Source organism: Prosopis cineraria, unplaced genomic scaffold (genome assembly GCF_029017545.1).
Source record: "Prosopis cineraria cultivar Desert tree isolate PC_DT_omini unplaced genomic scaffold, ASM2901754v1 PC5, whole genome shotgun sequence".
Lineage (NCBI taxonomy): Eukaryota > Viridiplantae > Streptophyta > Magnoliopsida > Fabales > Fabaceae > Prosopis > Prosopis cineraria.
This window is the reverse complement of record NW_026555336.1, coordinates 26,141,287-26,213,375: the sequence shown is the minus strand read 5'-3', so window position 1 is coordinate 26,213,375 and position 72,089 is coordinate 26,141,287. Positions and strand designations below refer to the sequence as shown.

General features: G+C 31.1%; 1 pseudogene; it reads left to right on the top strand.

The window, feature by feature from the left end:
- The first annotated feature begins 37,342 nt into the window (after positions 1-37,342).
- Positions 37,343-54,755, top strand: LOC129310795 (7-deoxyloganetin glucosyltransferase-like; annotated as a pseudogene).
- The last annotated feature ends 17,334 nt before the right edge of the window (positions 54,756-72,089 follow it).

The following is a 72,089-nucleotide window of genomic DNA, read 5'->3' as shown; positions in this document are numbered from 1 at the left end:
AATTTACAGTGGGATCAAGCACATCTTTATGTGTTGCACAACTCAGAAGAGGTTCAAGAATTTGCAGACAAGCACTTGGCTGAGCTTAAGAAGGATAATCCCAATAGAGGTGAAACTTGGTATGTAAAAGAACATAATAAGCACTTTGCACATTGGCTAAAAGAGCATATTTGTGATATGTTCAACATGAATCCTGATTCTGTTTCTGAAAAAGTGAGATGGTTGGCTAGAGGTCCGAGCATGCAAGTAGCTTCTTATGCTGGCTATGTTATTAATGGATACACCTTCTATACTAAAGAGCAAGATAGTCGAAGCACAATGCAAAATAGTGGTGTCACTCTTATTGTTCATGCGATGCATGTAACTAGCTCTAAAGACAACAACCCAATATATGCAAATATGTCATATTTTGGGGTAATTGAGCACATTTGGGAGTTAGATTATGTAAAGTTTCAGATTTTGGTCTTCGGTTGCAAGTGGGTTGACCATAAAAATGGCTTTTTAATTGATGATAACTCAGGGTTGATACAGGTAAATCTGAACAAAGAAGGGTATAAAGATGAGCCTTTCATCCTTGCTTCGTAGGCTCGACAAGTGTTCTATATTCCTGATCCTGCTAAAACTAATTGATCCATTGTTTTATTGACAAACAAATTCATTGAAGACATGGATGATACTGTTGTTGAGGATGATCCATTTTTAGGAACGTCGCTGGAAAGTAATTTTACTGAAGATGATGCGTTCTATATGAGAAATGATCATACTGAAGGTATTTGGATATCAAAGAGAGTAAAAAGAATTCGAGACCAGAGTAAGCAAGGAAAAGATCAAAAAAAGACAAGAAAAAGGAAAAGACCAACTTAAACATGTGTGTTTTTATTTTATAAATAATTATTACTTGTGTTTATTTAATTATCGCATATGGTTTTCTATTTTCTAAATAACTGTTACATGTATGTTTGGTTAATTTTGTAAATAATTATTTCATGTGTCCATTGATTTTCTAATTATGTGTGTTCTTGCATTTTATAGGTAAATGGCTCCTAAGAAAGGTAAACGCAAAGGTCGTAATGACCTTGATGTTCTCAGGGGTGGCCCCAACATTGACCCCAGTAGTGGTCCCAGCGTCGACCCCAGTGGTGGCCCTAGTGTCGACCCCAGCAGTGGCCTTGATATTGTAACTAGTGGTGATACTCCTACTGCTACTCCTAGTCTGACAATGAATGATGATCAGCTTCAGGAGGAGGCAACTGAGATTAGAAAGGGCTTAATATTGATGACAGAAGTGAATAGACGGAGGATAGCTGGACAAAAATATCCCCTCCAATGGAATGCTAAAGGGCAACCGATTAAGGATAATAAAGATAAATTCATCAGCTATATTGGAGCTGTCGCAAGAGCAAATGTGCCTATCACACTCAGAAATTGGAAGAAGGCAGATCAATCTACAAGGCAGTATATTTGGGAACAAGTAGAGGTATATTTGTTAACTTACCATTATGTGACTATTGTGCCTATAATAGTTTATCAATTTACTAATAACATGCTAATATTTTGCGGTCAGCATTTATAATTGATGCTAGTCGAAGGAAGTATGTCCTCCAAATAGCTGGAAGAGCAATGCGTTCTTTTCGATATTTTGTGGGATCAAAATATATTTAAAGAGCGGGTGGAAACATTAGTTCCGAGGTCCCCACTTTGATTAGACCTTTGGTAACCCAACAATAATGGGATGAATTTGTTGCATCTCGTTTTCAAATGGAATTTCAGGTGATTTTACTTTACCAATTGATTTTAATTTTCTAATAATATTATGCTATATTATAAGTTTAATTGATTTTAATTTTTTTCACAGCAATTGAGCCAACAAAATCAGGAGTTGGTTAAAAAAATCCTTATCCTTTTAAGAAAGGGCGTGTGGGGTATTCAGGCATAGAGGAAAAGATGGTATTTATTAATTACTAATTTATTAATTTCAAAATTACTCCACATTTATTTATTATATTTGCTAATTGCAAATTCTTTTGCTATTGACATGCATAGATTGAGCGAGAAGGCATAGGAGTTAGTAGCATATCCCGCCATGTTTTTTTCATAGAAGGTTGAACCAACAAAGAGGGTAACATTACAGATGAACATGTTCAGGAGATAGCTAATAAATGTGTAAGTGTCAATATTATTAATTTGACATAGTAAATTCAATTTTTTCATTCAAACAAATAATTTAAGTTTTTCAATTTGTGTCACATAGGCTGCTATCTCAAATGAAGTCTCAAAGGGTGAGCGTCCAGAGGATGAAGATATCTTAGGTCAAGCATTGGGTAATCCTGACCACCCCGGACGCATTAGGGGTGTTGGTTTTGGCGTCACTAAGAAGCAAGTATTTGGGACTACAAAGCCATCAAAAGGTGCAACACCTTCTTCAACTGAGTTTAATGCACTAAAAGATAAGGTTGATAGGCTGCATCGGTTGGTTGATGTGTTGCTCACGTCCCAGGAAAAGACATCCACTCCTGTGGACATTAGTCCCAATAGTAAGAGAGATAGTTGCACCATAGCTCAGCCTTCTCATCTAAACCTTTCTGAGGTAATATTACTATTTTTTTAGTTATATTCATTTTTGTATTAATAACTTATAAATGTTTCCATTGCTTTAGGGTGAAGTCGAATGTGAGTTTTTGGCAAACAGTCCAGATCGCCGTGTGGTTGCAATTGGTATAATGTATAATATCCCTAGGGCACTATACATAATGTGCCAGTTCCTTTAGGCCATGTATGAGTTTGTCTAAAAGTTTCTTTGGATGACCACTATCAGCTGCCCATTCTCGTGGAGGATGTGATGACTGTAGGAGATGCATTGGGCACCTTTGTTGCACGGCCCACCGCCCTTATAAGGCCAATATCTAACAAAGATAAGGTACATATATATATATATATAATTTATAAAGCTGATCTCAAACAAAGATAAGATATCTATATAATAACTTTTGATCTCTAACTATCTCTAGTATATAGTCCAAGGAAAAAGACTTCCCTAGCAAACAATCAACTGGCCATGGGTCAAAGATTATCGCACCTCCCCTGCTTCAAAAGATGGAGCCTCAATTGTCACATAAATTCCTGACTTTACTAGGGGCATATACTGACATGCAAAGGAGTATTCATGATTTTATTGCTGTAGACGTCCCATTCAAGCATGGCATGTATGACAGAGATCATACCAATCACATAACACTCGAAGTCGTAGATGAAGTACTCCACCATGGCATGATTAGCACGACCGTCATGGATTTTTATTTGAGGTACTTCTTTTGCACAAGAGTGGTCATTATGTTTATAAATATATACTAATCTATTTGATTTATTAATTTTAGGTTTCTCTATCATACACTTGTCGTGCCCGCAACCTTACTAGGATATTTGCCTTCATTTGTCCTTATGACATTGCTGCTTTTCGTGACATTCGGGACTCTGATCGTGAAGATCAAGCAAAGCGGCTGTGCGATTCATTCAAAGCCAGGACTACTAAAAAAGGGGGAGGTTATTCTTGATACCTTACTTACAAGGGTTAGTTATTTGTTATATTTAATGTGTTTTCTCAATTTTATTAATTATTTTAATTTGTTATATATTCTTTACAATTGTTAATTATTTTAGGGATCATTGGATGCTGATTGCCCTTGATCCGGCTGAAGAAAAATATGAGAAATTGGCCATCTATTACTTGTGTTGTGCTGGCGGACAACCGGATAATCGCAAAGATATGATGGAATTAATTAACAAGTAAGTGCATTAATTAAGTTCATACTTGTGTTTTTTGATATTTCAAACTTACCAACTTCTGTGTTTTTAGGGTTGTGTTTTTGTACCGCACGGATGAATCTTTAATTGTCCCTAGGGTCAAACTATTTGACTAATTGTTCACATGGACAGTAATAAGGGTACGTGTTTAAACATTAATTGTTCAAGTATTTATTAATGATTATTCAATAATTTAATATATTTTGTTTGTTTTGTTTTTAAAGTGCCCGCGTCAAAGACCAGATTCAGTGGACTGTGGATATTGTGTGATGAGATTCATTAAGGACATCATCACTCACACCAAGACTTCAATCCCTACCAAGGTTCATATTTAATTTAAATATACGTTTTATATATGGCAAAATTTCATTAGTTAGCTAATTAACTTTAATATGGTTATAATTTAAATTGCAGTATTATGATGACGCTTATTGTGAAGAATTTGGGGATGCTCACATCAATGAAGTGGTGGAAGAGTGGTGCCAACATATATTTCAACTTTGGATCATGCAAAATTCACGCATTTAGTGAGTGCACATTTGGAGCTTGAAGGCAAAAAAAATGTGGCTTAGGATAGAATTATTGTTTCATTTTTTAGGATAGAATTGTGATTTAGAATTAAGATTTACAACTTTAATTTTTTGTTTATAATTAATGTGACTACGTATATATGCGTATATATATATGTACATGTTCTTTTAATTCTGAAAGAATATTGCTGATGATAATATATATTTGCTGGATTGTCTGAATTATGAAATAATGTCAATTCTGTTGCAGGGGGGCTGCTTAAATGCAGTAGCCATATTAAAAAAAAATTCTACAACATATTTGACGGTTATTCAGTATAACCGTCAAATATATACATAAATATTTGATGGTTCTAACATCTAACCGTCAAATATGGCGTTGTTTTTTCAGTCAAAGCAAGTTTTTGTACCTTATACTTGACAGTTATTTAGAACCGTCAAGTATAATATCACATATTTAACAGTTAAAATAACCGTCAAGTATATGAAGATGCATAAATGATGGTTTCTTATTTGACAGTTTTTAACCGTCAAATATAAGTGAAAATAACCGTCAAATATGCATAATTCTGTAGTAATGATAAAAGTGACATGGATAAGTAAACTTTTTATGTCATTGGAATCTACATCCCTCATGATAGGAATGTGAAATGCCCTAAAAAAGTGATATGAAAAGCTTTTTTTGTAGTAGAGATAGTTGTTTCGAATTTGAAAGTTTATTCGATTTGTGAATATATATATATATATATATAGAATAACCTAAAACCTTCAAAAATGTATATTATATCTAATAGGTTTCAGGATATATAATATACTGAGAATGTTTAAAGCATTGCATTCCATATATGCGCTCAGGTACTGTGAAGCATGCAAGAGCCAAGATGCATGGTGAGATTGAGTGTTGTTATAACAGTGGTTTTGTTGTTTTTTCTTGAAAGTAGCATTTCCACACCGAGTAGCTATTTTTGCTTGGGTTTTCTTTCTTTCCATCAATGGGGTTCTAGAATTATTGGGGTTTCTGTTATATTCTCTCGCTCACTTCTGTTTAAACTCATTTACTTGATTAAGTTTTTTTTTTTTTTTTGGGCTTGTATAGGGCTTATTGTCTCTTTTTCTTCTTTGCGCACTATGTCCAAGAGATGTTTGAAGAAGTGACGAATTATAGCGTGTTTAAACTCTCGTTATTGTTTCTTTTTCCACCAGATTCGTGTTGGAAAGCTGTCCGAACATGGGATGGAAACATTCAGGGAAATAAGGCAGATCTAAGGAGAGGGACAATTATTCTTAAATAAGGCAGATCTAAGGATATACAATTAATAAGGCAGATCTAATGTTGTGTGTGCGTGTGTGTAAAGCAAAAAAGGAAGGGGGCATTTCAAATAAAGATTAAAAATGTGACTTGATTACTTGTGGATGTCAAAAAATTCTGAAACTATAGTTTAGTCTAAGGGGATAAAAGTAAAAATAATTTTAATTGTGAACAGACTAAAGAACCTCTTACTTGTTATGCAAAATCATTAATTATTAATTTTCTTACTTCACTTATTAATTTACTAAAATGAGTTGCAAATTACATGAGTTAAACACGTTAATAATTTTATAAGGCTTGACATCAGTTATTTAATCATAAGCAGTAATATCAGTTATTAAATTGCTAATTTTATTTGTTAACTTACTAACATCAATTGTAAATTACTGACAGGTCTTGTAATTTACTAATATCAATTATAAATTTATGACATTTCTTATAATTTACAATTGATGTCAATAAATTGATAAGTAAAGTTAATAAATTAACAACTAATGTTACTGCTTGTCTGGCAAATGAATGTAATTGACAAGTGATATTGATAAATTAATAAGTAAAGTAAGAATATTAACAACTAGTGATTTTACATGATAAGTGAAGGGTATTTTATTCTTTTTACAATTAAAAATATTTTTATTTTTATTCCCTTAAATTGAAATGAAATTCCAAGGTAGTAAGTAAGTCACATCCGTGGTTTTTATTTGAAATTCTCCCAAAAGCAATCTTTTATGGTATATCTGGATTAATAAAGATTTATATTTGAATCAAATTTCTCATTTGAAGACACCCAAATTTATGAAAAATTCATTTCTTATTATATTTCCTTTGTAATGTTAAATTCTCTCTCCACCCTAATAATTTAAAATTTCAATTACTTCAAATATTTTATTCTCTTCAAGTTTTTACTGTCAATGCGACTATGATTCTCGTATCTTTTTTATCTCTTGTTTTCATCTCTTATCAATTAAAAAATATAAATAAATTTATCATTTTTAATTTTTTTATTTTTGTTTCAAATCTCAAGTCATCTCTCTTCTTTGTTTGGAAATTTATAAACTGCCTAAATAAATAATTTTAAATATATCAATTTGAAATGTAAGATTTAAATTTAAAATTTAAATTTAAATATATCAATCCAAATGTCATCTTAGATCTGAGAACTTTGGAACTCGTTGAGGGATAGAATGAAGTAGAACTCACTTTGTAGATTGCTCGATGCTCATAATTCTTTTTTTAAAAAAAAAAACTATCTCCTTTTAATTTTCATTTCATCAGGTTTGGCATATATGCGGGTGTATTTAAAAAAAAAAATTGTTTCTTTGCGCATCCTTTTTTTTTTTTGGGCCAGCTTTGCGTATTTTTTTGGGGCAAACTTTGCGTATTTAAGTTACACATCAACAACGTTATGAGTGTGTGTAACGTTGTTTTTTTTTCTTTGATAAAATATATGTAACGTCTTTGATGTAACAAATTACATTATTTTATATTTTCATTTTAATTTTTAAATATTGTTATTAAATTTTAAGCCAATCCGAGCTTGACCCAACTTGTGGTCATTTTTTTAAATTATGTCCTTATTTTTGAAAGGAGAGTTTTTTATTCAAATTTTTTTTTTTCATTTTTTTGAAGAGGAAAATTAGAAGAAAAAACATGTGAATCACATGTGTTATTTTTCGCTCAATCTCCTCTCCCTCTCATTTTTTTTTTTTATTTAGTTGAGCGAGGGAAAATATAATTTTCCTTTTACTTCCTTCCCCCACTTTTCTCTCCTGTTAAATATAGTATTAGGGTAGATTCTAACTATTTCTCATTATATTATATCACTAGTCAGTATAATTTTATCACAAATTCATTATAACTAGATTTTATATCCATACAATGCATGGGAATATTAAAAATTAATAGAAAATGAATATTAGTAAATGTTAAAGTTGATAATTATATAATTCACCAAAAAACTGATAATTATATAAAAGATAGTATTTAAAAATTAGAAAGCATAAAATAGAATTAAATTTATAGGTATAACATAAAAAGCATAAATAACGATATTTTTTTTACTTATTATGCATTAATGATGATTTTAGTGTGTAGGAAATGGAAATGGAAATAAATAATATTTTTATATAAAAATATAAAAATAAATTATTTTATTTTGAAATTTCGCATATTAAAATATATATAATAGTTTGTTATTCTATGATGTATTATTATCATTTATTATTTCTAGAATATTCCATCATATGTAAATTAAAATATAGATAATATAAATAATTATATTTTATAATTTGTTACTGCATATCAATGTATTGCAAATTTAAATAGCATAATTTACCACCCATGTTTGCTCACTTTTTTAACCTATGCAAATTAAGGGCTTGCTTGTTTAAGATTAAAAACCAAGTGATTTTTAGGTAGTTTAGAAATTTTATAAAAAGTAGACATTATTTTATAGAAAAATGATAATAAAATCCTTCTGAAATATATAAATAATAATCTGATATTTCAAAATGCTATAATTTTGTTAAAGTCTCAAGGGACTTTTCTATCATTAATGAATTTATGTAGATAATCATATTTTTCTTCTTGAAAATAAAATGATTTCCAAATTTTATTTAAATAATCGCAACTTTGCTTCTTAATAATGCAACAACAAATCAAGAATTTAACATGCAAAGTTGTAATTTATTGTTATATTATTGTAAATATGAGAAAAAAAGTTGTGATTATTTAAATAAAATTTGTGAATTATTTTATTTTCAACAAGGGCAATTTCATCATTTATATAAATTCATTAATGACAGAAAAGTTTCTAAACACTTTATGGAATCATAACATATTGAGGGACCATATTGTCATTTATATATTTCAGAGGGATTTTATTGTCCTTTTTCCTTATTTCATATTTAGTTACAATAGTGAAAAAATAATTATTAGTTAGTTATTTTTAAATTTTATGATATCTTTCTTGATTTTTGTTTTATAAAAATAATTTATTATTATATTATTTTAAAATTTTATGATATTTTTATGGGAGAATTATAGTTAGGTCCCACACAAAGGAATTAATTATTACAAGGTCCATTAATAACTGAACTAAATTATATTGACAATTGGTTGTGTTGTCAATGCAGTTTAGTTCAGTTGTTAATGAATCTTGCAGTAATTAATTTCCTTGTGTGAGACTTTAATATAATTGTCCCTATTTTTATTATCTTGCCTCTTTAAGATACTAACTTTAAATAATTAGAAACCTGTTTTTTTAGATTTCAATTATTTTTAACAGATTTTAAAAAATAATGATTTTTTTTTATGAAATAAGCTAAACCAAACGAGTCCTAACACTTTAGAATACATGTGTTGTTTTAAAAATTGTTGACAATTTGTTTTAATTTAAAATTTGTCACTCGTATATATTAAAAATATAAACAATAACTTATTTTATTTTTACACATTATTTTAAAATTTATTGTCTGGTACATATTAAAAATATAAAAATAATTTTTTAATGTCCCAAATGCATTGTAGAACAACAGTGCTCCAATAGATCACTCGACTGGACCAAAATACATAGCGATAAAAATATATATTCTAGAGACACTAATGATAAAATACAATAAATTTACAGGAACTAGTTGTGTTTTTTCAAAAATATATTGTTTGAAATTTTTTTTTGAAAAATTATAATATTCAATTGTCACCATAAGACATACTCCCCCATTACAAAATATAAGTCATTATTTTTATGTTAGATGTTAAAAAATATAAATTATTTTTTATTTTTTCAATGTGCAATTAATGAGCTTTTATTTCAAAAATTTCTTTAATAAATAAACCACATAACTATTCACCTTTAAGTGACATCCTTTTATTAAGAGCAAATATAAAAAGATGATATTAATTTAAAGACAAAGAACTAACTTATTGAGGTGTAATTCAATTAAAAATGAATTATATTTTTTTGATGGAGAGAGTATTATAATTTTATTTCAAAATATAGTTTCATAAAATTTATATTTTTAAAATAATTTTTTTAAAAAAAGGTTGGGGTGGAGCACCCAAGACCTTTTACAATAGAGGAAGATTTTAAAAATATAATTTTCCCCCTTTATTTCACTACTAAAACAATTAGAATTAATGATGAATAGTTAGTAACAGATATCATAGGAATTAGTGACAAAAATTTTGTAATGGACTAAAGAATTTGTGATATATATAAAATGTCCTCACATTTTTATCAAGTTTTACATGACTAAATCGTTATATTAGTGCACTACTACAAAAGGGGGCATAAATGACAGGCTTTATTAGTCAGTTATAATTATAACCATCCAATAATTAATAATATTGGATGGTTCTATAAATACCTGTCCAATATATTTAATATACTGAATCGTTATTTAAAGAGTAATTTAATATGTGATTGAATTTTGCATTTTTTTGAAAATTTTTTAAAATTTATTAGACGGTTATTTATAAAAACTATCCAAGAAGATCAAGTAAATTGGACGGTTAAAAAAATAATCATCCAATATACTTTTTACATCAACACCCCTACCCTAAATTTTGAATCAGTTCTCAGTATCCCCCAAAAAGAAATATCAGTTCTTGTGCAATGCCTCCCCTACAAAGATCACATCTATTCGTCGGCTCTCTCCTCTTCCCATGCCTCTCTTCTCTTCCTCTACCACTGATGACAATGCTCTTTTCCCCTTGCACCCTCTTGTCTCTCCTCACATGCGTCATTCCGTAAAGGCTTGCATTTTCTCTTCTTATTTCTTCTGAATTTATTATTTTCTGAAATGATTTAACTTGATTTTTATATTTGATTGTTGTCTGAATTACATTGGGCATGTTTGATTTTTTATTAGGCTTTGGTTTGTCAGATTAAATTATATTGATTTTGTATTATTATTGTCACACGCAATGGCACAAAGGCGTTTGATGAAATATTTCATAGAAAAAAAAAACCTTTGGCAAAAACCTACATGAAGTTTAAGTTATGAATAACTTGAAAATGTATGTTAGACTATAATATATAATTAGATGGGAGTTATATTTAGTTTTTATTTTTATTTGAATTTATTGTCTATTTATTGTATTTTTTTTGAACAATATTTAGCTAGTTTGATTGAAAATTTTTTGTTGTTTGATTTTTTGATTGATGATTGAGTAGTATATCAAGTTTCATAGTGATTGAATTTATGTATGAGTACTTTTAATTTACTCAAAATTATTATTTATGTATAATTTTTAGCTTTAAATAGCATATGATATTGTTGTTTTTGATGATGATGATGATGATATGATTGAAATGAGGGAAAAATACTAAGAAAATTTTATTTTTATGCCATTATGCTACTAAATTTTCATTTGAAATTAATAGCTTGGCATTTTAAGGGCCCTTTTGTTTAATTTTTTTAAAATTAAAAGGTAATTTTTTATGCAAGAAAAAAATTTTATTTGTTTTGAATATAGAAAATTTCAATGAAAGCAACTTTTATAAATTATTGATATATAATTTTTATAATATTTGGGCTTATATATTAATATTAATATTGAAATATATTTTTTTACTCATTATTATAAGTAAAACATAATTTTTTTGATTGTAACCAACATAAAATAATATCTAATTTTTTTTAAAATCTCTACAAAATAAATCACTTTTTATAAAAGTTTTAAAGTATTTAAAATTTATTTTTTTAATCTTAAACACATGGGCCATAATGTTGTTTGGATTTTATATATATATATATATATATTCAAATACAATGCTTAAAGAAATTATGAAAATAAATGCTATGAATTATTTATAACTTATAAATAAAAAAATTACTTGTTGGCATAATGTCTTTGTCTGTTCGCATGATGTCTCTACTCATCACAACATCACTACTGAGGTGCAACACAGTCAAGCTCAAACATTAGCAAGTTACTTTGAGATAAAAAACCCTACTGTGGAGACGTTATTTCTGGTACCTTATGTATAAGGATGAATTTAGTGGTATCTTAAATAACTTAATTTATTTTTTCATTTTAAGTTTCATGACATGTGCTTTCAAATTGTTTTAGGAGTCATTGCCTGTTGATTGGCATTATGCCTGCTGGTGTTAAAACTACAAAGTTTTATTACTTAGATTCTGCTGGTGGGCAGCCAATAATAAACCAGACATGATAAAATTATTTAATTTTGAAGTTTATATTTTAATTAATTTTTATATATTTTTTATTTTGAATTTCTAACTTCAACATATTTTTTTTTCTTGCTAGGGTTGTGGTAATTTATCACATCCAAAAGAACTTGCCTGTACCATTAAGGTACAAGTCACATGATCTAACGTACCCTAATTGAAAGATAATAAAGGTACTTATCACTATTAATTTTAACAATCAATATTAATTTGTAATTAATTCAATAACATGTTTATTAGTTTTTCTATGCAGTGCCCACGATAAATAGCATATAGTAAGGATTGTGGATATTGCGCGATGAAGTTTTTCAAAAACATCATCACTTATGGGATGACTCTAATTTTTGCTACAGTATGTATGTTATTTAGATTCAATTATATGTGATTATGAATTTTAATTTGCTAAAGTAATTAACTTTATTGTCACTTTACATTATTACAGTATTATCTCGATTCATACTATGAAGAATTGGGGGATCATCATATCAACGAAGTCATTGAAAAATAGTGTCAGTACATTTTTTTAGTTGTGGGTCAAAATTAAGTGACCTGCACATTTTTATTTTAGTTTTTAAATAATTTTGATTTAGTATAGCAAACAATGTTGTTTAACTTAATAATATATGGAGCAATTGTATAAGAAAAATTTTTTAAATTTTAATAAAATTGTTAGTTTACTATAATTGCTTTTAGTTTAGTATAATTTTAAATTAGATTAGACTGGATTGGATTGATCATTGTATTTGCATTGCACAATTGCAGGGGACTACAAGAAATGTAGTCTATATATTTTAAAAAAATTGTAATATATTGAAAGGTTATTTGATAGAACCGTCCAATATTACTATATTAGCAACATATTCGATGGTTATGGCAATAATCATCCAATATTTGATCATGTATTGGATGGTTATTCCTAGAACTGTACAATAATAGATATATATTGAATGGTTATAGGAATAATTAATTAAGATGTGATGTTTTCTCCCTCAGTTTTTAGGTAGTCACTTCTCATTCTTAACAAGTAATATCAGAGTTAGATTTTCACTAGAACCTAAAAGTCCCTTATTGCATACATTGTTTATTCTACATGCCATATAATCACTAGCTAATTAGTTAATGCATGGCCTCTCTCTTCTCCTCGTGCCTTCATCACCTACGGGATTAATTTGAAACTCAAAATGTTGGTGGTGAAGAATATCCAACGTGTTAATCCTTCTTGGATGACTTATCTCATAAATTGAGGAACCAAATTTAGATCCCCCCCCCCTCAATTGAAAAAACTTGGGAGTTCTCTACTAAATTGTATAATTGTTACCAGTTGCTCAATATTTTAGCCCAAAAATGGGACTAGTTGTTATTTTATTGAAGTGTGAGTGGATTTAAGTTGATATAAAAAATCTCACATTGAATAAATTAAGTTGGACTTAAAAATTAATATATTCTAAAGAGAAAAGACTTGTAAATTAACTTGAGTATTGAGATTTTAAGTTAAGATGTGGTGTTACCCTATTACCTTTGCCCATTTGTTCTCTTTCACTATCTCTAAGAAGTCATTTCACCATTTGAAACCTAAAACTTGAGCTGAGCTGGCCCTAATTGTTGGACATGGACTTTGATGTTTGAAACTTCTTCAAGAATAGCCTTGGGCATCTTAAATTATATTTGACAAGTAGTAAATAAAGGATCATTTATTAAGTTGTGTACATTAACTGTTTTAAAGTGTAGCTGTTTGTTTTATCCCAAAAAAAAAAAAGCATAGCCATATATCATATATCAAAAGATCCCACTTCTCTTAAATATATGTTCACCTCATCTCATGAAATTCCTTTGAATTATATATATTTTTTAAAATACATTAATTATCATATAACCTTAACCTAAAAGAATTAATTAATTGGATATAAAAATATTAATAACAATATAAGAAATAAAATACTCAAATTTGATAATTAGCCCAATGCTTTCTTTGACCCACCATTCCACTCAAAACAGGTTTATAATTAAAACTATTGTTTATTTTTAAGGAAGTATGGCGAGAGTAATATGGCAATTTGAAACTAAAAAAAAAAAGGCAGATATAACCTTTTTTATTTGTTTTATTTTGGGCCAACAAAAAGTATACAGTTCTCCTTCTTTTGATTAAAAAAGCATACGTTTCTTTGCAGGAAAAAAAAAAAGACTAGGAAAAAGAAATTGTAAAAAATAGACAAGCAAAAATAACCATTCATTGGTGCTTCCTTAATGCCCTTTCTATAACAAATACTTCTTCCATTTTTTAATCCAAGTAAAACTTTCTTATGATTGTTTTCTTATAAGTAAAATAATTTTCAAGAAGCACTTATAGCATTTTTCCTAAATTCTTTTCATTAAATAATTAAATGATAGTATCATTAAATTATAAAAAGTAAGGATTGATCATAAGAGCAATTCAGTTTAAAATTGTCAATTTCAAATATAATTTTTGAAATTGATTAATCAACTTTTTTAAATTGTGTGAGTTATATTTTTATGTTTAAATTGAAAAATTCAATAAATTACGAACTCATCTATACCAAAGTCAATTGCTTGCACAGAATAAACACATCCATGAGAAAAGCACTTTGTTTCAATTTGTTGCTATGAATAGCAGTATTGACAAAGCCTATCCTCCACCAAAAATAGATAAATAAATGAATAATAAATAGACAAAGGCTTGATATTACTCCCGGCCGTGACTTGCAACTTGCATGAAAGGTAATAAATGTGGACGAAGTTTTAGTCAAACATGTAATTTAGCGTCACAATTCAATAATAATTACGTTACGTTTGTTTTCGTACAACTGAACCAAAGGATTGGGTCAAAATAAATTAGTTAAATTTCGGAGAATGACAATTAGATAGATTGAATTAATAATAATTACGTACCCAATAAATTTTTTTAGAAAAAGAATTGTAAATAAAAAAATTAGTGAAAAGGACCTTTTGAAAGAAAAATTGGTCACAAGGACCAAATATAATTAAAGGATGAAGGATAATATTTTATTTATTAAATAATATGAGTAAATGACTGAAATACTCTCTGTTTAAACCAACAAAATTAGAAAAAAAAAAACAAAGGCTGCTCGTTCAATACATGCATCCAAAATCAGAGGCCTTGCACCCATGATAATAAAAATTAATAATTTTAATTATCTCAAGTGCAAAGCTTCTGACTTGGATTGTAAGACTTCTAATTTAAATGCAAAGTTTCTGGTATGAAAGTTTTGTGTTGAACAAGCAGCATTTAATTTTTTTTTTTTTCAAGTTTGTTGGTTTAAACAAAGGAGTATTTCAATTATTTGTTCATATTGTTTTATGAATAAAATATTAACCTTAGTCTTTCAATTACATTTATCCTTAGGACTAATTTTCCTTCCAACAATGTCCTTTTCACCAATTTTTTTTGTAAATATCAATTCAAATAGTTTTAAACAAAAATTTATATTATAATATGGAGTTATATTTAATACTTAAATACTTATTTATAAATAAAAATTTTAAATTTATAATTATTTGAATTGATATTTTTAACTTATTTTTTAAAAATTTTATCAGATCCCAACTATTGTTAATTTAATGCCTTTGGACCTAATTATCATTATCGTTGAACAATTCCAACCACGTGCCATCCTGTCGCGTCAAATTTTACAAGTTCAGAGGACAATCGAAAGCTCCTTTTCATGTTGCCTTTTACAAAATTGAATTCAATTTAATATGTAAAAAACATGAAATAAGTTGTTCTGCATGTTTATACATCTATATTTAGTAACTTGTATTGGAATCTAGCAAAAAATAAACATAAAAATCAGGTTAAAAAATTAAGGAAAAACTGGACCATTGGCCTAAAAGAATTTTATGCCCAAAAAATATAAATAAAATTGAGAGTGTGGCTAGTTCATATTAATATATAAAGAATTTATCATTAATATATAATGATTTATCATTAAAAATTTAAAAATTTACAAGAAGTTTATCATTTATATATAACAATATCTCATTGATAAATATAATAAACTGATCATAATATAAAATATAATAAATATTGAACTGTTTGCTGAGTTTGATCCTATTACATGTCTATATATCCCAAAGTCCCAAGAAAATAAATATAAATAAAGATTAAATAAGAAGCAGCTAGCACAAAGATCCCATTATAACATCCCAAATTTTTTATCCTTAATTATTAAATTAATGAAGGGCAAATCAGTAATTTGACAAGCTAGTCAAGTTAAGGATGATTAAGCATGCTAATTGGATTATTGGATAGACTTGTAGATGGTTTTTTAAGCCACCACTTTTACCTGCGTTTATTTCATCTTATTTTATAAAAAAATTATTTATTAGTTTTAAAACAAATATATTATATTGTGAGTTTTTATAATTTTTGTTCAAACTTTTTAAATTAATCAAAGTTCAGAAAAAAATTCTAAATATTTTAAAGTGTGGTAGTGAGAAAAAAATATTTAAAAATGTGGATACATGAAGATATCATAAAATTTTAAAATAATTAAATAATAAATTATTTTAAAATATAGAAATCAATTAAGATATTATGAAATTTAAAAACAAATAACTGATTTATTATTATAACTAAATGTAAAATAATGTCTGATTGATTACTTTATATAAAATCTTTATATAATAAATCTATTTTTGTAAAATATCAAAAATATTTAAAAATTACTTACAATTTAAAAATTACTTAATTTTTAATCTTAAACAAATGATCCCTATGTTATAACTCTCTCTTGTTATTCATATCTTTAAATTTTTTAAATTTAAATTTTTCTTGTTGGTAAAAAAATTAAATTCTTCTGATTTGATTGAACAATAGATAGATTAAGTATATCAATTTAAGTAAATTTTATTTATAACAAACCAAGGTATTTTATAATAAAATATGTAGAATTAGATTCCATTGAATATTATGATGGAATGGTGTGAAATGGGATGGAGTTGAAGGGAATGCAACATTCCATTATTTGAAAATTTATTAGAGGGATGAGAAATTTTATTTAATAATTATTATAAAATTAATAGATTTGAATTAGATATAATTATGCTTTTAGTATTAGAGTGAAATTAAGGGAAAGAGTGAGTAGGGGTGAGAAGGATGAGGGTAATTTTACAATAATGTTATTTATATCAAGTCATTCTATTCTTATAAGCAGTTTAGAAAAATTAGCTCAGAATAGCTTGGAAGGCCATCACAAGCCATTCTACTTTTTTTAAAAAAATTCTTTTAAATAGTAGTATGAAACTTTAGACATCCCACTCCATTTCATTTCATCCAAAAAAAAAAAAACAAAACAAAACAAAAATCCCAAACAAAACTTAAGGTTTGGTGGGAAGATAGAATAAATATTTAAACCTTATCAAAAAAGAATAAATGATTACATTTTATCCAAAAATATTAACTATTTAAATTTTTATAAAAGTACTTAAATCAACATATTTAAAAATAATTTTTAAAAAAGTTTTGGCACACACAGGACGATCTCAAAAACGATGTGTTATTTTAAATGATTTAATTTTAAAAGCAAAAGGAAAAAAAAACGACTAATATGTACGTATAGAAACATCATGCATCATTCTTTTTTATCAATGAAAAGTTTATGTTAATTAATACAAATATTTAATAAACTAATAAATTATATGTTTTATAATTGCAGAATCAGGCTGGCATCCAAAAAATGATGTTTTTAAAAATTAGATGCACAAGTTGGATGTTTTTAAAAATTTTCAAAAACATCTTTTTAGACAAAAATTTTCAAAAGCTTTTCCTAACTAAAAAGGTGAAGCAAAGTGTATAATAGTTTATGCACAAGTTTGTAAGTAAGAAATGAGGTTTTGATTAAGAAGAAGAGTAGGCACCAAAGATTTATCTTGGTTTAACCTACCATTTAGCCTACCTCCAGTCTTCAATATCACATTTGAAGTTTTTTACTTTAAACATAAGCTTTAATGAGTGCTTGTCATCACAATATAAGCACAAGACACAAACAGTCTTGATGTTCAACAAAATACTAACACAATTAATATGTTACAAGTACACTTAGAAAGATTTAGAAAGACAAGATGAAATAACATTTTTCAACTCAGACTCTCTAAATAGATAGATGTAAACATAAGGAAATCTTATAAATTTCTTAAGAGTTTTTTCACAGAACGAAAGTAAGAAATCAATACAAGACACTAAATACTCATTCAATGTTGTTGCCTACTTACCTAAATGAGGTCTTATATATCAAACAATATTTTTTAGATCGTTATAACCCTTGGGAGATAGATTATAGTTGTTGGAAGTATGCTAAAGTGATCAAAGACAGAGAAAGCATTTTCACCATGAAGTGCATTAAATGCCATCAGAACTCTCATTCATGCATGGGTAAGAGTGATCCAAGCGTGGATGAAATATATTTCTTTTAGCTCATTTATCACTTCACATTGATCCAAGAGTGGATGAATTAGGATTCAAGCATGTATGATGAGGTTCAAGCACCAAGCTTCTTTGGAAGTTCAAACACACGTGGGTAATTTGTGTACCAAGTGTAAATAAGTGTTCAGAGGCAACTTGCCTCTTTGTGATTGAAACACGCTTGGGAAATTTATGGACAAAACTTAGATAACTTATTTAGTGCTAAGACTCATTCTTAATCATGTTTGAATGTTAATAAATATCTAAGCTTGGATTACTTCTTAGGCATACTTCAAGCTGACACATAGGATCAATCAAGCGTGGTAAAAAAAAAAAATTCCAAGTGTGAATCAGATTATAGAAGCTTAACCAAAACACTTTTTCGCACTATCTTTCCAATCAAGAGCGGACACAAGAATGTCCAAGTGTTAATCAAAATATAGTGCTATGTCTTCGCTTCTAATTCAAGCAAAGTCCAGTTATGGTTCAAGCTTGAATGAGATCTGTAACCTCCCTGAGGTTAAATCACCATTAACTCTAAATTATGGTAATCTAAGGGTTAACTCACAAGAATTACCAAACTGTAAGGTTTATAAATGAATTTCTCAAAATCTATTTCAAAGAATCTTAATTTTTAACCATTCATATAGTATAAGTCAGATAGAGATTCCTCAACTAATTTTGGCTTAACCTTTAAGGTGAAGACAGAGTAAATAACTATGTTTTGTAGACTATTTCTTGTTCTTACTGAATCACTTACATCACAAATCACTTAATTAAGCTTATACTTTTTGTTGTGTCTCTAAGCAATTGGCTGCAGAAGTTCTTCTTCTTCTATTGGTGCATTTTCTTCTTTTTCAATAGATTCTTGAGCTTTCTGAGATTTTGGAATTTGAAAATTATTATTCATCATCTCAATTAATTCATCTACATCAAGGACACCTTTCTTCATCGGGTTTTTGTCAAAGACAACATAGATAGATTCTTCCATGGTTTATGTTTTGAAATTAAAGACACAGTGTGCCTTGCTTATATTAGAGTAGCCCAAAAATATCCCACACCTCTTTAGCTATTGTGCAATGTGTGACCCAATAATATTCTACATGATTAAGTGTACAAGCTATTGTGAGCTTAGCTTTTGCATTAAGGTTGAGGAGCTGCTTATCCTCATCACTTCATTTCTCTTTTATCTTTTCCCTCATTGGCACATCATCTCCAACTGTCATTAAAATATGAGGACCTTTGGTGAGGATATCTAACATTTTTATGTCAAGACCCTTAGATCCATCTTTGTATGACTCTTTCAAAAGGGATAGTCTTCTCCTTTGAATGCAGATGGTCTGGTGGTAGATAATCCTTCTCTAACATTATCATCTACAAATTTGTCATTAATAGGATCTTCAACATTATCTATTAGAACAAATTTGAGCAACTTGGCTCTTTTACCAATTGTAAAAGCCACCTAAGGGGGGTAAATTGGGCTGATTCAAAATTAAAAAAATTATGCACAAGTAGAAGATAAGTTTTCATTTTTTGTTGCTTTATTGTAGTTTTTATTTTTTTATTTTTCTTTCTTTTGTATATATATATATATATATAAAGATAAATTAGAAATGAACTCACCAAACACCACTGTGAGAAGGAAAAAAAAACCCTTTATGCAGTGTGTTTGTCCTAGTTCAACTTTAACTACTTGAGCTTATGTTCAGTCTCTAAGCTACACTTGAGACTTTTTTCCAAACCCATTAAGATTAAGTTGGACTTTTGGTTGCCTCTGTACAATCATGAATCCTCTATGATTCTATAACACTCTCCCTTACTAAGGTAGTTACGAATCTCTTGAAGTTTCCTAAGCTTAAGTTCCTCTATTTGTAGTTATGAAAAATAGGGATAAACAGAGTAAATTCAAGAATGAACTACTACTATTAATAATCTCTCTCAAAGAGTAAATCTACAATAAGTGAAGCTCTCAAACAAGTAATGTGCAATAGAAAATAGTTAGAAAATGGATGCGTGTAGTTGGCTTGATAATTTCTCTACATATGCTTCATAAATGAGTCATATTTATAGTTGATCCTTGAAATAAATACATCATACTAATTAAGTTAGCCATTAGAGACTTCATGTTTATTTCTTATGATTTTCCCACTAAATAAGGGAATAAAATAATGCTTTTTGATAGGTTTGCATTTTATCAGTGACTAAAGGAAAGTAATAACTATGTGCATTAAATGTTCTAACAAAAGGTAAATAGGTTGATACTGGTAAAGCAAAGTCATATGAGTATGAAAAATAATCAAAGGATTAACTAAGAATTTATTCTAACTCGTGCTTGTTTAAGACATCTCTAGAAGAGTAAGAAAGTGAGCTCAACTCAAAGAAGCTAAAAGAATTAGAATTTAAGTGAGCTTCATGATCCTTTGTTAAGAACTATAAAAAACAAAGTTAAAATCTGGTTGTTGATACTAGTAGGAAGAAATTCATATTGGTATGAATGTGTGGCAAAAAGAAGGTTTGGATCAAGAATTCATATCATAATGAATATTGTAAAAGACATTGTTTGAACAAGTTTCATATGGGTATGAAGAAAGTCATTGGGGTATGAAATTTCTTAGGGGTAAGAAGTGATTGGTATCAGTATGAAATAACAACCAAAGGTCTGATAGTGTAAGGGACTCTTTCATAGCAATATGGACACATTGATAAGGATATTAAGGACTCAATATTGTTATGAATTTGTTCATACCAAAAGGATTAAGAAAGTTTTAGCAAAATTGAGTTTGAAGGATATTTAAGCTTCAAGCTAAAATAATGATTAAGGTGGATTGAGATAAATCAAGTTCTTATATTAGGATTAATATGAATAACAAGAATAAAAGGACATAAATAGGATATGAAATAGAGGTTTAAGCATATAGCCCTAACTTCCTTAAATTTTTAAATATAATTCTTCTACAAAACAAAAACTTCTTTATTTTTTTAATCATCAAAACCAAAGATCAATAGTTTAAAAAAAATCAGCTTTTAACAAAAGAAGAAAATAAAATAATTTTAAGGGTTAAATGACAAATTTGACCCTAAGTTATAGATTCATTTAGGATACTAAGTTGGTTTTTGATGCAATGTTTCCTTTCAACATTTCAAAATGATGCAATATTGCCCTTATCATTAATAAATATTAACTTTGACAATTAATTGATAATAAATTATAGAAAAGATGTTAAATTACATAATGAATCTATAGCTTAGGGTCAAATTTGAAAAAAAAATTATTCATAAGTGTAAAAGTAAAATTCAAAAATAAATATGCTACATATGGGTAAAACTAGAATTTTTTGTAGTAAAATATCTAAGTAAAGTAGTGCTAGCGGTGGAATCACAAAATTGTTGTTGTGACCTTGCACTATTTTTAAATAAAGATATAATTATTATAGAAATCAATAAAAATAATAAAATATTTAATGGTTAAAATCTGAATTGTATAAAATTATTAAAATATATAATATTTTTAAATTATTCATTAGTGTTGTTGTCAATAATTGTGATCCCTTAATTATACAATAGTTCATTAAATTGGTTGGTTATTTTAATCTTTTATATGACTAAGATATAACATTTGTATATTAATATTTATGTGTCATTTAGGAGACTTAATTGATGTTGATTTTCTTATAGGATACTTATGTATAATGGAAAAATGATAATAAGATCTCATTAAAATATATAAATGACAATCAAGTCTCTTAAAATGCCATAATTTCTCTAAAGTCTCTAGGTATCTTTTTAAAATTAACGATTTTAGGTTAAATAAATAAATTTTTATTGGTTAAAATATTTATAATGGGTTTGATTCATTTTTGCAATTATAACTTGTATTTTGTGGATCGCAAAATTTGAACAAATCACAATTTATCACATGAAAATTCTTTTACGATTGTTAACCAAGTTTTGAAAAATAACCAGTCCTAAGCACAATTTTAATTATATAAATCACAAAATTTGAACAAAAAATCACAACTTTTCATGTAAAATTTCTTTTATTATTAAAGTTTGAGTTTTAGAAATAATCTATCACAACTTTTATTTAATTAAAGGAAAATATCAACCAAGAACTGCTAGAGAAAATTTATTATATCAGTCAAGGATCACTTGTTATCAAAATAAGAATGGATAATTATTTATTCAAGTTAATCTTTAATAAACAAGTGTCCATTCAAGTTTTAACAATAATCCATTAGGGCTTTTTTATTTGAGTTTGGGTTAAAGGGCAAAACCACCATGGAAGTTTTCTTTCAAGGGCATTTGGCACCTTGAACTTTTTTTTGGGAGCTATTTTGTCCTAGAATTTTAAAAAACGGAGCATTTTTACCCCACCATCTAATATTTGGAATGTTGATTGTGAAGTTGTAATTTTGACCTCCGAAATTGCCACATGTCATTTTTTTTCCTCTTATATGGACTACCATATGTATTATCGATGTGGAAATTTAAAATTCATTGACTATCTATTAAATTCCCTTACCAACCTATTGAAGAAGTTTCAAACCATATCGAAGAGGAGAAAGTGAAGTCACATAGGAGAATGGTAAAGTTGCATCTAGCCATAGCCAAATCAAAGTCCTTTACAAGTATAGTAACTCGATGAAGGCTCGCTTTACTGAGACAATGTCGAGGAGAGGTGAGCTATGATAGTCCAACAAGGTATTGTCATTGTGTATAGTGGCTCCACAATGGACTTCTTAGGGTGAGAAAAATCTAAGCAGAAGATTTTATGGGTGCCCTCACTATCAATAGCTTTAGGTGCTCTTATATTTTCTCCATCTTCTTGATCTTTTTCAGTGTCTTCTTTATCTTCCTCAAATAAGTTTATTGCCTTTCTTTATAGGGAAGGTGTGGTTTTTTTCACTTAACATGATGGTAAAATGGGGGAGAGGGTGAAGGAAGTGATTAATGAGTTGCTTTAACATATGGAATGTATGTCAGTTGAGCATAATGGACATGAAAGGCATGATGGAGGAAATCACAGTGGTACTGAGATTGATACTATGTACCAAGAAGTTAAGAAGATACAAAGGACATTAAAGAGGAGCTTGAATGTAGTCTTGTCATGTGTAGTGGTATTATAGGTAGTTTTTTTTTTTTTTTATAAGTGTGTAAGATGATTAATGAAAGTAAGGAGAGATTAATGTTCTAGGTTTAATGTTATGTGTTGAAGATAATGCCTCAGTTTTTCTTTCTATCATGTGTAATGTACCGAATTCAATTAAGCAAATTTCAAGACTAACTTATCTTATAACCATAAGAATCAACAATATGATCTGTTTTTTACTCCATTGCTTTCTACAACTGGTACAATTTTAGAATACTTTGTTAAGAGCTCTTATGTTTTTTAGAAATAAATCTTGTTTTATGGATGGATTTGTAGTAAAATCCATATAGATTGTTGGTTGTTTGGGACAAGGGGGTAGTTCCTAATATTAATAGGTCCTATTATGGTATTTATTTTGTTAGTTTTGATCGATATTAAAAGTAAGGCACAGCGGTGGTGATTAGTGTGAGGTTTTTTATTTGAGTTGTGTTACATGAATGTAATTGCTTATGTTTTAAAAAGAAGGATACATATACTTACTCTAGTCATATTCAAACTAAAAAAAGACCCAACATGATCTTTATATGACATGTCTAAAATTTATTAGCTACAAGGGTAAAACTCATTTTCATGATAGAAGATGAAAAGGGGAGAAGAATTTGATGAGTAAAGTTTGAATTTGTTGCAATAAAATGTAGCCTTGAGAGAGAGAGAGAGAGAAAAGCTTATACTGTAATTGAATTATGAATGAACAAAAGGAATTAAAAAAGAAAAATTAAGAAAGTACAAAGAAATTGCTTAGATGAGACTCATATCATAGTGAACCAGATTATAGTGTACATAAACTAGCAATTATGTCACTGTCATCTACTAGCAAACTTTTTTAAAAACCTGTGGTTTGGACTCAAATACAAAAAGCAAACAAGTAATCTCTAATTCATTAATCTCAACATATTCTACCCTCTATCAACATTTTGAAGTTCAAACTTTCTTGAACATAAGGAGGAATAGCATAATACGAAGGTTGTCATATCAATTGATGACATATTTAACTAGATATTCCATTAACAAGACAAGTTGGCACCGTATAGCCACCATCTAAAAGATAAGTTAAATTTGACAACAATTTTATAATATAAAATTACATAGTATTGCCTAAAGTCATACTACAAATGTTAAAAAAAAAAAAGATCCTAATCTAAGTTGCCATATCAAATGCTGCCATGGATGGACCTAAATCTCAACTATCCAATTCTTTTTTTTGTCTAAGCCATAAGATTGGAGGTTGTAACACCAAGATATCCTCTCCATGTTGGGTTTGATGGATTAAATGGAAATTATGAAGGACCGTTGTTATTGCTGAATGCAATCTTTCTAGAGCTCTTCCCACTTGAGCCACCTTGCACTATATGTGTTCTCATTTCTCTCTCATTAGGGATAGGAAAAGCGTGTCTTAAGATTTGCATCATTTTAGAGATACTCCTATGATGTGCCCTCTTCAATGACCACCTCTAAACTTATCCCTAGCTGTAAGGAAAGATAAATCAATCAAAGTTAACACATAATAAGCAACAAATCTACTCCAGTGACTAAAACTAACTTAACACAGACATACATTATAAATAGTCCTCCCTGTGTCTAAATCTACTCTTATTCCCATACCACTATCAATTTTAGTCTTATAGAATGCCCTCCTTTGACGTGTAGATTTTTGGGTTGTTTCACTATCTGGTTGAGATGACAAGTGTAACATCCTAAATTCTTAATTCGGTGATTAGCTGTTAATCAAGAGTAAAGTCATAATTAGTGTGGGATTAGATATTTAGATGATTACTTAATATTTTGACTTGTTGAGATGTTGTATGAATAGGTACAAGTGAAAGGATCATGTTTTGGGTCGAAGTGTGTGTGTGTAGTAAGAATTCTTCTCATTGTGCCACGCGTTACTACTAGTGCTACGTGCATCGTAGTGTATAGACTAAAAAATGACCCCTTAAGTCATAAGTTTTAGGTGAACTTTAGAGAGAGAAATCAAAAAACACACGAAAGGAGAAGAGGAGAAGGGCTAGTGTGCTAGGGCAAGAGATTTTAGAGCTGTGAAAGGTTCTTCTAATCAGTAACTTAGCGGATAAACTATGTATAACTCTTACCTACCATTCTACCTAAATTTCTCTGAATATGAGTTAGAGAGAAATTGAATCAGTGAAATTTTAAGGGTTTAATTCTTATTCAATAGTAATAAAAATATTCTTGAGAGTTAAATTAGAGTTTTATGATTGGTTTAGAGCTTAATGATAGAGCTTTAAACCTATAGGCTCAATTTAGCCCTAATTTATTAAGATTTTAGGGTGAAATTGTGTTTGGGTATAATGAGACTAGTTAAGGTGATGTAAAGTAATAATCGAGTAGTAATAGACCTAGAATGGATATGTGAAAAAGAATGGATGACTGAGAATAGGCATAAGTAGTAATTATGTACTTTTGGTCAAATTAGACCAATTGACTAAATTGTATCAATTGTGCTTAGACTGGTAAATCGTGCATGTGAGTTAAGAAAGGAAGCTTGTGACAAGCTATAGTGATAGTTGAAATCCATGAGTAACCTTTCTAGTGATAGAAGGGTTGAGGTAATCGAATAACTTTTTTTGTTTGACTATTTATCATAACTGTGTGTTAATATGCTATTTAGTGCATGAAATGCTTTTAGACAAAGCATGATTTATGGCATTTTATGAATGCTGTATGAAATGGCTTTTGATCAAATAAAGTATTGAAATATGTGATTTTATATGATATGTAAATATATATATATATATATATTATGTATATAAAGTGGTGATTGAGAAGTTATGATTGGTTTGAAAAGTATGATTATAGGGATGGGAGTTCACCTGTGTGGAGTGTGATGATAAGACCATATGACATATTCTCCTTAGTGCCTAATAGGGTGTGATGTTAGAGAATCATACCTCTTTAGTGCCTTTCGAGGTGCAGTGTTGACAATTATCTCCTTAGTGCCTGTTGAGGTGTTGTGCTAGAGATTTAGAGTCTTTAGTGTCTATGTGATATGGTGTTGGAGTTAAAGACACCCCTATTATGTGTATTAGGGGAAACTATAGTTTGAAAATAAGATAAAACACCTTTCGCCAGGTAATTCTACTATTAAAAGTGAGCTCAAAGTTAATAAGATTGTATACTAGTCTAAGGCGAGCCTATAGTTTCAAGTCAGGGTGATTTGGAGGTTCGAACAGTAGAGATCATGCTTATGTTAGAAAAGTGGTGAAAAGCAGTGAAAGTGGTGATATATGTTATGTTGATGAGATTTGAATGGAATATGTGATATATGTTATGTTAAATAGTATATTATGCTTTACTTTCATATAGTTGCATGTGACAATCAATAGGAGTGAGTTATTCTGTTACTAAGATTTTTTCTCACTCTCGTGGTTACATTTTACAAGACAAACTAGTGATCAGGATAAGAGAAAAGATTCTGGACTGGTGTAGTGGTGTTGTGGTTGTGTTAAAACTCTGAGTTTGTGTAATGAATCAATTTTGTGTGAGTTTTGCATATATGAGTTGCCATAAGGATTGCATGTATGCTTTGAGTAGTGAAATAGAGAAAATATAGTAATTTTTGTGAAATCTCAGCCCATGTGTGAAATTATGATGAAATGAGTAATTTGGGGTTAAGATTGAGTTGTGATTGTATTATGAATATGTATATATGTGATTTTGTGGTGAGAAAAGGGCCAAGTGGGCCAAGTTATGCCAAAAGACGGCAACTTGTGAAAAGTTATGAAATGTAAAAATGGATTGTTGAACAATTGTATTTTGATATATGTGTATGTATTTGACATATTGTGCTTAATCTGGTGTATTAGGTCCTTTTGGACTTGGTTCAAGGCCTTGTATGATTTAATGAGACAAATGGATTAATTCGAGCGCTTAAGTGTGCAAAATTCTTTAAAAAAGTAACTTTGTACACTCAGGTATCTAATTTTTGATTAGACTATTAGATCATGTCTTATACCTATCTTATTAGCTAGCTTATGAAATAAGTTTTGTGTGGGTGCTTAAATCACTTCGATCAAATGTCGTATGTGAAAATGTCACACATGGGAAGTTCATGATTTTTGCTATCAAATGATAGTAGAAAATTCAGACTAGCATGTTGCGGCGCATGGTGTCTCACACCATGACATATGACATAGAAGGTCAGGCGTGTGGCTTTTTGCCATATACAGTAGCACACGTATTGCACATCGCGGTGCATGGCTCCCAATTTGACTTATTTTTTATAATTGAGATGCATGTAATTGGTGTTATGTGTAACATCTAAAAACTTTAAATTTGAAAAAAATTGATTAGTTAAGGGATAAATTAGTTAAAAAAATATAATTAATTTATTTAATTATGTTTTTTGATTGCTAATTGAATTTTTGGGTCATATTTAGCTCTAAATTGAGTTAGGATGAAAGTTGGATTAAGTCGGGAGGCATCAAACTGAGCAAAATCCACTTGTTGCTTGCTATGTTATGAGCCGTGGCTTGTGTGGCATGCGCTATGACACACGGTACAACAGGCAACTTAAAATTTTGCAAATCATCAGAAATTGACAATTTTTGGGTGGAAAACCTAGAACACGAAGGGGGAAACTTTGGACACTGCTAGGGCATCAATTTAGGAGGATTTTGAAGATAAATTGAGCCTTTAAACTCTTGAGTAACTTTCCTACCCTTCTCCTCTACCTTTTCATCTCATTTTCCATGGAATTTGAAAGAGTGAGAATTTGGTCTAACTAGATTAAGCCATGAGTCTATGTTTTGAAGGTTTCTATTGACTCTGAAGGTTTGATTTAGGTTTATTAATCTTAGATATGTGGTAATATGAAGCTACTTTCTTATTTAGTGAAATTTAAATTGTGGTAATATGAAGCTACTTTCTTGTTTGGTGAAATTTAAATTAAGCCCTAACTTGATTATGGGGTTTTGAAGTGTGATATGTTGAGATATTAAGTGTTATGTTGTGAGAGAGTTAGAAGGAGGCTTAAAGGGATTGTGTAAACAAATTCTAATCTTAACAAGCCTCTTTGTTGAGAATATGAGTGAGAAGTGGGAGAATTAAGAGGTTATTGGTAGCTAATAGTGCTTGTGTTAATTAAAAATTAACATATGGTACTTGTTGTGTAGATTACGATGTGGGAAGACTTACCTTGACACAAGAAGAAATTTAGTACCATGGGTAACCTTTTTAGTAACAAAAGGTTGAGGTAACTAGATAATTTACATTATTTATTACCTTGTATAAGTTATTCTTAAGTTGCTTTTCTATGATTTGTTGAGTATATATTTATAAATTCTTTAAAGGTTAACTATTTTAGAAAATGAGTGGAGTATTGGTTTGTGAAATTCTATATTTTTGAAGTAAATAATAAGATTTTTATATTTGTTTGGAAAGTTGTTTATATATAGTCAAGTGGAGATATGTAGTGAATTGTAGCATATTAGAGGTTGGGAGGTCACCCTAGTGGAGTTAGTGAAGATTAGGGGTATGTTTGGTTTTTTTGCATTTCACGTTCAGAAAGCAAAATTTTACTTTCATAAAGTTGAAAGTTGTTTGGGTAGAACATTTTACAGAAAAGTACATCCTGAAAGTACATTTAAATAGTAGCTGAAAGTGAATTTCTGAAACATAATTATTTGAAACTTTTGAAAGTGGATTTGAAAAGTAGGATGTTATTTGACCATACTACCCTAAGTTTAATCTCTTATTCTTTTATTTAAAAAATAGTTAATCCGTTAAAAATATAATTATTATTTTAATAATAATAGTTAGGTATCAATTTTTTTAGTATTATAAATTAAGTAATTAATCATGTTAATTTTTAGCATTAATGTATAATAAAAATTACAAATCTTTATTACATCTTTTAAAATTACAAATTAAAAAATACAAATAACTAGAGATCAAATTTTTAGCATTATAGATCAAAATTTATGTTATTTAAAATATTTATTATATTTTTTTAATATTTTAAATATATTACATTTGTATAATAAAAATTATAAATCATTATAAATCAATGTCCTTTTTGATAATTGTACATTCAAAAGCACATTTCACTATCACAAACCAAACAACTTTCAATGTATCAAACTGACTTTTGAAAAAATATATCCAAACACAAATTTCGTTACAACAACTGACTTTCACTAAACTGACTTTCATCAAATGGACTTTCACCAAATAAACTTTTGACAACCTGAAAACCAAACGCACACTAAGTTCATATGGCACTGCTGGCACCTTAAGACACCAGGTACAGCATTTACTCTCCTTAGTGCCCGAAAATGGGTGTGATGTTGGGACTTACTCTCCTTAGTACCTAAAAGGGTGCGGAGTTGGAGAATATGCTCCTCAGCATTCGTAAGATGCAGTGTTGGAGAAGCGACACCTCAGTTACTTGTAATAGGGGTAACCAGTAGTCCAAAAGTGGTTTAGGACACCTTGGCTGAGTAGTCCTACCATGGATAGTGAGCTTGGGGACCATACATGTAGTTTGGTTTTTTGAAATAGCCTACTGGTTCGGTCGGGAGTATTGGAGGACTGGATGATTAGGGATCATGCATGTGACTTGTGGTGATTTTATATGTTGTGCTTATTTTTGCTTGATTTAAGGCTTGTTTATAACTTGGCATGTTAATTAATAATGTAGATTATCTTAGTTACTGAGATTTTTATCTCACCTTGTGGTTATTATTTTACAGGTTCTACAACTGAGACTGAGCGAGGGAAGGAATCAGGCAAGGATTAGTAGATTTGCTACATCAAATAGTAATGCTCAATTTTGATTTGATTGGTATACATAAACTTGTTATATGATATTATATGTTGCCAACTAGGAATGCATATCATTTTGATTGGTTGCACTTGTTTCATACTATGTTGTTTTGTATTTTAGCCCAATATTGTATATAATGTGAATATGTGGCAATTTTTGTGGTGATGGGCTAAAATACTATTACAAGTGCTAGGAATGTTTTATCTATGTAGTGACAATATATATGTAATATATTATGTGGTAATAGAGGCTAAATAGTGCTTATGGTATTAATTTTGTATTTTGGCCATATTGGGTGAAATGATTATTGAGTGGCCAAATTTTGTGTTTGGTATGTTTTTGCATGTTTGAATGCTCACTCAAGTGTATTTTGGGCCATTGGACTTGGTTCAAGCCTTACCATGAGTTAATGGTATAAGTTATGAGTTTTGGGTACTTGGATGCTTGAAATCTCTTTAAAAACTGACTTTTGCATCTGAGTATCTAAAATTCTCATATGATGTTAGATCATAACAAAAATTACACCATTAGTTAGCTTATTGAATAAGCTTCACGTGGGCACTTGAATCACTCCAATCGGACATTGGATACGAAAATGGCACGCATTTGAAGTTCATCTAGAAAAGCTGTCATGGACATGTGCGCCGCGACGCATTTCGTGCAAGCTGTGACACACGGTACAGCGAGAAAACTTGGCTTTCTGTGTCACATGCCGTGACGCATGGGCCACAAGCCGAGGTGCATGGGCCAAAACACTCAAAAATGACATTTTTAGCCCTGTTTTGAAGTGTTTTGCTTCCCAAAACTTTTTGTGCTTCCAATACATATATAAATCATTAAGTTTGAGCTCAAACTATCAATATAAAGGGTTTTTATGGGATCCCAATTATTCCACAATTATTTTTAAAGGATTATTAGTTTTAAACCTTATATTTATAATGTAAGTTTAGGAGCAATCCTTGCTCTTAATTATAATTATTTGTTGTGATGGTATGGTGAATTTTAGTAATGTCAAGGTGGACATTACATTTTGAATGCATTTGATTTGCTTTCACTATATATTACTCAAATGTATTATGATTTCAATGGTTTTGCAAAACAAGTCTTGAGCCTAAGCTTTTCAAACAAGGTAATTGATTATGTTTTGATTAAGCATGTGGTGATTTGGTTAATCTTCTCCTATATCTAGAGGATATGGGAGGAGGTTACAACAAGAAAGTAACACTTCCTTAACCTTGTGAACCTCTTTCTTTTCCCTTAGAACTTGTGTTGGTAGACACAAGTTTCTGCATAACCAATCAAATGAATCAATCGCAAATAGTTAAATGAATCAATCTTAACCAATAAAGTAATTGAAGACAATAAATAGTGGGACACTTAATTCTGTACATGTTGCTCTATTGTGGCCAACTCCTTTACAAATGATGCATGTTATATGCTTGCCTTGCTTACTTAATCTATCAAGGATAGCAAGAGAAGATGATGTCTCCATCTGCTAGCTAGTACTAATGACCTTTCTTGTTTGTTCTTTAATTCTCAATCTTTTTTTCTTAAGTCAGCCAACCATTTTAACCAAGGTTGGTGGTTCCATAAGTTTAAATTGATCTATCTTCCAAAATTACTTTCCTATTATAGGCTGTAGCTTACTCCTATCAGAACGCTCGTTGACCTTATAACCTTCATCACCATTGAAAGAGACCTTACAACTCGCTACTGGATATCTATTTGTTTCAAACATTTCCACACACTTAGGGCTAAAATTTCCATTCCACTTTTCTACAAAATTTTCAACCTTAACCCATTTCCCCATCATTTAATCTTAATTCCATCTTGCATTTTAATGATAGGCAAATACCTAAAGTCATATATTCATGCATTGAGGCTTTCATAACATTGTTGTCAACATTCCACAACAAACATCTAGTACTAAAGTATGCTCTTACCCAACTATTTGGAGGATAAGTAACCACTGCCTCTATTGCTTGCTTGCTTAAGATACCTAATGCTTTCAGATTGTCTTTAAATCTCTCCTCAAACGTACTCCATGTAGAAGTGAAAAACTTCTTCTTCAACTTATCACCTCTCCATCTCTTATACCAATTGGCATAAATATGCCTAGCACACAGTTTATACTCGACCTGTGAAAGTACACACTGAACAGCATCCATCAAGCCCTAAACAACATGTGACAAAGAACATGATAGAATGTGAAATATAAAATTGTTGATGATGAGATATGGTCAATAGCATCCATTATAATAGCAAGAAATTTGAATATTTCACAAACTATTATATTTGTGTGTGATATGAGGAAGAGCGAATATATTTGTGCGTGATATGAGGAGGGAGAGGTTAGAGATGAATGATTCAAATATATTTGTTTAAGATATAGAAATTTACAGTTCATAAACAAGGCATTTGTATTCTAAAAAACTAAAATAGTTCACAAATTAGTATAGAAAATAATATGTAAAGAAAAATTAAAGCCCAAAACAATATAACAAATACCTTTAGTAACCTTAGACCTATCCTCAAGATCCAATGACTTTTAGAGCCATTGTATGAACCAAGTCCAATTGAGAGTATTCTCTTTTTGAGTTAGACCGAATGCAAGAGGGAACAAACTATTATTAGCATCTATTCTAGTAGTGGTGAGGAGAATACCTCAAGTATGGCCTTTAAGGAAAGTCCCATCAAGACCAATAATTGGCCGATAACCAATCTTCCAACCAACCTTGAATAATTAAAATGAAATAATACTCAAATCTAAATCATAACTAATGGAAAAATCATAGAAAGTACATAACCAATGTGTGTGTGAAGGAGTCTTACCTTAGAAGTAGTAAAACACAAGTACAATCTATTAAAAACCCTTTTGCCATTCTCCAAAGTCTCTACTTACTTCAATGCTCAGATCTAAGCTTGGGTTAGAAGATTTAATCTCATTACAACTTCTATCTTATTGAACTTATCCCTATAGCTGCCCTTCATTTCCTTTATGATTATCCTCTTAGCATGATTATATTTGTGTAAGCTGATATGTAGTTTTAATTTATCCTCCACATCCTTCTTTATATCTGAGACCTTATATTGAGGCCTGTCTTGCACCTTGTTCTTGAAATAGGAAGCTAACCACTTTGCGAATGCCCTTAGGTTCTTATAAACCCTAGTATACATATGTTCCAAACATAGTGTCTTCACCATCATTCTAGGGTTTGATCCATCTTTTGACATATATAAGACAAATGGGCACCCTTCTTAACAAATTACCTTCAACCTAAAGGGCTCACTTTTCTTCACCTTCAACCTAAAGGCCCATTTCATTGTCCAGCTCATCTTCCTCATAACCACTATCAGAATATTCACTATACGAGTCCTTACTTCCTTCTCTATATATGAAGTCCCCATTCTCCCTTCCTGATTCATGTAACATCCTCAATTTTAAATCGGATTAATTAATCTTAAGTTAGATTAATTAAGTGTATTAGTGAAGTGTTGGTCAGAGAGGCATAACGAGTGTGTTTGGTATTAATTCTAACCCTAGAAGTGGGTCCGACGGAGAATCGGGTCACTCGGGAATGAAAATAGGAAGAAATTTGAAAGGAAAGACTCTGTGCCATGTGCCACGGCTAGTGGATCAACCCACCATGATGAGTGTGTCTTAACATACTTAGAGTGGTGCTCTCTACGCCACATGCCATAACACATTATGTGTCTGCTATAGCACATTAACAATTTTTTGCAAAAATAAGTCTATCTTCAATCTGCAAAAAAGAGAGAAAAGGGAGATATTCGAGAGAGCATTTGAATAGCAATGCTATGGCTTGAGGAAATCAATTATTGGGAGTATTTTATAGCTTAAAAACATTAAAGGTAACTTTCTTACACTTAAATCTTCTTATCTTCTTCCATTTTCTTAATCTTAAAAGTTAGGGTTTGGTTGATAATGATAAATTTTGATCCATATAGGCTATGGCCTCAAACCTATTGACTTAAATAGAGTTAATAAAAGTATATTAAGCTAATAGAACTTGGTATTTATGGAATTATGATGATTGGTGGTTAGGAAGCAATAAATATATCAAAATTCCCAAAAATGTGTTAATTGAGACAATGTGGTTCCATTAATAACCATTAAAAAGATCAATGGTATTAATGAGGGTTAAAGAAAGCAAAGAAACCTTATAGGTATTTTTATACAAGTAGAAAATGAATCTTGAGCATGAAGAAATGTTGAGTCCCTAGTGAAAATTAGCTTAACTATGGTCATTGATGAACTTCTTTGTGAATGTTTGTAGAGTGACCATTCTTGGCACCATTCAAGCTTCTTGGAAACTTTGGAAGTGAGTAATTGAGAGTTGAAACCTTTAATCTTTCAAAGGTTTGAGGTAACCAGGGAAATTCTACCTTGTACTTTCATGTGTTAATTAGTTTATTGATTAGTATGTAATAAATTTAAATGTGTGAATTTGGATGAAATGTAAGTATGGCATGATTTGCTTGAAAACCCACTTTGAGGTGGTTAGTTAATGAAATTCAATGATTTGAAAAGTGAAAAATTCAATAAGAATTGTGTTTTAGGAAGTTCTATGAATGTTTATATTATGGAATTCAATAACTATGTATGAATGGAGTTATACGATAGTGTGTACTACGAGAAGTTCAATGAATATGCATATTATTGTGAATTTCAATGAAAAGCATGTTTAAGGAGTTCAACGAATAAGAGGAGTTCAATGATTGTAGTATGTGTCTTGATTTGATTATCATGTGGAAATGGGTACAATAATGTTGTTATGCATGCTTGCATAGTAAATGCTTGCGTGTTATGAATTATTGCATAAAAATGAATTGCATGATCTTGAGAGGTGAGAGTTTGCCTAGATAGAAGAGTAGAGTTTTAAATCCATATAGCAAGGCTTCCATTTGAGTTGATGGCTTGACTGGATTATTTATATACATAATGTCCCACTACTTCAATGAGAGACTGTCCCACTAGTCTAATGAAGGACTCAATAAGGAAGCTAATTTAAGAAGTATGACACCCCATAGTATGAGAAAATGGGGAAAATTTTATTTCACGAGTTGGGAAAACCCTGGTCGGGTAACCCTTCACAAGTGTTTAGGCTAGGAAAGTCCCAGATTATAAACTATCCCAATATGCTATAGCCCTTGGTTTTATGTCAGAGGAATAAGGGGGATATAAGGGAGGTGTGATCATGCATTTAGTGAGAAAAGGCACAAGATTGTTACATTATAACCCCTGTGAAATAATATATATGAAAGCCTTATTCTTATAGAGTGGTACTTATTTGATTAATTATCTTATGAATCGTATCATGGTGAAATGAGAATGGAGATGTAAAACTCTTGAGATACGAATTATGAATTGATATTAAGCATTATATCATGTATGCGTATTAAAGAGAACTATACAGTTGAGATATACTTTTAAACATATTCATATTTTGAAATTGTTTTATAACTTGCCACTTGCATTTAAATTAATTGATATGCATTAGTATAAGTTAGTTAGACCTTGGTTACTGAGTAGTTGTACTCACCCTACTATCTTCAATATTACAAGGAATACCTCAATTAGACCAAGCAAAGGAAAACAATTAAGGGCTTAAGATTGCGATCTTATTTAGTAGGCCTCTTTATTTTTGAGTCTTTATTTGTATGTGACAACTGAAATTGCTAATTAGGAATAGTTCATTTTAGTTCTTACTTATATTATGTGTTTTGTGAGTTGTAAGTATATTTTAGGCCCTAGGAAGTGAGTTTATAAAATGTGATATCTGTGATAAGGCCAAAATACTAATACAAGTAATAAGCATACTATGTGATGTTTATGATATATTTGATGAAATAGATGATTGAACTCCCCCTTTAATATGATGTAGTATGTTGCACAAGTTAGTTTTGGTGTATTATATGCAGTCTAAGTGGTGTTAATGGTTGTTAGCCTTTAGCAAATGATTTGGACACTTTGTGTTGTGAAAATTCTGGAAAAATGACAAATTTGAAAAGAGTGTCCAAATTTTGAATGTGTAATAATTTGATTATGAAACCAAAGCCATTAGTTAAAACTTGAGAAGAGCTTTTTATAGATACCTAGTTTGCTTCAATCAGACATCGGACGAAGGAATGGGTTGCGCAAAAGTTTTCCTAAAAGCTGTCAAATTGACAGTAAAAGTTTGCTATCATAGAACATGCAATGCGCCATGGTGCATGGTACAATGAGCCGTGACGTATGGCACAAAGGCAAATAAGCCACAAGCATGTTCAATGAGCTATGGCGCACGCCCTAATCTTTACAGAATGACTTTGTTTTTTTTATTCTTTTATAAATGTACTAAGATTTAAAGTAATCCCATGCTTCTGCATAATTTTAAAACTCTAATTTATGATTTTGAGATCTTTTGAAATGGAATTAGTTTAGAAAATTTGGGATCCCAACTTTACTATATATTTACAAAACTCGATAAAGTTGTTTTTATCTTAATCCAATCTCTTAATCAATAAAGATTTGGAGTTAAACTTGGGTTAGAAAAGGAGCATATTACAACTTGGTATCAATTTCTCTAGTTATGAGAACAAGTATGTGGAAATTGTGTTGAATTTTCATTGTTCTTTTTGCATTTGTATATAGAGTTAGCAATTGTCATTATACACATATTATTTTCCTCTCTTGAGCTGGTACTAATCCTTTTCTTTTATGGGATGACTTCTATTCTTAGGAGGGGAGAGTGGTGTAAACAAGAAACACAACCAGTAATATTTTGGTAAACTTATTGAGACAAGAAAAAGAAGTCTTGGTAGAAGTTAAGGATGAGATAGTCCCAAATGAAGAAGGACAAGTGGAATTGAGACAAGACCAAGAATAACTCGTACACTCCATAAGCAATAATGAAGTATTGCTCGAGTTGAGAGCAATGATGAAGGGAATTGAGAGAAGACTTTATAAGTATGATAAAATTCTTGAAAAGAAGCTCAATGAAAGGTGCAATGGAACGGTTAAGAAAGTCGGAGGTAACCACAGGAAGAAATGCATAGAGATACTTGAAGAAGTGTAAGGGCACGAAGATGAGGAATACCATGAGGAGAGTACACCAAAGAGGCCAATGCATACTATGAGGCTAACTAAGAAGGAGCATGAGGGCTCCATTGATTGCAAACTTAAGAGATTCATGGAATTGAATCCTCCTTACTTTAACGGTTTCATGGAGGATAGAGCCAGGGAAAAGTGGATTAACTGGTTGGAGACAATCTTCTTTGTGATGACTTGTACTATAAAATAGCAAGTACTCTTCACTACTTTTATGCTACAAGATGCCCCTAAATAATGGTGAGAGAGTGTGAAGCTAGTGAATGGTTCTTTTCTTACGTGGAAGAAATTTAAGAGAAGATTCTTCACTCACTACTTCCTATCTACCTTTTGAGCTGAGGAGGAATTCGTGTTTCACCATCCACAGTAAGGTAATATGAGCAAGGAGGAGTTTATTACCAAGTTCAATGAGTTGTGAAAGTATTCGACCTATATAAGATATCATAATGATGAAGAGTAAAAGGCTGAGTAGTTCTTATATAAGATACAGCTTAAGTATAGCATACAATTAGCAACCTTTGAGATCACTTGCTTTGAGGTGATGTGTAACAAGTTTTGGGCTATTTCTAGAAGAGAATGACCAGTTGATGACAAGAAGTGAGACAATCAGGGTTGTTTCTCTTCATATATGGGTCCTATCGGTGGTGTGAGTAAGAACGATTTTAGTTATGGATCATCTCAAAGGTTTAGTACTAGGGGTACTACGAACCATTTAGAAAGGGTCTTAATCCAAGGGATCTTAATCTCAGAGCAATGCACCTAAGAATGTGGGAGGTTAAAACTAGACTTTAAGGTAAAACTCTGCTCTTACTATTATTAGACTTATGAGAGCCCTATAGTGCAATAAGTATAGGAAATACCATAACAGGAAGTACTAGATATGCTTCAAATGCCACAAGATTGGCCATATAGCATGATTCTACCTAGAAAATGCTAGTACACTTAACTAATGGTCTGCCATTCTTGGTGGTGTTTTCACCATGTCCAAGGAAGAAGCTAAAGCTTTTCCAAAGCTTATTAAAGATGAGATTTCTACATTATTTAATTCTAGTGCTACTCACTCTTTTATCTTTGATGAATGTATAGAAAATTTGAAATTGCTTATGATTGAATTGCCTGTGTTGATGAATGTGTCTAGCCGACTCGTGTATGAGTTGAAATGAAATTTGGCAATAGACTTATACTAATTGATTTAGTTTATCTGCCCATGTTAGGAATCGATGTAATTGTTGGAATAGACTGTTGTCGGCTAACAGAGTGACACTAGACTGTGAAAAGAAGATAGTTTCCTTGCCAATGTATATTGTGACTCCTTTATGCTTAAGGACACTATTTTAGCAATAAACCTTGAGACACCAAAGTTTTTCTTCTATGCAAGTTAAGAGGTCAGACCATAAAAAGTGTTAGAAGTTTCTAACGTTCTTTTTAGTGCATATATTTAGATAAGATTAGAGTTGTAAATGAATTACTTAAGGTGTTTGCTGATGAGATGTTAAGCTTACCATCAAAAAGAGAGATTGAATTCTCAATTGACCTGGTACCCAATACCGAGCCCATCTCTAAGGCTCCATATCATATGGCTCTATCTAAATTATAGGGAATTGAAGAAGCAATTGGAAGAACTGTTAGAGAAAGGGTTCATTAAACCAAGCATATCTTCGTGGGGTTCGCTTATGCTATTTGCAAAAAAGAAAGATGGAAGTCTAAGGTTATGCATTGATTACCAATAGTTAAACAAGGTAATAATTAAAAACAAATACCCATTGCCATGGATAGATAATCTACTTGACCAGCTTGCCAGAGCAACAGTATTTTCCAAGATTAATTTTAGATCTAGTTACCATCAATTGAGGGTGAAGTCTGATGACATACCTAAAACTGCCTTTAGGATGAGATACGGGCATTATGAATTCTTAATGATGCCTTTTGGACTGACCAATGTGTCATAAATCTTCATAGATTATTTGAACAGGATTTTCAAATCCTACCTGGATAAATTTGTAATGGTGTTTATCAACGATATCTTGCTTTATTCTAAGAATGAGCTGCAAATGTTGAAAGAGCACAGGCTATATGTGATACCAAGCAAGTGTGAATTCTGGCTTCGAGAGGTAAAATTCCTCGATTATATGGTATCTACCAACGATATATTCCTACATCCTTATAAAGTTGATGTGGTGTTACAATGGGAGAGACTAACTATAGTGACTAAGATAAGAAGTTTCTTTGGGTTATCCAATTACTACTAAAGGTTTATTCAAGTCTCCAATAGCCTCTACTTTGACCAAGTTAACAAAGAAGGATTAGCCATTTATATGGACTAAGAGGTGTGAAGAACTATTTTAGACGTTGAAGGGCTTGGGATGTGTATTGATGCAAGATGATAGGGTGGTTGTGTAACATCCTCAAATTTTAATAGAGATTAATTAAGCTTAAATAGATTAGTAAAGTGAATCTTTGAGGTGTGTGGCCAGAGAGGCCTAATAGGTGTGTTTGATCTCGATTTTAGTACCAAACATGGGTTCGAAGGAGAATTGGGTCACCCAAGGATAGAAGAGGAAGAATTTCCAAAAGGAATGGTTCTTTACCACGAGCCATAGCGTGGGGTTAGTCCGCCGCAGTGCATGTATGCCAACACACCTAGAAAAAGCTCTTTGTGCCATGCATTGTAGCGCATGGTCAGATTTTTGTAGTAATAAGTCATGAATCTGATGTGAAACAGAAGAGAAAGCCAAAAGAGAACAAGAGAGTGGTGAAAAGTTGAGTTAGGGCTTGAAGAAAACTGACTGTTGGGAGTAGTTTGGAGCTCATAAACATTAAAGGTAAGCTTCCTAGCTTAAATCTTCCTCTCTTCCATTTTCTTGATGGTAAAGGTTAGAGTTTGATTTCTAATGGTGATTTTCGGTCCATAAAGGTTATGGGTCCAAACCTATTGACTTAAATAGAGTTAATGGAGAAAAATTAAACTAAATAAACTTGATATTTATGATTTTATGATGTTTGGTGGTTGGAGGACATTAAATGTCTGAAATTCCTATAAATTTGGTGGTTGGGAATAATATGGCTTCATTAATGCCCATTTAAGAGCTCAATGTTATAAATGAGAGTTAAAGGAAGCTAAGAAACCTTATGGGTACTTCTACATGAGTTTAGAGTAAACCTTGAGTATTAATAAATGATGATTATACTAGTGAAAAATAGCCCAAAATAGATATTAATGTTTTTACATGGTAAATGCTTGTAGTGTAATTACCATTAGCACCATTTAAGCTCCTTGGAAGCTTCGGGAGCGAATAGTTAAAGGGTGAAACCTTTAACCTCTCAAAGGTTTGAGGTAATCGAGGGAATTCTATCTTATGCTTGTGTGTACCTATTAGTTTATTGATTTATGAATTATCATTAAAATGTATAAACTAGAAAAGAATACAAGTGTGGCTTAAATTGTGAAGAAATCCACTAGATCAAATTTGTTAGTTTTATGCTTTATGATGCAAAACTTTTTCTTGAGAACAATAATGGTGGATTTCCATATTAATTTTTATTGAGAGTGCAATGATTTTTACAACTTGAGAAGCAAGGTGAATCATTGTTTTAGGAGGAGTTCAATGATGTTTGAAAATAGGGAAGTTCAATGATTGTAATATGGGGGTTCAATGACTTGTTTGGTTTTGAAGTTCTATAAAATGTGTTTGAGGAGTTCAATGATTGCGAAATGATAAAGTTTAATAATTGTAAATGTGTGAGGTACAATGATTGTCATTTGGGAGTTCAATGACTTGTTGGGTTTTAAAGTTCCATGAAATGTGTGTAAGAAGTCCAATGATTGTGTAATGTGATGTTCTATGAATTGTATATGTGTAAGTTATGGCATGAATGTCCATTCTATGATCTTGAGAGGCAGGAGTTCTCCTAGAAAGTGGAGTAAATGAGAAATCTACATAGTAAGGCTCTATCCATGTGATAGATTGCCTAGATTATTTCTATTCATACTGTCCTACTTATTCAACGAGCGATTGTCCCATTAGTTCAACGAGGAACTCAAACCTAGCCAGCTATCTACCGATTCAATGAGGAAACTAGTCTAAGGTGTATGACACCCTATAGTGTGAGAAATAGGGGAAACTGTGATCCATAAGTGAGTTAGGTATGCCTTGGCCTAGTAAACCCCTCACAAGTGTTTAGGCTAGGAAAGTCAAAGAATATAGATCATCCCATTGAGTTATAGCCCATAGTTTCATGTCATAGGAATAAGAAGGTGATAAGGGAGGTGTAATCATATGTATAGTAAGTAAAGGCACTTGTTATCTATATTGAGTCCATAACGATGGCATTTTAAGTTGAGTATTAATTTCTGCTATTATGCTTGTCAATAATTTGCTTGATTAACTCTATCTCTATAAAAAGTGCTAAAAGTGATATTTTCAAGTAGTTGCTATTAAGTGAGCTGAACTATAAATATTAAGTTTTCAAATGTTTCATATGCGTTTGAGTATTAATATTAATTGCCACTTTCATTTAAACTAGATGTCATGCATTAGTATGAGCTAGTCGAATCTTGGTTATTGAGTAGTTGTACTCACCCCGTTATCTTCAATATTTCAGGAAATAGCTCAAGAAGTGTGGACAGAGGAAAACAACCCGAGGCTTAGGATCATGATCCTTTTGTAGTAGGCCTCTTTATTTTAGGTAATTTATGTGTATGACAACTTTGATTGCCAACTAGGAAGTCCCTTTTGTTACTTACTTGCATTAAGAGAAAAGTAAATTGTAATTGGTATTTTGGGCCCTAATAAGAGAGTTGATTATTATGTGTTATGTTGATAGGGCCAAAATACTAATACAAGTGAGGGTAGTGTATATTATGTGATGATTTGGGAAATCTTGATGAAAATTATAGTAAACTCTGCCTTCCTATGATCTTGAGTGAAGGGGTTGAGTAGTGAAAATTTAATGTGGACATATTTCTTATGTTTTGGTGCTTTACATGAGTTAATTTTGTTGAGTTGAATGTGGTCATTTAGTGTCGGTGCCATTAGTCCTTAATTTTGGGATAGGACACTTGAAATTTATGAAAGTTGAGGTAAGGGAGTAAGTTTTGAAAAGGGTGTCTAATTCTTGTTTTTAAAAATAATTTGAGACTAAGACTAATGCCAGTAGTTAGAGCTTGAAAAGAGCTTTCTGTAGACTCTTAGTTCATGTCACTCAGACGTCAGACAGAGATTTGGGACGTGTCAGATATTGGCCTTAAAGCTATCAAATTGATAGCAGAATTCACTGTCAAAATTCATGCATTTACACCACGGCGTATGGTGTTGTGAGCCGCGGCATGTGTCACAGAAGTGAACACGTTGCGGTACATGTCTAACAAGCCATAGTGCATGCCTTTTAAATTTTCAAAATTTTTCTTATTCCAAATTTTTGCACCTTTGTAACCACTTATGTGATAATCCCTTACTTTCGTGTATTTGTAAACTTTATTTTGCCTCTTTGTAAGACTTAATTTGATTTTAAATTTATAATCTTAGGGTCCCTATTTTATTAACCTATGGTAATTTTGTATTTAATGATTGCTATCATCTCATTTTCCTAATTACTTGAAATTTGAGTTTTAATTATGGCCTAAAAGGAGGAGGATATTATAGGTTGCCTATGGATCTAGAAAATTGAGACTACATGAGGAGAATTACTCTACTCATGACTTTGAGTTAGCAACTGTTGTATTTGCTTTGAAAATCTGGAGACATTATCTTTATGGCTCATAATTTGAGGTATTCAGTGATCATAAGAGCCTTAAATACCTGATTGACCAGAAAGAATTGAACATGAGACAGCAAAGATGGATGGAATTCTTGAAGCATTATAACTTCCAGTTGAACTACCATCCAAGGAAGGCCAAGGTAGTGGCCAACACATTGAGCAGGAAGATAATACATGTGGCTTTGATGATAATATATGAACAGAAGCTATTAAAGGATTTTCTCTAGCATATATTAGAATGTGCCTAATTTTACTGTGTTTAACTTGAATACCACGATGATTACCAACGAGTTTTGGAAGGAATTGCAAGAAGCACAATTGAAAGATCTATATTTGTTAGAAGTTTGAAAGAACATTAAGGAAAAATAGGCTTCAAAGTTCAGTTTTAATGAGGATAGCTTCGTGGTGTATTTCATTATGGGTTTACCTCGTACTCAAGTCACAAAGTTAAAATTGAACATCATAAACCACCTAGTATGCTACAACCATTAGAAATTCTAGAGTGGAAATAGGATAGCATCTTGATGGATTTCATTATGGGTTTACCTCGTACTCAAGTGGGTTATGATACTATCTAGGTTATTGTGGATAGACTGACAAAGTTAGCTCACTTTCTAGCTATTAGAGCAGATTATCCTATAGAGAAGTTTGCCAAAGTGTACTTATAAGAAATAGCAAAGATTACATGGAGTTCCAAAGGACATAGTGTTAGACCGTGATCCAAAGTTCACATCGAACTTCTGGAAGGCTTTAAATCAAGCTATGGGGACAAAACTAAAATTCAATACTACTTACCATCCCCAAACGGACAGTCAAACTAAGAGAATGAATCAGACACTAGGAGATATGATTAGAGCATGTGTTATCAAGTGGACAGGTAGTTGGGATAAGCACTTATGATTAGCAAAGTTTACTTACAATAATAGTTTTCACCTGAGCATCCAGATGGCTCCTTATAAAACTTTATATGGGAGAAAGTACTAATCACCACTTTGCTAGATTGAATTAAGTGAGGAAGCATTTTGGGTCATGATTTGGTGGATCAAACTACTCAGAAGATAGAGACGATTTGTCAAAAGCTATTGACTGCTTAAATTCAATAGAAAAGCTATGCTGACAAATGAAGGAAGCCACTAGAATTTGAAGTTGGCGATCATGTTTTCTTGAAAGTCATACCAATGATAGGTATTGTGAGATCAATTTGAGCTATAAAGTTGACCCCATATTTTATTGGTCCCTTTGAGATCTTAGAGTGGATTGGGACACTTGCCTACCGAATTGCATTACCACCTCATCTTATGGGCATGCATGACATGTTTCATGTCTCTCAACTAAAGAAGTACTAGCCCAACCCATCTTATATTATTAAATTTGAAGATGTTGAGTTACGGGAGAATCTAACATATCGAGTTGAGATTGAGAGAATAGCTGATGTGAAAGAGAAACAGCTGGAGAATAAGACCATTCACCTAGTTAAGGTGATATGAAAGGGAATGACTCTTGAAGATGCTACATGGGAGATTGAGGAGAAAATGAGGCAACTATATCCCCAACTATTCCCATGAGGTATGTTTTAAGTAATTATGCAAATTTTAGGGATAAAATTTTTAAGAATTGTAACATCCTCGATTTTAAACTAGATTAATTAAGCCTAAATTAGATTAATTAAATGTATTAGTGAGGTGTGTGGCCAAAAAGGCCTAGCAAACTTGTTTGGCTTTAATTCCAGCCCTAGAAGTAGGTTTGAGGGAGAATCGAGTCACCTGGGAATGAAAAGAGAAAGAAATTTAAAAGGGAAAACTCTGTGCCACGCACCACAAGTTGTGGATTAGGCCGCCATGACGCATATGCCCTGAAATGCTTGGAGGGATGCTCTTCGTACCATGCACTGTGTAATATCCTGGATTTTAACTATAGGAATTTTAATGTTTATAAGGGTATTTTAGTCAAATTAAGTGAATTTTTTAGTTAATGATGTTTTAGGAGACTAATGTATCTAATGGATCATTGGACAGCCTTAGAGGAGGGTTAGATTAGAGTTTGAGAGGGCCGTGGCATGGAAAAAGGTCCAAAGCAAGTCTAAGGATCTTTGTGCTATGTGTCGCGACGGGTGAGCCATGTGTCGCGATGCATGTACAAATTTTTACATTTATCAAATTGCAAAATCAGATAGAAAACTAGAGAAAGAAAGAGAGATATCAAGAGAACATTAGAGGAGACTTATAGGGTTGCTAGGGCTCTACCTTTAAACTACATTGGAAGCATTTTGAGCACAATTTAACTTTGGGTAAGCTTCCTCCACTTCTCCTTCTCCCTATATTTAAACTTCTTAGTGATTTGGGTATTGTGAGGCTTTGATTTTGTGTTTTCTTGGGTAATGGATAAACCTATTGCCTTAGTTAAGACCTTAAGGAGTTAAATCAATTCTCTAAACCAAGATTTTTTTATTATATAGTGATTTAGAGTTTTTGGTTAGGGTTTGGATGAACCCTAAGTAGAACTTGGAAGATAGAGGACAATGTGGGTAACGTAATGGTGTTAATTATGTACTGAGATGTTAAATAAGGTTAATGTAGTGTGTTGGAAGAATTGTTAGGACTAAATTGAGGTTTTGAGCGTAATGTGTACCCCTAGTTATACTATAAAATGAGGTGATTAGAATCACCATAAGGATTTGACAATTAAGGGTTTAATTATGTAAGTAAACCTTTGATCGAGTATTGTGGTGCTTGTAGATACGGGTAGAGCTGTTAGTTAACCACAATAACCCTTTTAGTAACAAAAGGATTGAGATAACCAGATTGTCTAATCTCCCTTTTTGTGTGTTTGGATGGTAGTGTGCAAATTTCAAAGTTAATGTTATGGTTTGATATTAACATGTATAGTAATAATATGAAATTATGCTTGTGAAGTTATGTAAAGTGGAATGACAACCTATTTTAATGCTTTTTTATTTACAAAAGATAAATTCTATTTTTATGTATAATTACTAGTGAAATTCTATGGTTTATGTGAAAATGAGAAATTGTGATCATTTATATGTTATGACTATATGTTAGATGTATTAAGTATGTTTGGCATGATTATTGTAAGAGGGTGTGAGTTCACTTTAGTATGTAATCGGGACATTGTTTGGAAATCAATATGGTACATTCGCACCATGGAGGCCCTGGTGCTCAGTGTTATATTATTTGAAAGTCCAAGTACTACAAGTGGTAGATTGGACATCGATACTCCTAGTATTTATGGACAGGGAGAATCTGTAGCCCATAATGGGTAAAGGCACTCTTGGTTGGGGCTGCCACCGATTAATGGTGAGCTTAGACTAGTCTAATTACATGGACTTGGCCTTATTGAATTGTCAACCTACAGATTTAGTTGGAAGACATAAGGAGGGTATAAGATGGTATGTTGATCATGCATATCATACTATAACCATATGTGTAAATTCATGAAACATGTTATATGATTTACTATGCCAATTCACATACACACAAAATATCCTCACACACGAGTAGTTGATTAGACTATTTGGTTATTGAGTCCTTAACTCACCCCATGGTTATATTTAATAGGTGAAGGCTCTAATAGGGGCAAGGGAAAGGAAGGTGCAACTAAGAATCAAAGGGACTAGCTCAATTGTATAGTCCTTTTAATTATTTTACTTTGTAACAAATGGTTGAATGCATATTCTAACTTAGGACACATGTATTTTTTGGATACACTTACATGAATTCTATTATGAATTGTGGGTATCTCAGCCTGGGTTGTTATATCTATGTTGTAATGGCTATGAGAGGTTGAGATACTAGTGCAAGTGTTAGTTTGTCATTGATTTATGTGATAAATTGGCCATTGGATTATTTATGAAAAATTGTTACTCCTAGTAAAATTTATGTTGAAATGGGGTTTTGGTGGCCAATTCTTGTCTAGGTTGGTCTTGTTATGATTTGAATGCTTGAACAAGTTGTTTATGATACATTTGAGTTGATCCAAGTAGTTTCACAGTTATTGCTAAATGGTGCATTGCACCACGGCACACTGTGCCTATGTGGTTGAAAATATTTTGTTGTTTATTATTTTTGTCATAGGATGAATTTCTTATGCTTCCGTTGGCTTTTTTTATTGTTTTTAAATTATAGTTCAAGCTCAAACAATCTTGCAAAAAGGGTTTCTATTGGGATCCCATTTTTTAAACATTCTTTTAACCCTTAGGTTATGATAATTAATTATGGGATTGATGAAGTCTTGGTTATCATAACGTTATTCCGTGTTATGTGTTTTGTGTGCTTGATAATGTCAGAGATGACGTTACACACCGCAGCGCATGAACACTTTTATGCAAAAATAAGGTTGTTTGCAGTTTATGAAAATGAGAAAAAGGGAGATATTTGAGAGAGCATTTGAAGAGTTGTGCTATGGCTTAAGGAAATTGATTATTAGAAGTATTTTAGAGCTCATAAACATTACAAGTAAGCTTTCTACACTCAAATCTTCTTATCTTCTTCCATTTTCTTGATGTTAGAAGTTAGCGTTTGGTTGATAATGATGATTTTCAGTCTATATAGGCTATGGGTTCGAACCCATTGACTTAAATAGAGTTAATAGGAGTAGATTGAGCTAATGAAACTTGGTATTTATGGAGTTATGATGATTGGTGTTTGGGGATCAAAAAATATCCAAAAATTCTCATAAATGTGTTAGTTGGGACAATGTGGTTCCATTAATGACCATTAAAGAGCTTAATAGTATTAATGAAGGTTAAAGGAAGCCAAGAAACCTTATAGGTATTTTTATACAAGTAGAAAATAAATCTTGAGCATGAAAAAATGTTGAGTCCCTAGTGAAAATTGGCTTAACTATGGACATTGATGAACTTCTTTGTGAATGTTTGTAGTGGGACAATCCTTGACACCATTCAAGCTTCTTGGAAGCTTTAGGAGTATGTAATTAAGGGGTGAAATAGGTTTGAGATAACTGAAAGAATTCTACCTTGTATTTTTATGTGTTAATTATTTTATTGATTAGTATGTAATAAATTTAAATGTGTGAATTTGGATGAAATGTAAGGGTGGGATGATTTGCTTGAAAACCCACTTTGAGGTGGTTATTTAATGAAATTCAATGATTTGAAAAGTGAAAAGTTCAATGAGAATTGTGTTTTAGGAAGTTATATGAATGTTTATGTTATCAAGTTCAATGACTATGTGTGAATAGAGTTATACGGTTGTGTGTACTATGAGAAGTTCAATGAATGTGCATATTATTGTGGATTTTAATGAAAAGCATACTTGAGGAGTTCAATGATTGTATCATGTGTCTTGATTTGACTATCATGTGGAAATGGGTACAATAATGTTGTTATGCATGCTTGTGTAGTGAATACTTGCATGCTATGAATTATTGCATAAATATACATTGCATGATCTTGAGAGGTGGGAGTTTGCCTAGGTAGAAGAGTAAAGTTTTAAATCCACATGGTAGGGCTTCCATTCGAGTTGATGGCTTGCCTAGATTGTTTATATACATAATGTCCCACTGGTTCAACAAAGGACTTGAACCTAGCTAGCTATCCACTGGTTCAATGAGGAAGCTATTTTAAGGAGTATGACACCCCATAGTATGAGAAAATGGGAAAAATCGTGTTTCACAAGTGAGTTGGAAAACCTTGGCTGGGTAACCCTTCACAAGTGTTTGGGCAAGGAAAGTCCCAGATTATAGACTATCCTAATATGCTATAGCCCATGGTTTTATGTTAGAGAAATAAGGAGGATATAAAAGAGGTATGATCATGCATTTAGTGAGAATGGGCACATGATTGCTACATTGTGACCCTAGTGAAATAATATATACAAAAGCCTTGTTCTTATGGAGTGGTACTTATTTGATTAATTGTCTTATGAATTGTATCATGCTGAAATGAGAATGAAGATGGAAACTCTTGAAATATGAATTATGAATTGATATTGAGCATCATATCATGTATGTGTATTGAAGAGAACTATATAGTTAAGATATACTTTTGAACATATTCATGTTCCAAAATTGTTTTATAACTTGCTACTTGTATTATAATTAATTAGTATGCATTAGTACAAGTTAGTTAGACCATGGTTACTAAACAGTTATACTCACCTTACTATCTTTAATATGACAAGGAATAGCTCAGGTGGATCAGACAAAGGAAAACAACTAGAGGCTTAGGACTGTGATCCTATTTAGTAGGCCTCTTTATTTTTGAGTCTTTATGTATATGTGACAATTGAAATTGCCAAGTAGGAATAGTCCATTTTATGTCTTACTTGCATTATGTGTTTTATGAGTTGTAAGTATATTTTAGGCCCTAAGAAGTGAGTTTATGAAATGTGATATCTGTGATAAGGCCAAAATACTAAGGTAAGTAATAATTAAGCATACTATGTGATGTTTATGATATATTTGATGAAATAGATGATTGAACTCCCCCTTTTATATTTTTGAATTAAGGGTTGAGTATTGAAATTGTGAATTATAAGTGTTTGATATGATATAGTGCATTGCACAAGTTAATTTTAGTGTATTGCATGTGGTCTAATTGATGTCAATTGCTCTTGGCTATTGGTGAATGATTTGGACACTTTGTATTGTGAAAATTGTGAAAAAAGTGCAAGTTTTGAAAAGAGTGTCTAAATTTTAAATGTGTAATAATTTGATTATGAAACTAAAGATATTAGTTAGAGCTTGGGAAGAGCTTTTTATAGACACCTAGTTTGCATCAATTGGATGTCGAACAGGGGAATGGGGTGCGTCAAAACTTGCCCTAAAAGTTGTCAGATTAATAGTAGAAGTTTGCTGTCATAGAATGTGCAATGCGCTGTAATGCATGACACAAAGGCAAATGAGCCACGGTGCATGTTCAATAAGCCTCGGCGCACACCCCAATCTTTGCAGAATCACTTTGTTTTTCCAATTCTTTTGTGAATGCACTGAGGTTTAAAGTGATCCCATGCTTTCGCACAATTTTAAAACTTTGATTTTTGATTTTGAGATCTTTTGAAATGGAATTCGTTTTGAAAATTTGGGATCTCAACTTTACTATATATTTACAAAACTTGGTAAACTTGTCTTTACTTTAATCTAATCTCTTAATCAATAGAGATTTAAAGTTAAAATTGGATTAAAGAAGGAGGATATTATAATTCATCTTCACTATCAAACAAATTTGTCACCTTAACCCTCCCTTCAACATTATCAACAACATTTGTCTCCTCATCCTTATTAGCACAATGCCTATGGTCATAAGAAATTCCTCCCTCATTATAATCAATAGATACATTTTCAAGGTCTCCTACTTTCTGTTTACCTCAACAACACTCACCATTTTCAACAATTTTCTGATTACCTCTACTACCTTCACCCCTATTTCCCTTACTCCTATTACTAACACCAACTAAAATGTAGTCAACTATTGAGTCATGCCCTTCTCGAAGTTGATCTCTCACCCCAAGCCACTCTTGGGTAATACTATCAATTACTTTAAAGTATCTAGTTATGTTTCATTTAGTACCCCCTTCCCTTTTATCAACCATCTTGGTATGTAATGCTAAAATGGAAATAGATAAGAGCTTTAAGGGATAGTCACTGTACTAATAAAATTACTAAGATGGTTTGATTCTTTACCTATAAAAGCTAACGACTCAAATCCTCTTCAAGCCATGACTCGCACACTCTTCAAACTCGGCCTTGGGCTCAGACCCTCTTCAAACCACACGTTACACCCTCAAAACCTTTTTTCTCATCTTCGAACCCAATGTCGCACAAGATGGCTCCAGTCGAATGCTTACGTCTTGCACCCTCAAAGCCTCTATGTCTAATCTTCGAACCCAATGTCACACCATATGGCTCAAGTTGAACCCTCACGACTTGCACCCTCAAAGCCTTTACATCTTGTCTTCGAACCTAATGTCTCACCAAATGGCTTGAGTCAAACCCTTAGAACTTCTCACCTCTTCGCCTCTCGAACCCTAACTCGAACTATATAGCTCTATCCCAATTCGAGAATTCAATCCCTCCAATTCTTCCATTTTTTTACATCAAAGACAGGTTAAGACACGTGGACAATTGCTAATCTTACTCGATTAATAAAAATCAGTTCAAAAAATGGCATGTGGCAATTTCAGAGGTCAAAATTACAACTTCACGGTTAACATTCTACATATTAGACAGTGGGATAAAAATGTTTCATTTTTTAAAACTCTAGGGCAAAATCGCTCTAAAAAAAGTTCAAAGTGCCAAACACAAAAAAAAAAACTTTCATGGCAATTTTGCCCTTTAACCCTTTGAATTTTGACAACAACTAGTCTTTAACTGATATAAATTTCTTTTAGTGGTCCTTTATTGCTGTTTTCATTTACTTAATCACAACTTTTATTATGTGAATTGCTAGAGTTAAATAAAAAATCACAACTTTCTATATGAAATTTATTTTATCATTGAAATTTAAATTTTAAAAAAACCAATTACAACTTCTATTTAAGCAAGCACAATTTTTATTCTATCAATAATAAAAAATTGAATGAGAAATAATCACTTTTCACATAAACCTGTTATTTTTTTTAATTTTAAACAAGGGACAATTTAGTTATTTAACCTAAAATTATTAATATCAGCAAGGTACCTAAAAACTTCAGAGAAATTATGGTGTTTTGAGAGATCTAATTATGATTTATACATTTCAGTGGGATTTTATTATCATTTTTTCTTGTGTAATTTTCTAGATCCTTTTCTAGAATTTTTTAAATCATTTTATCTAATTTTTAAGTTAACTGATAGTTAATTTTTTTTAATGGCATAATGTCTAATGTATAATTTTAAAATGTTAAAGGGAAAATTCCACAAGCTTAGGATACCAAATATTTTTAAAAGAGTAGTTAAGAGATAAAAATATCCTTTAATTTAGGACTTCACATTCACTTCAAGACTTAAAAAAAAAAAATCCTTTAATTCTTGATTTGGAAATATAATTAAAAATTGTTATTTGATTTCTCTTCATATCGTAAACTCCACGTAATTATCAGATTAAACGTATTGAACTTTTGTTTTGTTTGCCCTTTTTCCCTTTTATTCATAGTATGTCGATGCAAGTCAAAGGAAACGGGACCATGCCAACTATGGGGAAAGCTATATATCCACCCAGCGGCCACCCACCACACTGGATTCACATTAATTTATACTTTTAATAATACCAAGCTATGTGTTCGCATCAATGTAATTAATATTGATGGCCATGACCAATAATACCGGAGCGATATCTTGAGATTTTTTTTTTTTGGTGAGAAAATACCTTCAGATATAATTTTTTTTCCTTTGGTTTTTTTTTTTTGTGGCCACAAGATCATGTCCTCCTCAATTGGATCCGTCTTCACTGTTCAGCACCCACATGCTCATCATCCAAGAAAAAAAAAAAACAGACTATTCAAATTTCATTTGGATGGCTCAAATTTTTTCAATTTAAATTTTATATTTATAAAAACAAAATTTATAATTTTTTTATAAGTATATTGATCATCAATCTAAACAATATTTATTTAATCTGAATAGTTTAATTTAATATTATAATTTTTATAAACTGATTATCTAAATATATTCTAGATAGGTCAGAATTAATATTAAATTTTTATCTTAAGGTCTAAATTTAAAATTTTTATTTTTATTTTTATCTTATATTTATTAAAATAAAAAATCATTAACAATTTAATGTTGAATCTATCTTTTATAAAATATATCTAGATAGTCAATTTATGAAAATTATAACATTAAATTAAATCACCTAAAGTCCCAGATTAAATTAATACTGTCTAGATTGATGAAAAATATATTTATAAAAAATTTATAAATTTTTTTATAAAAATATAAAATTAAAATTAAATTGAATTGGGTGGCCCGGATTTTTTTTTGAGTGATGCTCACCGAAGATGGACCCAATCGAGCCGGAAACAATAGTCTCTCCAGTCCCTCAATCCTATAAATACAGAAGCATGGGCAAAGACAACCTCGCGCATATATATACATATACATACATATATATATATATATATATATCTATCTATCTTCTCCCTCGATGAGTTGCATCTGAGAGTGGGAAAAAAACAAAGTGGAAAGTTCAACCATAAACGTCTTCTCAAATCGCGAGGTCCTAATTCCCTCAACGGCCTCTCTTCTTTCCGTTTCGAGACCATCCCCGACGGCCTGACCGACTCCGACGACGTCGTCGACGCCACACAGGACATCCCTTCCCTTTGCGAGTCCACACGTAGGACCTGCTTAGTTCCTTTCAGAAACCTCCTTAACAAACTCAATAATTCCCCTGATGTCCCTCCCGTTACTGCCATAGTTTCCGATGGTGTCATGAGCTTTACTGTGGCCGCTGCAGATGAACTTGGCATCCCATAAGTCCTTTTCTGTACTACTAGTGCCTGTGGCTTTCTTTGCTACGTTCATTATCGCCAACTCGTCGAGAAAGGCTTGACACCACTCAAAGGTAAACTATCTTCGATATAATAGAACTCATTAGTGCTTGTTTGGTAACTCGCTGAAAAATATATAGACACACTTTAATATTACTTTTGGTCAAAATCATGTTTTAACCCAGATTCGAGCGATTTAACAAATGGGAATTTGGAGAGCACTGTGATAGATTGGATTCCATGAATCAAGGAAATCCGGCTAAGGGACATCCCAAGCTTTGTGAGAACCACAAACCCAGATGAATTCTTGCTCGACTTCATTCTTGGCGAGTGTGAGAGGGCTAAGAGAGCTTCTGCAATCATCTTAAACACGTTCGATGCTCCAGAACATGACGTTTTAGAAGGACTATCATCCATCTTGCCTCCAATCTACTCCATCGGTCCCTTAAATCTACTCACCAACGAAATCACAGACCAGGACTTGAAGGAAATGGGATCGAACCTGTGGAAGGAAGAGCCAGGATGTCTTGAATGGCTAGACACGAAAGAACCAGACTCTGTAGTGTACGTCAACTTCGGGAGCATCACAGTGATGACGAGAGAGCAAATGATACAGTTTGCATGGGGACTCGCTAACAGCAACAAAACCTTCTTATGGGTAATCCGACCCGATCTTGTTACAGGCGATAACCCACTTCTTCCTCCAGAATTCATTGAAAAAACCAGAAACAGAGGGTTATTATCAAGTTGGTGTCCACAAGAACAAGTTCTAGCTCATCCTTCAGTGGGAGGAATTCTTAACCCACAGTGGATGGAACTCAACTATTGAAAGTATTCGCGGTGGTGTGGCTATGATATGTTGGCCGTTCTTCGCAGAGCAACAGACGAATTGTAGATTTGCGTGCAGAGAATGGGGAATTGGGTTGGAGGTAGAGAGTAATGTGAAGAGGCAAGGAGTAGAGAGGCTTGTGAAGGAATTAATGGAGTGAGAGAAGGGGAAAGAGATGAAGAAGAAGGCACTCGAATCGAAGAAAATGGCAGAGGAAGCAACCTGTAGACCTGGTGGATCTTCGTTTCAGAACTTTGAGACGGTGGTACAACAAGAAGGTAAATTTTACATGCCCCATATGTAAATTTTGTAAAAATGAGTTGCGCACCGCCTATTATTGACCCATAGGCATGGAGTTACGGTTGGAAGAATGGGGGTCCAGATTTAAATAGAAGTTATATTGATCATTTATTTTTTAATTTTTTAATATTTACAATAAAAATTTTATTAAAATATTTTTATAATATATTAAAAGTTCCTTTGAAAACACCATGAAAATTAATGTTGGACGAGTTGTATTAAATAATTAATTTTAACTAGCAATGCGTACGTAATAAGTGAGAAACACATTGACATTATTATTGATGTTATAAATGATACCCCTCTTTTCAATAAACCTCATATGTATTTACAAGTTCCTCTGAAAGCACACAGTGAAAAATAATGTCAAAGAGCTGTATGCCTTAATTTTAACTGGCAACGCGGACGGAATAAGTGACAAACACTTTGACATTATTATTGATGTTTAAATAAAAGGATAAATTAAATGAATAAATTATTCCCTGAACTTTTTATTAAGTAGTATCATAGACTTTGAACTTGTTTATTATACAAATTATTTTCTGAACTTTTAAAAACAGTGCATTCTAGATCTTGTTATTAACAAAAATTAACTTTAATCATTAATTAACTACAAAATGATAGAAAAGAATATCAAAATTACAAAAAAGTATCAAAAAATTACAATAAAAAATTCAAAATTTATAGACAAAGACCCAAAAAATTATGAAAAAGGACTAAATTTTTTTGTGGTCATTTTCTACAATTTTTGAGTATGTCATTTCCTAGTCAACTAATGGTTAAAATTAACTTTTGTTAATTACAAGGTTTAGATTGCATTGTCTTCAAAACTTGACAGAACAATATGCACAATAAGTGAATTCAAGATCTATAATGCTAATGAACTTAAAGTTCAAAGAATAATTGTTAAAAAATAATGGATAAAATATTTATCATAATATCACATTAAAAAATATACAAATAAGTTTAAATTGTTAAAAGTTGGCATACACAGGTTTATAACTACAATAAAATTAATTTATAAAAAGTTAATGACAGTACATAGCTGTGAAGTGTGAAGTATGTAGGTTAAAATTTAACAGTTTAATTTATTTATTTTTATATGATATTATGATAATTGTTTTGCAAAACAATTAATTCTAAATCATTCATCGTGTTATTTATGGGAGAGATGGGATGAGAAGAAGAAAAGGAGAAAGGGGATGAGGATGAGGAGAGGATTTGAAGCACTCCTCCCTGTGCATCCCTGCATGACGCCACCCCCTCTCTTTCATCCCATCTTGAACCTTGGATTAAATAAGGAATGTCTAGAATAAATTGAACCTCCTATTATGTGGCATCACTATTATTAACGATGACCTCATAGGTATCATCTAAAAACCCATTTCTTGTAATTAAAATTTATCAAAAATCTGCTTGAATTAGCCACAGAATTAAAACATAACCAAAAAAATTAAAATTTGGGGTTCAAAATTTGAGAGGAAGTAGAAACTAGAAAATAATGAAAAAGTAATGGAGTGATAGAATTAAAATATACTTGAACCAGTCATTTGCACAAAACGCCACTTCTCTTCCATTTATTATATAAAAGTATAATAGGTGGCATTTCCTATCTCCTTTTATTTCTTAAAAAAAAAATAGAAAGAACCACTTTTTAATATATATTTTAGTAAATATAGAATTGATTTTTTAGTAGTTTTAGACAACTAATTGATCATTGGCATATTAATCTTTTTAACTAAAAGCCAAAATATATTGTCTTCATTAATCAACAAGAAACTCAAAACGTGTGATGTATCACTATTAAACTTGAAAAAATGCACTTGCATGCAGGTAAAAATTAAATTCAAAGTAAATAGAACAATTTAAACCAACTATAAAGAAAAGACAAACTACCGTCTAACTATCACTATTATAAAAAAGGGAATATTGGATGGTTATGAACCCTCCAATATGAGACCGTAATATATTGATAAAACAAATATTAGACGGTTATTAGAACCGTCCAATATTATATATATAATATTAGACAGTTCAAAGGCATGTTCAATATAATGTCAGGATGGGGTGTATAGAAAAAAATATATTGGACGGTTTTTGCTATAACCATCCAATATGTTTCAACGTATTGGATGGTTCTGATAATAACCATCCAAAATGTCCATATATTGGATAGTTATAGTAAATAACCGTCCAACCATTTCGTTATATTGGACGGTTATAGTAAATAACCATCCAATATATTACAATTTTTTTAATACACTAGTTGCATTTCTTGCAGCCCCCTGCAACAGTATAATACAAATATAGACCAGTCCAATCTAATTCAATTCAATCTATAATTATACTAAATTAAATTGAATTATAGTAAACTAATAATTTTGTTAAAATAAAAAAATTGGTTACCTATACAATTGCTCAACATAGTATTAAGTAAAATAAAGTTGTTTGCTAGACTAGACCATAATTATTCTAAATTATAAAAACTAAAATGAAAGTGTAATTTACTTATTTCTGGCCCACAGCTGAAAAATGTACTCACGCCATTCCTCAATAACTTCATTGATGTGACGATCTCCGAATTCTTCATAATATGAATCAGGATAATACTGCAATAATGTAATTTGATAACAAAGTTATTTATTTCAACAAATTAAAATTCATAATCACATATAATTTAATATAAATAACATACATACTGCAGAGGGGATTAGAGTCATCCCATGAGTGATGATGTCTTTAAGAAATCTCATGACGCAATATCCACAATCGTCGCTATATGCTATTTGTCATAGGCACTGCATAGAAAAACTAATAAACATGTTATTGAATTAATTAGTAAACTAAACTTGATTGTCAAAATTAGTAGTGAGAAGTACCTTTATTATCTTTCAATTAGGGTAGGTTAGATCATATGACATATACCTTAATAGTACAAGCAAATTCTTTTCATTGCGATAAAGCACCACAGCCGTGATAAGAAAAAAATAAGCTAAAACTAGAAATTTAAATAAAAAATATAGAAATGTTAATCAAAATATAAACTTACAAATTAAATAATTCCACCATATCTGGCCTATTATCTAACTGCCCATTAGTGAAATCCAAGTAGTAAAACTTTACAGTTTTAACAATAGCCGGCATAATGTTGATTAGCATCCAGTGGCTCCTAAAACAACTTGAAAACATATGTTATGAAACTTAAAATGACAAGATAAATTAAATAAATTAGGATACCACTGAACTCACCCTTGTACAAAAGGTACCATAAATAACATCCCCACAGTAGATTTTTTGCCTCAAAGTACTTTGCTAATGTTTGAGCTTGGCTATACCGCACCTCAGTAGTGATGTTGCGATGAGTAGAGACATCATGAGGATAGACAAAGATAAATTTTGACACAAGATCAATAGGGACAATAAAATTTTCATATAGGTGCCTAAATGAAAAAAAAATAAATTATTACATTATAGTAAGTTTAAAATATAATAAAAAATCATATAAATAATATGTACCTTATATAAAAATGAACCACATTTTGGCTAATCGAAACTCGCTTGAAAATTTCATTGACCATTTCAACCCTAATCACATCGTGTTGTTCTCTGCCATACATGCTCTGGTCAAAGTTGAAATACACAAGGCACAAATAAAACAGAAATAGTAATTAAGTAAATTAAAATACACAATACACAAACAAAACACAAATAGTAATTAAGAAAATTGATCACCACAAGATTAAGTCAATGTTCTCCTTTTCCTCGTCTTCTTTTGGACTTTTTCTACCTTGATAGCTCAATTTAATTTCATAGTTTTTTCTTTCATTCTTTTGCCCCTTTTTAAGATCCAAATACCTTCATTGCAATCATGTCTTATATAGTTGGCACCATTTTCGATGAGATTGCTTTCAAGCACAGTCCCCTCAAAGGGATCATCCTCAACAACATCAATCATCTCTCCAATTGTTTTATTTGACAACAAAATAGTGGACCAATTTTGATTTGCAGGATTAGGAACATAGAACACTTGTTTAGCCTGCGATGCTAAAATAAAAGGCTCATCTTTATTTTCATGCCTTGTAAAATTCACCTGTATGAACCCAGATGACGCATCAATTTGAAGGCCACTTTTATAATCAACCCAATTACAACTAAAGATTGGAACTTTAAACTTAACATAGTCCAACTCCCATATGTTTTCAATCACTCCAAAATATGACATTGATGCATATATAGGATTTTTGTCTTTCACATTGGAAATATACATCACTTCAGCTATAAGAGTTACACCATTATTCTGTATTATACTTCGATCATCCAGCTCTTTGATGTAGAATGTGTATCCATTGATAGCTGTTATAAGAGACAACTTATATGTTTGGACCTTTAGCCAACCATTTTACTCTTTCAGAAATAGAATTATGATTGAAATTGTATTTGTTAGAAACATGCTTTTTTAACCAACCTGTGAAGTGCTTATTATGTTCCTTCTCATACCAAGCTTTAGTTCTTCCAGGATTATCCTTCCTAGTGTCAGACTTGTGCTTGCCTGCGTACTCATCAACATCTTTAAGGTTGTATAACACATACAGGTGTGCTTGCTCCCAATGTGTTTCTGAGATAGTGACTAATTTGACTTCCTTCATTCCTTCCCCATCTTCTCTTCCCATATGCCTATCTACTGGGATCCAACATATTTGCCATCTCTCGAATACTCATGAAAAAATTCAATAGTTTCTTTACTAATGTACCTTTCAACAATGCAACCTTCAAGTCTACTTCAATTTTTCACATACCTTTTAGTAACTTCATGTTACATTCAATCAGGTACATCTATCTCAAATAAGCCGGGCCACACATTTCTACCTCCTTAACTAAGTAAATAGTAAGGTGAACTATTATGTCAAAAAATATAGGTGGGAAATACATTTCAAGTTCACATAATGTTCTTATAATTCGGCCTTGTAACCTTGGCAATTTGTGAGGGTTGATCCCTTTGCTACAAATTGACTTGAAAAAGAAACACAATTTTGTCATAACATTACACACCCCATTAGGTAAAATAGAATGTATGGCTATTGGAATAAAATTTTTCATTAAGACATGACAGTCATGAGATTTTAAACCTTTCAACTTCAAGTCTTTCATTGATATAAGATTCTTCACATTGGAAGAGTAACCCTCTAGAACTTTAATTGCACCAAGAAACTCACATAACAACATTTTCTTTTTGGACAATATGTGAGCTGTTGGATGAAGAAATGTATGACTTCCATTCTCCTCTGATGCCAAGTCTTCCCTTATGCCCATATAAACCATGTCTAGCCTCACTTTTATGACATCTTTGGTCTTTCCTGGAATTTGCAGTAACGTACCAATAATACTTTCACACACATTTTTTTTCAATGTGCATTATATCGAGAAAATTCCACACATCTAAGGTCATCCAATACGGCAAATCAAAGAAAATAGATCTTTTCTTCCACCTACTTGTGCTAATGTGCCTCGCAAAAGGTTTTCTAAATTCAACCCCCAAATCCTTAACCTTTTCAAACAATTGATCATTGGATAAAAATGAAGGTGGCCACCTTCTTTGGATTACCATTAAAAGATTTTTTTAATCTTTGATAATAATGCTGTTGAGGCAACCATCTACGATGTCCCATGTAAACATTTTTCATACCATATTCTAATCTCATCGACTATGTGCTATCTTCACAAATAGGGCATTTAAGTTTTCCCTTTGATACTATACCTAGATAAATTACCATATGTTGGAAAGTCATTGATTGTGCCAAACAACATGGCTTTAAATTAAATGTTTCCTTCCTGTACATATCATACACGTCAACCCCTGTCCCCCATGACAGCTCTTCAATTAAAGGAGCTAAGTATATGTTATATCATTTCCTAGTTGTTTTAGCCCAAAATTAACAAGGACATCATCAAATAATTGCGCTTCATGCATAGCCATAGAGGTAGATTATAAATTATTAACATCACTAGTCATGTACTATGGGTACTACTTTGCATGCCATGTGGATTCATTCCATCAGTAGCTAGTGCGAGGTATAGGTTTCTAGAATCTTTTGCAAAGTTTAGGTACTCTTGATCAACCTTTTTCCATTACGTAGAGTTAGCAGGATGTCTTAACATACCATCTCTAATTCTCTCATTTGCATGCCATGTTAAATTTTTTTAATCTATTACACTGCTATACAAGTGTTTAAACCTAGGCACAATGGGAAAGTACCATACCACCTTCTCTGAGCTCTTTCCATTATCCTTATAATGTGATGCATTACATTTAGGACACTCAGTTAATGATACATATTCATTTCAAAATAAAGCGCAATCATTAGGGCAAGCATGTATCTTCTCATAACTCATGCCTACAGATTGCAACACTTGTTTTACATTGAATGTTCGGGTTGGAAGCTTGTTACCCTTCAGTAACATTTCATGAATAAGTGAAAGAAATTCTATGAAGATCATATCAGTTAACTCGCCTCTTGCCTTCAAGGTGAACAATCTCAGCACAGCGGTTAATTTTGAGAATTCTGTGCAATTGGTGTATAAAGGTATCCATGCATCATTTCTCAACCTCTCTAGTATTTCTGGACAATCCCAGAGTTCCTCTTCAATAACATTAGTCATCTTTTCAACACGATCATCCTCGTCTATACTTGTTTCAAAATCATGTGACATGTACATATTGCTATACTCACGGCTTCTATCAGTCGTATCCCTTGACTCACCATGCTTATGCTAACATGTATAAGTATGATCAATTTCAAAACACACTAAATGATCTTCCAACTCACTCGTACTACCCGCTTTAAGAGGCCACATTTCACACAAGGGCATACAATACTATTATGGTCTGCTTCATGCTCTAGTGCGAATCTAATAAACTCATTCACCCTATCGACATATTCTTTTGTGACTCTATTCAAAGACATCCATTTCTTGTCATAATCTCTCTCAATCTAATAAGAATTGTTGAGAAAAATCATATTAGTGACTCAATCATATTGAAAGAGTTAGTTTAATGAATATATTAATTGCTAACTCTATCAATCATGAGCCATATGCTTTCACACACACACACACACACACACACACACACACACACACACACATCATCCTCTCTAAGATAATTAAATTTAAGATAATACTTACAATTATATTAAATTAATTATAAGTATTTTATCTTATGTGAAAACTTGCCAACAAGTGAATTCTTTTATTTATAATTTATAAAAAATTAAAAATTATTTTATGTTAGTTATAATAAAAAAATCATTTTTTACTCATAATAATGAGTAATATATATATATATATCAATATTAACATTAATATATAGGCCCAACTATTATAAAAATATATGTCATTATTTATAAAAACTAATTTCATTGAAATTTTCTACCCCTATTCTAAACAAATAAAAAAATTTCTTGTATAAAAAAATTGCCTTTTAATTTAAAAAAAAGTTAAACAAAAGGGCCTTTAAAATGCCAAACTATTAATTTCAAACAAAAATTCAGCAGCATAACGGCATAAAAGTAAAATTTTTCCAGGCATTTTGCCCTCATTCTAATCACATTATCATCATCATCAAAAACAACAATATCACATGTTATTTAAAACTACAAATTACACATAAGTAACAATTTCGAGTAAGCTAAAAGTACTCATATATGATTTTAATCACATGAAACTTCATATACTACTCAATCATCAATCAAAGAACTAAAGGATAAAATTTTTTTACTCAAACTAGTTAAATATTGTTCAATCAAAAAATACATAAAAAATAGATAATAAATTCGGATAAAAATAAAAACTAAATATAACTCTTTTCTAATCATATATTATTAGTCTAACATGCATTTTTAAGTGACCCATAACTTAAATTTTATGTGGGTTCTTGCCAAAGCTCATTTTTTCCTATGAAGCATTTTACTGAATAGCTTGCGTGTGACACCAATAACACCCAAAATCAATATAATCTAATCTAACAAAACAAAAGCCTAATCAAGAATTAGTAATCCATGCAACAATGAAATACAAAAATCAAGTTAAATCATTTCAAAGAGCAAGAGATTTAGAAGAAATGAGAGGAAAAAATGAGACCACGTATGTGTGAGAGAGCAGAGCACGAGGAGAGACAAGATCTTTAGTGGTGGGAGATGAGTCTTCAGTGGTAGAGCAGGATAAGAGAGTAGTGGGAGAGTAAGAGAGAGCTTGGAAGAAATTAATGGCTGAAATGAGAGGAGAGGAGACAAGAAGAGGAGAGAGTCGAGACGGAAGAAACACAAGAATCAGATTTGGAAAATGTAGAAGAGGAGGCAAACTGATGTTATAAAGCACACATTGGATGGTTGAAATGTTAACCATCCAATATTCAGCATATTAGATGGTTAAATTGTTAACTGTCCAATATTTAGCAAACTTTATTGGATGGTTATTCATAATAACCATCTAATAAAGTCTTAAAAAAAGAGAGAACTAAAAAATTCAAACATATATTGAACGGTTCTAAAAATAACCGTCCAATATTTTAATTTATTGGACGTTATAATTATAACTGTCCAATAAGGGTCGTCATATATACTCATCTCTATAGTAGTGTATACAAATTTTAGTTGTCCTTTAACATTGAATAGGTACATACTATAAAAATGGGCAAATTTCAAATTAGAAACAAGTTTCTTCCTCAATGATTAAAGAAGATTATCATCATTATCTTCTCGAAAGTCTAAAACTTGAATAAGCCAAGCCGTTGACCACTAAAAGTATAACAGCACGGAGCCACCCCTTGAGCCTTGACTCGATACTGGACTCTGGCCCATCATTGGACCAAAGCTGACTTCCCCAAGTGGTACTGAGGTTATTCCTCACCCCGCCTCTACAGGGTCTTTTGGAACCTGAGGCTAAGTCTGGTACATTGACTCACTTGAGTCATCGGTACCAGACTTAGCCTCAACTTTGTTAAGGTGGTAGAAGTTAGAGGTTTGAGTCGAGAAAGTTTCAAAAGACCTCGGAGAGGCGGGGTGAGGAATAACCTCAGTACCACTTGGGGAAAGTCAGCTTTGGTCCAGTGATAGGCCAGAGTCCAGCACCGAGTTGAGGCCTAAGGGGTGGCTCCGTGCTGTTATATAAAAGGCACATTTTATATAACAGCACGGCCTCACTACTGCCTCCCCAGGGTCTTTTGGCGGTGTTGAGACCCCTCCCCTCACGGAGTCCAATCCAGCACTCCCCACTGGTGGTACAGTGGGTGTTCCTCACCCCTACCCTCACGGGGGTCTTTTGGAACCTCCCCAGACTCAAACCTCCAACCTCTACCACCTTAACGAAGTTGAGGCTAAGTCTGGTACCATTGAGTCACTTGAGTCAATGGTACCAGACTTAGCCTCAACTTCGTTAAGGTGGTAGAGGTTGAAGGTTCGAGTTTGGAGAGGTTCTAAAAGACCCACGTGAGGGTGGGGTGAGGAATACCCACTGTACCACCAGTGGGGAATGCTGGATTGGGCCCCGTGAGGGGAGGGGTCCTAATACCACTAAAAGACCCTGGGGAGGCAGTGGTGAGGCCGTGCTATTACATAAAAGGTGCCTTTTATGTAACAGCACGGAGCCACCCCTTGGGCCTCGACTCGATGCTAGACTCTGGCCCATCACTGGACCAAAGCTGACTTTCCCACAGGTGGTACTATGGTTATTCCTCACCATTGCCTCTCCAGGGTCTTTTGAAACCTCCCCAGACTCGAACCTCCAACCTCTACCACCTTAACGAAGTTGAGGCTAAGTCCGGTACCACTGAGTCAACTGACTCAGTGGTACCGGACTTAGCCTCAACTTCGTTAAGGTGGTAGAGGTTGGAGGTTCGAGTCTGGGGAGGTTCCAAAAGACCCCCGTGAGGGTGGGGTGAGGAATAACCACAGTACCACCTATGGGAAAGTCGGCTTTGGTCTAGTGATGGGCTAGAGTCTAGCACCGAGTCAAGGCCCAAGGGGTGGCTCCGTGCTGTTATAAAAAGTATGAAGATTGAAGGTCCCACAGTTTATTTCTTAGATTTCACTAACATATATGCATGTTAGCAAATTAAAAAAACAAACCCTTGAACAGTAGAAAGAAAAATTATCAACTGATGATAAATAAAAGAAAAGACATGAAGATACATGTAAATATATATATAGATAGGTAGAGAAGAAGTGAGAAAAATGAAAAAAAAAAAAGAACCTATTATTGGTGTATTTGTACAAGTGACCTTGGCTAAAGAAAATGATGAGATCAACTTTAGAAATAAGAGAGCAAACAACTCATGAGTTATGAGAGAGAAGAGCAAGCAATGAGAAGGAGAGAATGACTTAGATGAGGAAATTCTGATTTACAAATTTCAAGAAGAGTCTCGGCACAAAATGAAAAAACTATCTCCCATTTTTAAAACAATAATTAAAAAATAGTTTCAGTTGCATTTCTTCCACCTCTCTAACTTTTTTAAAAAAATTAAATTAATTAATAACAAATTTATTTTTGAAAACCTGAAAATGCCACGTCTATCATTTACATAATTTTTTAATATTTAATATTTTAAAAATAATATTAATTAATAAAGAATTTAATTTAAAAGAGAGATGTGGCATTCCCATCACTTGGAATCACCAATAAATACATTTTTAATATTTAATATTTAATAATAATATTTAATAATTATAATATTAAAAAAATATTGATTAATAAAAAATTATTTTATAAGAAAGATGTGACATTTTCAAGTGATGAAAATTCAACTTCTCTCATTTAAATAAATTTTTTACTATTTAGTATTGAATAAATAATATTTAGCAATTACATATTTTAAAAATAATATTAATTAATAAATAATTTAATTTACAATATGTAAATGTCACCTCTCTCACTTAAATAATTTTTTAATATTTAATATTTTATAAAAAGTATTTAAAAGTTAGACAATTTAAAAATAATATTATAAAAAATTAAATTTAGAAGAGCGAGGTGGTGTTTTATCACCCAAAAACACCACATCTTTCATTTAAATAAATTTTTTTAATGTTTCACATTTTATAAGTAATATTTAATAATTACATATATTAAAAAATATTAATTATTAACAAATGAATTTATAAGAGAGAGGTACACAAATCTCATATAAATAAATTTTTAATAGTTAATATTTAATAATTACACATGTTAAAAATAATATTGATTAATAAAAAATTTAAGTTATACAAGAGTATGGAAACATCACTTATCTCATTTAAATAATTTTTTCTAATATTTATTATTTAATAAATAATATTTAAAAATTATGTATATGTATATATATTAAAAATAATGCTAATTAATAAAAACTTAATTTATAAGAGAGAGGTGGTGGTTTCATGCCTCTCTTATTTAAATATTTTTTTAATATTTAATAATTAATAAATAATATTTAATAATTATATATTAAAAAATATTAATTAATAAAAATTAAATTCAAAAGAGAAGGTAGCATTTTCATCATATGAAAACACCATATCCCTCATTTAAATAATTTTTTAATAAATTAATATCCTATAAATAATATTTAATAATTATCAATTTTAAAAATAATACTAATTAATAAAATAATTATTTAATGCAATAAAATAAAATACTAAATCAATAATATAGTAGTGAGGTGGCGTTTAAAGCTCAAGAAATGTCACCTTATACTTTTTATTATTAAATAATATTATAAATTATATATTAATTAAAAATACTAATTAAATAAATTATAAAAAGATATTAAATAAATAACATATTAGAGTGATGGCATTTCTAAAAAACTTATTTAATATGATTAAATAAAATAGTAAATCATTAAGAGAGACTTGGAAAAGCCACATTTCTACTTGTAATTATTAAGAAAATACTAATTTAATAAGTAAATAGAGGACTGGTATTTTACTACTCAAGAAACTCCACCTCTTCGATTTTAATTATTAAATAAAATATATATTTATTACCAATACTAATTAAATAATTATATAGTTTAATAAAATAAAATACTTAATTAATGAAAATTATAGAGGTGAGATTTTATTAATGAAATGCCACTTAATTAATGACAAAATAATTATGATAAAATAATTACTTAATTAATAATTATACATAATAAAATAAAATACTTAATTAATGACAAATTATAGATGTGGTGTTTTGTTACTGAAATGCCACTTAATTATTGATTAACAAAAAGCTGTGGCATTTTATTTAAAAAATGCTAACTTTATTTATTTATTAAAATTGTAAATAAAAAGAATAATTTATAAGCAGTGATATTTTTTATAATAAATGTCATCTCTATGCTTTGGCTTTAATATTAGTGGTATTTTATTTTTTATTACTACAAAATGCATGTTACTAAATTTCATTTTTGTAATGGTGACTAATACAAATATCATACCATATATTAAAATAAAACCATAATTTAGCAATTATAAATGATTTACATCGAGCAGTATAATAAATATTTATAACAAATTGTTCTATTCACAACTTTTATATCAACAATATGATTCATTTTATCACAAACCCAATACAATGAAATGCATGTGCGCATCTCAACTCCCGATAGAATATGATAAGGCATATTATACTTATCTACAACTTAATAATAAAATACATTATTCCTACATTATTTATCACAAAAATATACTAACATATTCAGGAAATATGTAGATCTTTGTCAAAGTATTTAATTTTGTAAGATACTAGTAGCTGCTCCATCTTAAACAAGATAAAAGACATCTTCTAAAAACTCTGCAAGATTCAAAATATAAAGCACTATATAGTTTTTATAGTTGTTTTTCTAACTATACTCTACTTCATTTTTTATTATTTTTGAAAAAAAAATGATGTTCGATAATTTCAGTTGTCATTATTAAAGAACTTACTCTATGTATATATATTCTCTCAGTCCTAAATTATAAGACATTTTTAGATAAAAATCACATCTATCAATAAAGATCATTCGATATATTTTACAATTTTATTTTTCAAAACAAAATATAATGTTCTAAAAATGCCTAATACTCCATTTATGAAAGAATATTAAAAAGAGAGAATATAATGAAGAGGATAATGTGAAAAAGCATCATTAAGGAAACTTTATTTTTGTCAAAATGTTTTACATTTTGGGACGTCAAATCTTTCCTAAAAGTGCCTTTATAATTTGCGGGATGAAGGGAATAAGATATTTAATAAGGATATAATTGAAAAAAATATAAAACTGAGGGAGATAGAGAATGAAGGGAGGCACAATTTTAACGTTCTCTTTTAAGGTTTGGTAAGAACGTTGCTTTGTCACATTTTTGGGACTTCAAATACTTCAGGTAAGCTCATTTAATATTCTCTCTACATTCTACTCACCTCTTTAGCTTGTTTAAGTTATAGTTTAGGGTTATGTTTTATCTTAAGGCTACCATAATGATGGGTTTGAAGTGTAAGGTAATTTTGAGTTAAATATGTATTGTTTAGATAGTTTTGAGGATGGTTACAATATTAGTTTTGTTGATTCTGAAACCCTATACCTTATTGGGCGATTATAGTGATTATTTGGGTATGTAAATGTTAAATGAGTGTTTAGAGAGTATAATGATGATGACTTCAAGGGTGGTTGAAAGTTTAAATGGTTGAGACAATTATGAGTTAATTGGACTAATTTGTCTAACCCTAGGATTAAGGTGTGATTAGTGCATTGATATTTTAATTAACCATTATTAGCATTTTATTAACTATAATTAGTGTCACATTACTTGTAGATTATGATATTGACATTGTGGGAAGTGAAAATCCACTTGTTCGGGGAGCTTTATTGTAAAGGAGCTAATGTAACCACTATTAATGTGTGATTTTGTGTGTTTTGTGATTGCTATGTGTGTTTTGATGTGTTTGGAAAAATTGATTAAAGCATGTTGTTAGTGTTTGTAAATAAATTGCCAAGTGGGTTTCATGCATTTATATGCTATGCTTGGTATAAACCAAGTGTTCAAAAGCATGAGATTGTTTGGATATGTTTTATTGTTTGGATATATTTTAAATATGCATGACTTGTTAAGTTTAAAAATGTGTGTTGGGGATTTTGCTCGAAGGTTATCTATCACATGATATGTCCTTCTTAGACCTAATGAGTGGCAATCAGTTTGGATTGACTTGCCTTTGGTCGAGTTAGTTAGTTTCATGCACAAAATTTGGAGGGATATAAGGTATAGTCATGCATTTTGTTCAGATTGTTTGGATGTTTTGTGTTTGGAAACATATTTTATTATGCCCACTTAGCAATGCATGGTTAAGTGTATCACATGCATCATTGGATAGTAATTTGTTATTCAGACCTTTGTGTCTCACCCCTTATAGTTAACATTTTTTTTTACAACAAAGGGTCTAATTGGAGAAGAAGCCAAGGCAAAGACATAATGTGTGGATCACTACTTAATTGTAGTATATATATGCATTGCCAACCACATGGCATCATTATGTAATTTTGAGCATGTGACTCTAAAGTTTAAGTAAAACTTGTATTTTATTCTCATGAGTTGATTTTTGGTGACATTCATGGACTTGAAATTTTTATATGTTTATTTGAATTTTTTGAATGAAAAAGAGTTTCCTATGCCACATGTTATTGTATTCTATGCATATAATATGTTGGGTGGTTGTAACCCAACTATAGGAGATTTGAATGCATGTGCTAATTTGACGAGGTAGAGTAGTTGTTTGGAATGGGTTTGAGTTGGTCAAATGTCCTACACAATGACTAGAGGCTTTGGTTTTGGTTGGTGAAGTGATAAGTGTTTGGAAAGTGGTGTTTTTTATCCTAATGTGTTTAAAAAAATAAAATTCTCATTTGGAAAATTTTTGTACCAAATCAAAGGCATTAGTAGGATCTTTTGATAAGTTTTGTATGAACACTTGAATAACTCAAATCAAATGCTTGTTCAAAGTTTAATTTAACTGTTCATTTTGTTATGTGCTTTCATAGAGCTATGCACTATGGCCCAGGTACATTAGATGCAGTGCATGACATGGAGAGGAAAATGTTATCTCTGTGCCATATGACATGATGCATATGCACATGTTGTGGCATAGTGCATACCTATGAAAGAATTTCCCTTGCTATCTTTTTAATTTCCAAAATGGTCCCTTTAACTCTTTATGCCTCTTATTAAGTTATTTTTGAACAAATTAGTCCTTTGGGAACCATATTTCGCTCTTAAATATCTCTTTTATGATTTTATTGATTTCAAACATTGAGTTTCAATAGGATCCCATTAGGTGAAAATTAATTAACTTAGTGTATTAATTATTTCTTCTTATCTAAGTTGATTATTTCCTAAATTACCTTAGTAGGTTTATTTTATATGTTTGATCTTTTCTACCATATTAAATCTTTTTCTATTATGATAATCCAAGTTGAAAAATATTTTATATTAGAAAGACTTTTTCTACGATGATATACTTTTATGAAATAATTTTGACTTTTAATTACCATGGTAGTTTATTTTATACCATGGTAAGACTTTGCAATGATATATAAAGTCTTTTTTATATGGTATACCTTTATTTATCATGATAGTATTTTAAAAAGTTAATTATAAGATAAATAATTTGAGAGAAATTGGTATAATTTTTAGACTATTACACTTGTCATTTTTGGGAGAGAACCTTAGATGGTAAGTTTTCCATGAGCTCTACGTATGAACTAATTATGGGTGATAATTGAGATTTGTAAAAAAAAAAGGATATTGTTTAGATGTGTGAGGGAGCTTAATAGGTTAGACTTTTCTTATCACTTGCTCTTCATGGTGCTTTGTTGACTAATAGTGAATGTGTTAGACAACACATGGCAAACAACAACAACCGTAATAGATGTGGAACAATAAGGGAAGATATCAACCATATTTTGATATATTGTCCTTTGGCTCATGAAGTTTGGAGGACTCTTCTTCCTCGAAGCAAAGTCAATCATTTCTCCAAATGATTCTTTAATGACTAGATAGTGCATAACTTTATGGGTGCCAGTCTCAATAATGGTATGAGATGGGAATAGTCTTTTATCTTTAGCCTTGTCTGCTAGAATATGTTGAAGCACACAACAATTTTATTTTTCAACATATCTCTACACGAAACTATCACCTAGTAAGGGAAGTAAAGATGTAGGTTGAGTGGGCATTCAAAGACAAGGATGCTATTAGGAAAACTCAAGGTAATGGCAATAACATATTGAATTAGTATATTAGCTGGCAAAAACCTCCTATAAGGTGGGTGATATTAAATTTTGATGATGTTGTTAAAAATGTTAATGGTCTAGCTGGTGTGGGATATCTACTATGTAATGAAGAAGGCCTTTGGCTACATGAAAGATGTTGTAATATTAGGCGGTGCAACTCCTTGGAGATAAGCTTTCAATATTTAACTTGGAAGTAGATTGTTTGATGGCTACCCATTTTTTATCTCAGGAGATTGCTTTGCTTAATTCTTATAGTAGTTTAGTGAGGGAGATCCATTTTCTTAACTAGAAACTGCTAGGTTGATGTTACTTATATTTATCTTTGTGAAGGGCATAGATGTGCAAATTTTTTTTCCTCTTTTGCCTTATCATTGGAACAAGGTATGCAACACCTAGATGATCCTCCTAATGATGTGCTCTGTGTGTTGACGCTCTCAGTTTAGGAAATTGGAGACTTTGTAGAAGTACTATTTAATTTGTTGCTTTTTTTCCTTTACCCTTTTGTAATGAAAAAAAGGAAACACTCTATGAATTGTGCAAAATATTTTGGTTAATAATGATATATTCTAAAATTGAATTATTGATAAGGAATAATAATATTTTGTAATTCACAAGTTCAGTCCTACTTGATGAAATAATTGTTGATGTTTTTATTTTAGAGTTTATTTTAGATTCCATTTAAAGTTGAAAATGGCCCATCATATTTGAGTTTCATGTAAGATGCAAAAAGCATTTCGTTCCAATTCCAACTTCTAAGTTCAAAAGCAAAATAGTGTTTTTTGTTGAAAATTCATGTGCAGTGATGTTAATGAATGAATGAATGAATAAAAGAGTATTTGTGTTACTGAATTTTTTTATATATAAAGACAAATTATATCAAAGATAAATGATAAAAAAAAAGGGAGAATTTCATTTAAGGACCGTGGAAGAAAGATACCTTCAGGTGGCTCCTAAAAGATTGCAAAATTTTAGTTTAGTCTCCCAGGACTAAATTAAAAATAAGTTTGATGAGGAAAAGATGAAGCTACCCTCCATGCAAACACTAAAGAAACAAGTTTAATTTTCGTGTGATAGCAAAAGAATGAGGAAGACGTTTTTCTAAAGAAAGAACTGTCAGCTTCAACTTCTCCTCTCTATTGTCTTCATCAAGGTTGAGACT